The following is a 72,089-nucleotide window of genomic DNA, read 5'->3' as shown; positions in this document are numbered from 1 at the left end:
TTCAACAGCACAGGTTGGATGTCCATGAAGCTGGCCCTGCTCCCCTGAGTCCAGGGCATAACAAATATGAGAAGGCAAGAATCTTGGAGTTGGGGGTAAATCTGGAAATATAGTCCAGTGGTAGGAAAAATGGACCATGTGGTCCTCAAGAACCTTACGTCCCATCATGGGCCTGCTCATCTCTCCCTCTCTCTCTCACACACACATACACACAAGCACACACACACACACACGCACATGCACATGTGCACACACGGAAGTGCATGCACTGCCTAGGGGAACTCACAGATCAAGACTGATAAAAATTACATGGCAAGGCCCTGGGGGCAATTGTAATCCTTTTTCTAATCTCAGGAAGATTCGAAATAGCATCACGGTGACACAGCGAATGAGAGGACATCACCCCTATTGCAGCTGTCACTTGTATCTGCAATCGGGTGAATTATAGAGACTAGCCACGTCCAAGAATTACTGCACTTTTTGCATGGTTCTGTGCATGGCCCTTCTTAAGGTGGAATTGCTCAGGTTTGTGTTCAGACTCTGGAGAAAGCTTAGGAAGTTCCGTGCTGCCACCCAGTGTTCAGAGCGTGGGCCCAGGAGAAGCAGCTGAAGGCAGACAAACATCCCAGGCTCAGTAGGGGTTGGAAACATCCTGAAGCTACAGAAGATGCTGGAAAGCTTTCACAGGCCCCAGCCAAGCTTATTGTAGAGGTCACATCCTACATCACATCCAAGGTATTAAATGTACCCAGATCCCACACTAAATAAATTGACATGTAACTATCTAAGACTTGAGTTGAGTTGTTTTTGAGTTGGTTGACATGTTGTGTTTTGAAATTTAGTTGAATGTTTATTTTGATTTTGCAATTTTCTTTTTGAATTATGGATCCAATATGGAGGTTTTTGGAGGTGACGAGCGGCTCTTAAACATTACCCTAAGACAGAAATATTTGAAAAGGTCCTGGACCCTGGGCTCAGTACCTGTAGTACCTGCTGCTGTGGGGAAGGCAGGCAAACAGAGGAGTACCACGGAAGAAGGGAAAACACGGGGAGTATTGGATCTGATCACCTCTGACAACCTGTGCAGTACAAGTATTAGTCCTTTCTCATTTCCATGTAAAGTACCAGCCTCAGTCTGTTGAATTTGTCTAGAAGAGTCCTAGGCAAACCATGGCTAGGATCTCTGACACTTTAGTGTTAAGATTTCATTGTTAAATAACAAAACAGAAAACCTTTGGTCAGGTGTGCTGCCCAATGCAATTGCCAAATAAGGCCCCTGCACTCCCACAGTGATGGGTTGGGTTTAGCTGCTGGTAGACAAGCAGCCAACATGGAGTTTCACGCTCTTGAGTCCCTGAATCCCTCCTAAGGTATGGCAAGTAACTTTTTGTTTTGTTTTGTTTTGTTTTGCTTTTTGAGGAAGATTAGCCCTGAGCTGACATCTGCTGCCAGTCCTCCTCTTTTTGCTGGGGAAGACCGGCCCTGAGCTAACATCTGTGCCCATCTTCCCCTACTTTTATATGTGGGACACCTGCCACAGCATGGCTTGATGAGTGGTGCCATGTCCGCACCCGGGATCTGAACCGGCGAACCCTGGGCCGTCGAAGCGGAACATGCACACTTAACTACTGCGCCAACAGGCCGGCCCCTAGCAAGTGACTTTTAATTACATAAGATAATAAATGGTAAAGCCCCTCACATAGCTCCTGCCAGAGAGACACAACGTGCAAATATTAGTCTTCTACTCCTCCCACTTGGACTGTGCTTCTGGTTAACAGGGTCAGCCAGCTCCTTGGTGTGGGAGCACAGGGGTGAAACCAGAGGATGCAGAAATAACCAGCTTTGTGTAAATGAGGGCAAACTGGACCAGGAAAAGAAGAGACGAATTCAGGCTGGAAGAGGCCGCGGAGCTCATTAGATCCATCACCCTTCTCTCAGGCAGAACTGGAGTGAATCTACTTTGGCCACCTTGTGGACCGAACGTCTCAATTCTGCACATTTGTGGATTTAGGATTTCAATGGATTTAGGACACAGGGGTTTATATTCTGTGAAATAATCTCTCTTTTTTTTTTATCTCCTTCCATTACCTATTCTTTAAGCTTTTAAATTTTATCTTCAACCACACTGGTCAAGACCCTATTTCTTCCATTAACTGTATGTGATGCATTTTACTACGAGCCTCTGTGACCCAGCTTATATAGAAGGATTATGGGATCACCTGATTCAGAGTTGGCAGAACCTTTATGAACAGAGTCTAGCTCCATCTAGAGCTGGAGTCTTCTTTACAATACTCCCAGTAAGTGCTCTTTCAGACTCTACCTCAATACTTACTTATTAAGCAAGGAAATTGTAACTTTCCGAGGCAATCTGCTTCCTATAAGTAGCACAGAAATACAGCTGCCAGAAAGTTCTTCCTTCTACTATCCCTGTAAGATTTAAACTAAGGTGAGTCAGTCATGCTGAGCGTGGGACTAGGCATTTAAACTTCTCTGCTGTGGGATACAAGTGGGAGCCCTACGTGGCCCTCAGGGACTTCATGGTGGACTGGCAACATTCTGTGGAGAGATAGCAAAAGCGACGCCCCACTCTTTCCCCTCCAAATGGCTCCAAGGAGTCCAGACTTTTGCAGAAGAAGTTAGTCTATGGAATCAAGGGGACATCGAGCATAGAAAACCATGGGCAAATCTTGCGTTTGTGCCAGGGCTCAGGGCTGTTCTGAGACCTTAGAACTCTTCTTTCTAGAGGTCATCCAATAACATTCTTAAAACGCCTGAAACCAGGATCCTACAGAAGCCTACGTGTTCGCCTCCGCACTCCGAGTATTAAACTCTACTCCAGTGCCATGGTTGTTATTTGTGGTTTTAGATGTGAGTGGGGGTGTGTCCTAATGCTGGAAACACAGTCCTGGGCTTCTGAAATCTAGAAGAAAAAACTATCCAAGTGTGAAGGAAAGGCAACAGTTGGCTTTCAATTCTACACCATCTGCATTTAAAAACAGAGGAAAATTAGCCCTGAGTTCCTGCATCAGTCGGAGGATGTGCTTCGGAAAGTAGACAGTAGCTTTTGGCATTTCATGAACTCAAGAGCTAATAACTGGGCGGACTAGCAGCTGGGCATGGTACTGATGCTAGGGATACAGGGATGAACAAAGCAAAAATACAGATCCTTGACATATCAGTTTAAAGGAAAGGTAAATGATTAAACAACTAGAAATGTTCTTATAGCCAAATTTAAGGAGTAGGGATTATCCTTATGGAGGATATCTCAGTCTACTCGTAATTATGCACTTTTCCAAGCTTCAACTATGTCCTAAAAAGGTCCCTAAACCAAAAGCTCCTCCACATCCCTTCCTACTACCCCTTCACCCAGCTGGGCCCAATTGTGAGCAGTGGTTGTACAGGTTATATTAATTTTCTGTTGCTGCTGTAACAAATTGCCACACACTTAGTGGCTTCAAACAACTCAAATATATTCTCTTTCAGTTCTGGACGTCACCAGTCTCTGGGCTAAAATCAAAGTGTCGGCAGGGCAGTGTTCCTTCTATAAGCTCTAGGGTAGAATTTAGTTCCTTGCTCTTTCCAGCTTCTAGAAGCTTCCTGCATACCTTGGCTTGTGGCCTCTTCCTCCATCTTCAAAATCAGCCATGTAGCTCCTTCAAATCTCTATGACTCTGACCCTCCTGCCTTCCTCTTATGAGGACCAGTGATTACATTAGGCCTACCCAGATAATCCAGGATAATCTTTCCATCTCAAGATCCTTGACTTAACCACACCTGCAAGGTCCCTTTTGCCACATGGCCTCACGTATTCATAGATTTGGGGAATGAGGACGTGGAACCAATTTTGATGAGGGGGCCTCTATTCTGCCTACCACATGTATCATTTCTTGTTTGTTTTTTAACACAAATAATCCATGTTCTTTACAGAAAATACAGAAAAGTTTGAAATTAGAAAATAAAGAATATGACCACTTTTAAAATATCTCCATTTTGTTCTTTAAAAAAAAAACAAACCCGACTAAATATTATCTAATGCACTTCCTCACTTTACAATCTAATGTAATCAACCTCCCACATCAACAGATGTGACTATATATCAGCATTTTAATGACGGTACAATGTTCCATTATGATACTGTCCTATGATTTTCGAACATGTAGGTTGTTTCTAGTTTTCTGTACATACCAATAATGGTGTTATAATGTTATTCTTCATGCATATTTGTATATTTGCCCAATATTTTCTGAGGGCAAGTTCCCGGAAATGTAATTATTGGGCCAGTGTCTGTGGCTGCTTTTAAGGCTTGAAATACATATGGCCAAGGTGCCCTGCAGGAAGTCAGTGCCAATTCACAGAGCCGAGTGCAGAGCACTCCATTACCACGCATGCTCAGGAACCTGCCCGGGATCTGACTTTCAACCCCTTACCAAACCAGTAGACTGATTGAAATCCCATTATTGTTTTAATTCACATACCTTTGATAAGCAGTAAGGTTGAACATTTTTCACATATTTATTTTCTACTTACAGTTCTTTTGTTATGTGCCACCGTAAGTCTTTTTTCTGTATTAAAATGCTTGTATTTTTCTTAATAATTTAATAAATCTGTAAACTAACTCTATGTCGTATTTGCCACAAATAATTTTCTCCCTTCTGTGCTTATTTTATCTTATTCATTGAGTTTTTATTGCCCAGAGGTTTCAAATGTTTTTGTAGTTAAATCTATCAGTCTTTTTATTTATAGTGACTGCCTTGGGTTTCATGCTTAGTATCATGATATCATGGTATCACGGGCCTCAGCCACCCTAACGTTACATAAATATTCTCTGGGGGGATTTTTAATCCATCTTGATTGTTTTGCCTAAAATACATGTTAATGCCATTTGCTACAAGGATCCTGTTAAGGCAGCCACGTGAAACATGAGGATGCAGCTCCCTGCGAGGTTGACATCAAGCTCTAAATAACGGGCACATTGTGTGGCTGTGTGCAAAGGCTTGGCAGCAGCGCCTCTAATTGGGGTTATGCTTGAGGTCCTAATTCATTGTGGTTTTTAAACTAAGTGAAGAGCCTTCAGAGAGAGAGGATCTACCATCTCTTTCAATTCAGTTGAGATCAATATGACCCTGCTCCTATCTTTCATGGAGGAACAGTTTAATTTCATTTTCCGTGTCATTTATTTCCGCTGCTCTTTGGATCACTGAAGTGTGGGCAGAGATTTTACGAGATGGGGTCCAAGCCCGTGGAGTTCTTGGCTCTGGCTGTGCTGCTGTGGGCTCCAGCCAAGGAGAATCAGGGAGTGGAGGGCTTCAGAAAGTAGAACTCAAAGAAGTTACTGCAAAAGACCCAGGGCCTTCTGTCCACCACTCGGGGGAGACCTTCCGTTGTTCTTGCCTGATCTGGAGGGGCAGCTGTGGACTCCTTCAGCAAGTGCTCCCTGCTGAGTTTGGGCTGGTGCCAGGTGGAAGCAGGAAACCCAAGCTGGCATGGTGGGCACTCTGCTGACCAGACAGGTTTTGCTGTACTTTGCAAACCTAAAGATTTAGATGAAAGTACTTCTATTTTTCCAAAAATCTGAGTCCCAGGACTTTCCGTTGAATAGAGGAACAACATGCTGAACAGTCTGCTGTCTCCCTAGGTCTGCAAAAGTAGGTGGGAGTAGAGAGTCCCCTGAGGACAAAGCCTCATTGCTGAGCATCTCCCTCATTAAAGTAGGAAAGTGGACCACACCTGCTTTTTAGTGCATTTACTCAACAAGCCGTTACTGAGAGCCTACCTCCACACCTTTGTTTATGCTGTTCCCTCTGCCTTGCATGCATTCCTCTGCACCCACCTAGTGAAATCATAGTCATCAAGGCCCAACCCAAAACTGCCTCTAACTTAAAGCCTTCCTCAACATCTTTCCAACACTGCCATCTTTGCTGCCTCTTCCTCCTCTCAACCCCATCTACCCTGCAGGATTGCATAGTGGCTTTGGAACCAAAGGGACTTGGGTTTAACCTGATTCTTCCACCTCATCACTTCGGTACATTTGGGACCTTTGGAATATTGACTTAACGGTTCTGAGCTTCAGTGTCTTCATCTGGAAGGTGGAAATATGCTAATCTTCATAAGAGTGCTGTTTTGCAGATTAAATGAGATCACACATGAGATAAATAAGAGCAGGTCTCTGGCTTCCAGATGCTTATATTAATTGGTTAAAACCATAACACAGTATTGCCATCGTAAAAGGGATACAGAATGCTTCATCAGTACAGAGAAAAAAGAGCTCTTGTCAACCTGGAAAGATCAGGAAAAGTAAATGGAAGAGGGAGCATTAAGCCTCTTGAAGAAGAAGTAAAAGCCTACCAGGTAAATATTCTGATTGGGGCCGGCCCTGCAGAAGAGTGGTTAAGTTTGCAGGCTCCGCTTAGGTGGTCCAGGGTTTTGCCGGTTCGGATCCTGGGCACGGACCTAGCATCACTCATCAAGCTACAACTAGAAGGACCTGCAACTAGAATATACAACTATGTACAGGAGAGCTTTAGGGAGAAGAAGAAGAAAGAAAGAAGAAAAAGATTGGCAACAGATGTTAGTTCAAGTGCCAACCTTAAAAAAAAATTAATTAATTAAAAAAAAAAAAAGATTCTGATTGAGGGAAGTCTGTGAGCCAAAGATGAAGGGGAGAAAGGCAGGCTATGTCCAGAGAAGGAAAAATAGCAGGCTCCACCAGAGCTATTTTAAAAGTAGATTATTTTGTTTTTGTTTTAAAGCTTCAGAAACCAAAAGTTTCCGAGCACGGCCTGATATCATTAGAATTATCTTTAGAAAGGTCAACTTGGTGATTATGTCCAGTACAGTTTAGAAAGGGTTCATTGGCCAGTTAAGAAGGTAATGCAGTCATCCATATTGAAAAGAACAGCCTTAATTCTGGAGTCAATAAACCTGACCCAAATTGCAACTTGATTGGTTATGACAAAGGGAATGGCTGTATCAAAGAGGGCTTATTCTCAGTGACTTGGAGTATGGTAGGGCCATTAAAGAAAATAGAAACCCTTAGAGGACCACCTTTTGACATGCTGGGATGGCGATCCCAGGAAGAAGAATCATTCAGTAAGAATGGAGGTTAAGAAAAGGATTGGCACCCAAGATCAAACTTGAGGGTTTATCTACATAAATGGGAATGAAAATTGTGTGAATGGATGAGATGCCCAAAAATAGAGGAATAAAAGAGGACCAAGGATAGAACCTTAAGTAATGTCTACAATTTAGGGAGTAGAAAAAGGAAGCAAGACCAGGAAGAGCAATATCGCATCCACCTATAATATTTTCCCTTAATCTGCAATGTTCACTGAGATTCCCTTTGTTTAAATTACCATGATTCTTCAAGGTCTAACATAATTCTTACACGAAACAATTATTAATAGCTTGAATTTATTGAGCACATACTGGGTACCAGTAACTGTGCTAAGCACTTTGTATGTACAGTAGTCCCCTCTATGGCTACACAGAGGATATGTTCCAAGACCCCCAGTGGATGCTTGAAACCTCAGATAGTACCGAACCCTATATAGACTATGATTTTTCCTATACATGTGTACCTATGAAAGAGTTTAATTTATAAATTAGGCACAGTAAGAGAGTAACAACAACTAATAATAAAATATAACAATTACAACAATATATTGTAATAAAAGTTAGCATAGACCCTAGTGACCTCAGCATACGATCTTTTTCTTTCCTTATTCAGTCAAGAACTTTCCCCTTTTCACTTAAGGGAAACGCTTTATGGCTTCTTTTTGGCATATCCCAACTAACAGCATCACTACCCTTGAGCTTTGGGGCCATTGTTAAGTAAAATAAGAGTTACTTGAACACAAGCATTGTGATACTGCACCAGTCCATCCGATAACCGAGATGGCTACTAAGTGACTAACGGGAGAGTAGCATATACAACGTGGATACAATGGACAAAGGGATGATTCATAGCCTGGGTGGGATAGAGTGGGATGGCATGAGATTTCATCACACTACTCAAAACAGTGTGCAATTTAAAACTTATGAACTGTTGATTTCTGGAATTTTCCCTTTAATATTTTCAGACCACAATTGACTGCAGATAACTGAAACCCTGGAAAGTGAAACTGTGGCTAAGGGGGGACTACTGTATTAACTTTTTCCCATAATGATATGATGCAGGTACATTAATTATACTCATTTCACAGATGAGGAATTAAAATTCAGTGCGATTTAATGATTTGCCAAGGTTCAACAGTTAGTAAACAAAGCTAGGTTGTCTGGCTCCAAAAATCAAACTCTAACTTCTTTGTTGTATAGCCTTTAACTAGTCTCCAGTATACTTGAGGCAAGATCAAAACATCTTTATTTTTTGAAGCTCTATGGGTGATCCTAGGAGCACCCCATTTGAGAACCTTGCTACAGACTGCACAGGTTCACAGCAAATCTGACCTCCATGTTGACAACACGTGGACTAATTGCTTGACTTCTTCAGATGGAGATAACTTTACCTTGCAGGGTCAGCATAAAGAGCAAATAAGGAAAGCAGGGCAAAGTGCCTACGTGCTATTCCTGTTCTTGCTGTTGCTGTTGATAGGCACTCTTCCACCTCCCCTCGAGCTCCCTCCTCTCCTGAAATCTATTCCAGGTTACTTTCTGCAAGTCCAAGTTCTCAGGCATCACTCATCTGTCATGTTCTGTATTTAACGTCCTGCCCACCCCAGGGAAGCAGCAGTTTACAGGGACTTCCTGGTGATGCAATGTCAGAGGTCTGAATACTTGGGCAGAGACAACCTGGCTAGATAGGCCATGCAGCTGCCCCATGAGTTGGACCTGAGCCCTCATTCCCTTCTTATTTCTGATACGCCTTCCTAACAAGGCCAGTGCCTTTATTTCTGTTCCCAGTGAGGGGCAACATCCTTACATCTCAGCTTCAAGAGACTATGCCATCGAAGCAGACATTCCTCCCACACCAGCCAGGTCCTCCCCTTCCCCATCGGGAGCTGATGCGTCTGGTTTGGTCACATTTGGGGCCTAATTCCATGCAAGGAGCTAAATCCCGGCAAACACGGCCTCTACCAAGACTTTCTCTTGGATTTTACAATCATCTGCTCCTGCCAAACCTCCACTCCCATGCTCCCCTTCCAGGAGGGGAAGGCATATGGACCGTTATTTTTTGCCAAAACGGATCAGAAAACAGAACTCAGTTCTCATAAAAATTGCACAGTACCTGCTTCCCTTTCTTTGCTGACAATAAAAATGAAGCCGGAGCTCCGGGAGCTATCTTTCTTGAAGGAAATATTTTTCACCCAGATCTAACTCTTAACTCTGTCATTTCTCACCTGCTCAAACGCCTTGATCACTGAGGGAGAGGACTATAAATAACAGAAATTATAATTTTGTTAAGAATCGTGTTTTATACACAATCATATGGAGATCTTGCCATTGAAATCCACTGATAATTTTAGAACTTTCCTTACAGAAGTGGAAAAGAATCCACAGTATTTTTTTTTATTTTAATTACTCACTGAATGAAATCTGAAGGTATTTAATTATTAGATTTATGCCTCAAGATAAGTTCAATGATAATTACAGGATGTCTCTTTTTTTATTCTAATTCCAAATAATTAAATCCCAAACACATTGGATCATTATGATTATAATTAGAATAAAGGTGTCTTATATTTGAAACCAAAGTCTGGCTTTTTGTGTAACCTTTTTGCACCTCATCAAAGGAGAATGCCTTAGAAAGAAATCTGTTTTAATCTCTCTAATGCTTCTTTAAAACAAAATAAAAAACATAATTGTCTGCAGGAATGCTTTTCCACTGCAATACTCGCAGAAAGGTGAGGCCCGAGCTTTCGCCTTGTTTGCGGTTCCAAGGCATGCTGTCTTCTCTATCGTCATTTGTCATCCGTTGACACAAGGAGAACTCAGAAACCAGGCAAAAAGATGAAATAGATGCAGTCCGAATATCAAGGCAATTCAGGAAGAGGATCTGTGAAATGATCCATCTCCCCCATCCCCGATTTGTCAATCAATTTTGGGGTAGATTTTCTGAGCCCCCCCTCAGTTAAAGATGAATGGATGAAGATGGGTTGGGATTGGGTAGAGGCCTTAGGGGGAGCCACACGCAGACTAGAAAATCTAAAGTGAAATCCCATAAAATAAGATCTCTAACTAGGGTTCAGAAGGTATTTAATGCTTGGAGCCTGGCAACAATAATTAATTGAGAGAAAATGTGCCTTTCCTTTCCCTGTGTTGATGAGGTTGGAAACACCAGTAGGATGGCTCAGAACAGCATATTAGTTGGGCTTACCATCCTGTGGACACCCCTACACTCTGCTTTGGGATTTGGGAAGCGGGAAGGGTGGTGGTTTGTGGTTTCAAGGAGGAGGTGCAGGGCGGGAGTTCAGGAAGGAGAGGAGACAGGAGTCTTTAAAAGTAAATAAGCCAACCCCAGATGTCTTCCCCTGACTAGTAGGCAGAGAGGAGAGCACTTGCTTATTGGAAAGCATTTGAAGGCTGGGGGGCTGAGAGTACGGGAGGAGGGAAGCGAAAAAGCTATAAAGAGAAGGCTAGAGAGCAATCAAATACTTAGAAAAATGTCACATTGAAACCTTCAGCTGCCGGCGGCTGGAGGGAAAAGAGTTCCAGACAATAGCTGAGGGAACAAGTTGAATCTTGTGTTCATTCCTGTGGTTAAAACAAGTCTGTACGACCACAAGGAAAATTCCGTTCTCCTCAGACCTTAACTCCTGCTTACCTGAGTTGCAGACACTTTCTGTGGAAAGGCCCCTTAAAGTTAGAACTGACGATGCACAAAGGCCCGACGGCCCTCCTACCCCAGACTTTCTCTCATATTCACGTCCTCACATCTTGAAAATTACCCCCTCTCCTTTGAGGGGCCTGGTTGCCGCATTGACTAAAGCGTGAAAAATAAAGCAGGCTTCAGGGGAAGGACAAGTCCCATTGCCGCCACTCCCCACCCCCACGACCACAAGCCGCCTTCACTTTCCAAACCTTGAGAACCATGGATGTCAAATAAAATTATTCACTAATTCAATAAATGTTTACTGAATGCCTACTATGTTTCAGGCTCCAGACTAGAAATTTAGGGAGGACAACCAAGGTCAAGCTGTTGTTAAGAACTTCCAAGTTGGGAGGCACAAAAAATAGGAGAGTGTATGCTGCTAACTGTAGCACATCATACATGGTGAACACTGGACATGGTCTTTTCCTTTCCTTCTCTGGGGCGTTCGGGAGTCCAGCTGACAAGTGGCCTGCCTGCCGGAGTCAGTCAGGCAAACATCCCACTTCACCGATATTCCCACATCTGCTTCTTTGCATCCCCCCAGACAAGCCTTAGGCTACCTTGCTCTGTAACTCTCCTGTTGGAATAGGACGATTATTAATAACTCCCCTGGGTCCAAGGGAAGATGGAAAACAAGTTTCCTTTCTTAAATAACCCCTGTGATACCCAATTCAGGGAGGTCTGCTTAGCACAGCCAGCACAGGCAGAATCCACTGAGACAGGCGTGGGTGATGGGAGGAAGTGCGTCTCCCCAGTGAGAAAATAAAACATCAATAATCTAATACGATAGGAAGGAGGCAAGGTTGGTAGACTGTGGCACTTAATGGAGATTACAACTTATTTACAGTCTAACTGGGAAAGGTTGCGACCTGACTTGTCATCTGTGCTTGTCTTTTAAAAGTTTCAGTAAACTCTAAAATGTGTTTAGGAATACGTAAAGAGAGCTACAGGAATTGATCAAGGCCCTCCGAGAGCTCGTAGAAGGGGTGTACTCACAAATTTTAACAACCAGTTTTCCCTGGGGGAAAAGTCCTGCTTTTTAGCTCTCGCCAATTTCCACAATATAAATACTCTCACAGTGGTTGATTTTAAGGTACCAATGTGAGAAGTGGGGAAGTAATGCATACCACCAGCTCTTGCTAGCTAACGTGAACTGACTCCAGAACACCAAAGCCTTGCAGTCTAATATACTGACACAGGTAAACACAGGACACACAGACAGAATCTCCTGATCAGTTGGCTGATTGGCATCAGATGGAAAATGTTTAACCAGGACTCAAAAGGAGCATGTTTTGGGGGTAGCAGGAAAATTGACTGCACAGTCAAGTAGAGACTGAGAACAAACAGTGTCTGTATTTCCCGCTTCCGGTTGCTCCGAAGCACAGAGAACCATGGGAGGTCAGAGCCTGCAAAGACCTGGGAGATAATCAAGACCAATGCCCCAATCCCCTGCCCTTTTCAGAAGGGGAATTGGGGCATGCAGGAGAGGAGCGAGTTAGATAGCCTCTTCTTCAGACATACACTTTTGTTGATGGTTTCAGTTTCTCTGACATTAGGCTGGGATACTGAACAGGAACCTTGCAAATAAACTTGATTACTAAAAAACAAAATCAACCAGAATTCCCTGGGGCCCTCCAAGCACCCGTAGAGGACAAGTGACTGTCTATACAGCTGATGGAGAGTGGGTGAAGGTGCCACCTGGTGAAGGCACAGTCTCTGTCCCAATTTGTTATTCAATGACTTGCCCTGGACACAAGCTTTCTGGCAGAACAGAAACAAACCCACAAGTCTGCCAGCCTCTGGCTGCCTTAGCCTTTGAATCATCGGTGAGGAATAAGTTCTGCCTAGGAAGGGAAAAAAAATACAATCCCATGTGAAGAACCCCAGCAGTAATTTGCTGGGCGGGAGAGCTACAGCTGCATCTTTTGGGCAAATGTAATGGGATGGCAAAGTCTTCAGTGCTGAAGGAGCTCCAGCTCCTTCCTGCCTGTAATTCATGATCCCTGAGACAATTATGAGCAATGAAAAGGCATAAATCAAAGGAACATTGAGTAAAGCTAGATTTGGGAAAATAACACATTACATTTAAATATCCATATATATTTAATCTGTGTTTAATAATGCAAGGAATACATTAGTCAAGGCTTAGGCAGATTCCACACTGACGTTAGTTACAGAACAGCCTGGCTCTCTGAAGTTTCCCAGCCTTGGCGTCATAGGAATGAAAACTTCTGCAGGAATGGAGCATGTCATTGCCAACCTGGGGCACTGCAGAAATGCAAACAGAGGAACTGCAGAGGTCACCACAAAGTCAAGCTTGCTGCAGAGAATAGAACTTGGGGTGAGCAAGAGAAATTCACAGTTCCAGGCTCTGGACTGACTTTCTCCACGTGCCACCTTCTGCATGGCAGGGCAGGGAGCGGAATTAACACCATGCAGGGAGAGAGGGACCAGGATCTACTATTCCAGCTGTTGTTTGATCTCAAATCTCCTCTTCTGTCCTTGGGCTTTCATTCTGGACCACCAGATGGAGAATGGCTGCCTGGGCCCTAGGGAAAAGTCAGAACATGTCCCCAGGGGCAATGCCCAAGCTCAAAGGCTCTTGCTGCCATCTGGAGAGGTGAACCAAGTGAGTGTATTCAAGGATGAAGGAGGAATCACAAGCATGCCCAGCTTTAGTGCAATCGTGCTCCTCCAAAAGCGGGAAAGGGAACCGGTGGGGACACAGTGTAGTATATGCCAAGTGGCATCTAGGAGCTGGAGAGAAGGAATAAGAGGCTGGCCTGCCAAGATGTAGAAGAAATCTTCCCACTGTGATTGATCGTCACCCAATACAACAATCATAAAGCCCCAAGTACTTTGAGCTTATCATGAATCTCTTATTCCACTTTGGGCAACTCATTCCCCAGACTCCAGAGTCCCACTCTACGCTCTAAGTCACTCACAACCTCAACTAAGGCAGTCTCAGGAACAAAATTACAGCAGGAAAGTATCTCAAAGACTCTCTAACCCAATCTTCTGATTTTACAGATAAGAAGACTGAACCCAGAGAGGCAAAGCAGCTCATCCAAGGTCACCCAGTCAGTAAGTGGATAGTCAGATGAAAGCCCGTGTCTCATTCCAGTGTCCACATGGAACACCGGCCCTCCTGTGAAGCACTGTTACCAGTTTTGAAGGTCTGTAGCAAAGGAAGACAAGTATGCATTAATGTCAGGCACTGTGCTAAGAGCTTGAGTATATATTATCTCTAAAAGATTAAATACTAACCTACCTCAATATAAGTTTAGGATCAAAAAGAAAGCTTGACTCTAATTCCAGCTCTGCCATTTTTTCAACTGTATGTTATTGAATTGGTCACTGTACTTCTCCTGCCCGTTACCTGTAGAACCTCCAGATGTCATCAACCAAATCACAGAATGAGCGCTCAGCTAGTTCAAAGCACAAAGAAAGAGATGAAGGAAAGGAAGCCTAGATCGAGGAAGAGAATGAAGGTGCCTCTCACAAATGCCTCGGGGAAGCAGAATTGTGACGATGGTCCAGATATGAGCCAATCTATATTCTTGAGTAAGTCATGAGACACCTCTATTTCCCCACCTGTACTTGGGAACAACTCGTCCTAACTCCATTCCCTATGAGAGTCATTCCACGAGTCAAAACAGTCCAAGCTGTTCCCAGAAAAGAATTGTGATAGACACCTCCTTAGTGTGTTTCAATCTTCCTTCCAAGAGCTGAGTCCGTAAAGATTCAAATTTTCTGAAATTTCCTCATCCCACAGGGCTTCTTCCTTGGAGGGAAAGTCAAATTACTTCTTAGTGTCTCTTTCAGTTAAGCACAACTCTGAGAAGCATGCTCATTCTAGCAGTTGGCACTTAGAAAAAACACAAGCCATGATTCACCAGTCGTTTTGAGCCAAGTAGCTTGAATTTGCTCAGGGCAGGAAAATGGCCACGGGGGTGGGATGGGGAAGGGAGGGGAGGACCCACATAGATGATGGCTAAGAACTATCCAAAAAGGCAAGTACAGGGGAGACTCTCAGAACATATGCTCCTGTTCTTGTGGCTTCCCTGCCAGGAGCCTCCTAAATCATTGTGAAATGGCTGCTTTCTGCCTGTCTCGATCATGTATTATGGGGCATTAATAAATAATGGGAGATTGTAGAACCAAAAGGCGGGAAAACCCAAAGGGAAGGTGATGGAGAGGCATAATTTAACAAGTAAATGAAAGAAGCTATTAAATCATAGTTAAATTATGCTGGCACCAGAAAAAAGGGATTTCCCACTACAAAATACTTTCCATAAAATATTAGAATTTCTCTCCTGGCTAACGGAGGCATCTCCCAATCATAAGGATAGAAATCTGTGGCCTGTGGCTCCCAATAGATAGTGAGCTTCAGCAAGGGCCCTGAGGATAGAGTTTCTAGGACGGATGCACATTCACTATTTGATGCCCCATTTATGATCCAGCTATTGCTAGTGGCCTCAGTAGCCGGTTCACTAATTTTATGCCTATTGCTTCATTGAGTCCCTTAGAGGAGGGGAAGTTGAGGTTACCAAAGCTGTTGCTTAAAAGTAACTCTTTGATTGTATATACAGCTTTATACTTTCTCAAGCAGCATCATATCCATTAACATTTTGACATTTACTATAACACTGTCAGGTAAGAAATGAACTCTTTCAGTGGAGAAACCATATTTTGTTTATATTTTTGCGGCCAGAACCCGGGAAACTGCACATTTAATAAGTATTGAATTGGATGGCCGCATGCATGCATGCTTGGAGAAATGAGTGAAAGAATGAATTCCCATCTAGTAGCTAAGAAGCTCGGAGAGGTTGAGTGACTTGCCCAAGACTGAACTGTATAGTGTGGGAGTTGTAACCAGCAACCAGACTTTCGGAATCTCAACCCTGTGCTCTTTCAACACAACATGTTGTCTCTCTTCAAAGTCACACAGTAAGCTAGATCAGAGCCAGTATATGGAACCCCTGTAAAATCACAGAAGCAAAAAGTAGGCACATTTTTCTTTGTTGAGATTGCGTTTTTGACTGTGCCGTAGACTATTGTTGAGCATTTGAAGGACTTGGAGAGTCTCTGTATCTGAAGGAAGTTTCTGGAATCCTCTGGCAGAAGATCCACACAGAAGCCAGGACACTTCGCAGTAAGGCCCTCCCTTTCCTTGCTTGCAGGGATGTTTGCTATAGTCTTGGCAGGAAAACTTGCTGTTATTCAATTTCTCAGACATGCTTGGGCCCCAAGCCCCAGTGGGAGCAGCATGTGTGTCAACACGCCAAGGGAATAAAGTCACAGCAGAGTAGATTTGTTTGGACAGGCAGGCTTAGCGGTCTGACAGGGTGTGCAAGCCATCCATGCTACCCTGCATTTTAAGAAGGAGCTACTAGGTAAATGCATCAGGTGGCCGGGGGCTAAGTGTATCCAGGGTCCCTGAATGGTCAGGGGTACAGAGGGTGGTTGGACACCTTTCAAGACAGTGAAGCGTACTCTGAACCTCTCTCCAGACAGTGGCGGCTCAACTCAGCCATGCTTGCTTAGAAGAATCTTCAGACCAGGAGAGAAGACAAGACATGCCCTTTAGAGGCCTGCACTTACCAGCAGGAAGTATGGTACAGCAGAAAGAGACTCTGTGCCGTGGGCTGTGGAATCAGAGAGAACCAGCCTCCACCACTCGCTACTTAAGTAATTTTGAGCAAGTTATCTAACCTCTTTGATCCTCAATTTTTTCCTCCTTTAAATGGGAATATTTGAACCTACCCTTATCACTTAGTATTAAATTCAGCTGCAAGTGACAGAAACTCTAAAACCCTAAGTGAATTAAACAAGACGTTAAAGAGAATAAAAATAATCTAGATGCAAGTAATTTTAGACAAGTATGGTGGCTCCACAAATCCTCAGGGATCCAGGTTCCTTTTCTCAGGTTGTTCCACCGTCTGCAACACACACTTACACCAAATGATTCAAGATGGCTCTGCAAGCTGCAGATACTTTGTCCAAAGTGCAGTCATCAGGCAGAAGGGGAACATGCCACCCCCCGGGAGGATAGTTCTCAGAAATTCCACATCCTTCCTCTTATAGTCCACCGGCCAGAACTTAGTCTCATGGCCACATCTCCATGCAAGAGAGCTGAGAAATTTAGTTTTGATTCCTAGTGTCCATATACTCAGTTAAAACTCAGAGGTTCTATTTCTTATTAAAAAGGGAGGATGAAGGGGCCAGCCCCATGGGGTAGTTGTTGAGTTTGGTACACTCTGCTTCGGCAGCCCGGGTTCGTGGGTTTGGATCCCAGGTACAGACCTACACCACTCATCAGCCATGCTGTGGTGGCAACCCACATACAAAATAGAGGAAGACTGGCACAGATGTCAGCTCAGGACCAATCTTCCTCAAGCAAAAAAAAAAAAAAGAGAGAGAGAGAGGATGAGTACTGGGGGGACATCAATAGAGTCTCTTATGTCTGATTTATAGGACAAAATGAGATGCTTGTAAATCATTTACTTCCAGGCCTAGCATGTAGGTCATACTTAGTAAGTGCTATTGACTACTGTGTTTAAGGTTGATGCACCCTCTTTCTGGAGCAGACTTCTTTTTTTTTTTTTTCTTTTTGAGAAAGATTAGCCCTGAGCTAACATCTGCCACCAATCCTCCTCTTTTTTGCTGAGGAAGATTGGCCCTGAGCTAACATACGTGCCCATCTTCCTCTAGTTTATGTGTGGGATGCCTGCCACAGCATGGCCTGACAAGCAGTATGTAGATTGGCACCTGGGATCTGAACCAGTGAACCCTGGGCCGCCAAAGCGGAATGTGTGAACTTAACTGCCGGCCCCTGGAGTAGATTTCTGTGGGAAGTCTGGGCAAGGCCCAATACCTGACTTCATTCCAGCGACATTGTATAATCCCCTCAGATTATCATTGAGATCAAAGGGAAGGTCCCAATAAAGTCAAATAATAAATTTGGAGAGGGCTCAGGGGAGAGAAATGAAGACAAATAAAGCACTGCTAACTAGGACCCATGAGGGAGAGATTAAGGAGCCATGAAGACTTCACCTAAAAGGCAGAGGTCTTCAAAGTTGCAATATCTGTTTTATCAGTGAAGGCAGTCAAACTCTGCTTTCCTCCACTGATGGCAAAAATAAAGGAAAAATATGAAATAAGGTAAGAGTTGAGTGAGACCTGGGGTCGTCATGTATATAGGTTTCCATGCAGCAGAAAGAGATGGATCAGATGGAGAAGGGATCGTCAATTAAAAAAACTGTTTTTTGGCACCTTGTGGCTATCCAATAAGTATTTCTTTTTTTTTTAAAGATTGGCACCTGGGCTAACAACTGTTGCCAATCTTTTTTTTTTCTGCTTTTATCTCCCCAAACGCCCCCTGTACACAGTTGTATATCTTACTTGCACGTCCTTCTAGTTGTGGGATGTGGGACGCCGCCTCAACGTGGCCTGACGAGCAGTGCCATGTCTGTGCCCAGGATCCGAACCCTGGGCTTTTGCAGCGGAGCATGCAAACTTAACCACTCGGCCACGGAGCCGGCCCCCCAGTAAGTATTTCCTGAATAGAAGGAGAAATATTAATCTTGCTGGAGGAATATGGATATGAAGACAGTGTTAGTCGGGGTTCTCCAGAAAAACATAACCAACAAGATGTGTATGTATGTGTATACACACACACACATAGACACAAAGAGTGTGTGAGAGACAGAGATTCATTTTAAGGAACTGGCTCATGCAATTGTGGAGGCTAGCAAGTCCAAAATCTGTAGAGTAGGCCTGCAGGCTGGCAATCTAGGGAACCATGGATGTTGCAGTTTGAGTCCAAAGGCAGTCTGCCACTGCCTGGAGGATTCTCTCTTTCTTGGAAGAGGTCAGCCTTTTTCTTAAGGTATTCAAGTGATTGGATGAGGGTCACCCACATTATGAAGGGTAATCTACTTCACTCAAAGTCTACTGATATTTAAATGTTAAACTCACCTAAAAAAATGCCGTCATAGCAACATCCAGACATATTTGACCAAATATCTGGGTACCATAGCCTAGTCAGGTTGACACTTAAAATTAACCATCCCAAAGACCCTCAGAGTCTTGTCCAGCAAGAGAATCATATTCACTTGGGGACCTCTTTTTGTTGTTAGGTTTTCTCTGCTTGAATAGTCTTTCGTAGACAGGACAAACTGATTACTCAAACAAATACCTTGAAATATTTTGAAATATAAAAGAAGTACATCCACGAAGGGGTTCGGCTCAAGGAACAGATAATGGGTTTTCATTTCAGAGTCAAAAGAAATTAAAAGCAAGAGGAAGGAGAGTTGAGCCTTCAGACTGGACAACGTGGAACAGACTGAAATGACAGGAAATAATTAAAGCCACAGGAGGTGGCTGACGGAGAGCCCTGACAGATGAAAAGTCTGTTATTGACTAAAGTGGTAGTTGGATATTTCATAGAAATTAATTGAGTTGTTTCTCTCGTTGCTCCCAATGGAACCAAGGTGGTGGGGGGAGGTGTAGTGAGTGAGTATGTTGAGTGTGTGAGTGTGGATGTGTTTATATTTGAGACATACTTAAATGGAAGAGAGAGGAGTAGGAAGCAGAAGGGGAACAACATAAATATTTAAGAAAGCTTTATTTTCCTGAAGCAGAGAATAACATATGACACTGAGGAAATAACGTCCACCTTGACTTTCCACGACCAGCGAAAGAGAGAATAACCTATGTGTGTTTTGAGGGATGCTGTGAAGACACCTATCCTCTTCCTTCTCTTCTGGTCAGCTTTCTTGGAAGACCCACTGGGGGTCACTCCTTTGGGTTGTAGCAATGGATGGGCTGGCACTTGGAGCAGAGATCAGCCCTCCGCGTTTAGGAGCTCCAGGCCATTAGGGTCTTGAGGGATTCCTACAGCGCATTTCCAAGTCCCGAGCAGAGTCGAGGATGACTCGTCTAAAGCCCAGCCATGGTCGTGCTTTGTTCAGCTCAGAAGATGCCAGAGGCTTCCCTGGCCAAATGAATTCCGTGCTGGCATCTTTGACCCTCAAAACGTGGCCCTGACTTTCCCTTCTGGCCTTATCTGCTGCTATGCCCCTGCCCATGACTAGCACTGCAGTTAACCTTTCCTAGTCCCGGCTCCCTGGACTTTTGCAGTGTCTCACTGCGCCTGTGCTTCTCCTGATGCTGTGTCCTCAGCTTGGAATCCTTCTTCCTTCACTTTAGCCCATCTACGGAGCTTTCTAAACCCAAACCCATGCTGCCTTCATCATGAACTGCTTTCTATTTAATTTTAACTGCAAGAAGAATGAATTTGTTGTAAAAATATTCATTCATATCAGGAAAGTGTAAAGTAAAAGATTTCTCCACTCCGTCCCTCCCACCAGTGCTACGGAGAACAACAACCTGGCATCTCGCGGGTGCTGGGTGTAAGGGTTCTGGTGGGTTTGGTGGGGATCTAAAGACCTTTGAAATTCGGGTAAACGGAGATCTCTCCAACCTCTGCAGTCCCCTGGCCCTTGGTAGCCGTCTTATGGTACTTTATCTCATTCTGGATTGTATTATAGTTTCATATGTAGATTTATCTTAATTGACCTCCACACTCAAGTCTTTCCTCACTAAAATGTAACTTATTTGAGCATCATCTACGTTTCCCTTTTTCAGGGCTTAGAACAACTGGCTCCATATTTGGTTTAGCTCTTCAAACCTCCATGAGCACCTGTCCTGGGCCCTTTTCAGCTGGGACCAAGGAGGAAAAAAAGGAAAACACATCCAGCTTCAAAGAACCTGCATTTTAGGTGACCTTTCTCTCTGGCCAGAAAACAAAGACTGTTTGCGGAATTGTAAGGTACTAACTACATGGAAGCAGTAGGCTCTGGCTCCGTGGAGGTAGCGCTCGCCTGAGCTAAAAATTGCTTGCCAGAAATATTTGAGAGCAGTTACAAAGCAGTCATCAAATGTGAACAAGTGATACTGAGTTCAAAATGGGGGTAAGGAATGAGAAGAAACATCGGTAAAGAGGGGGTTAATAGTGAAGCTCTAGAGGAGAGTGACTGAGGGGGTAGTTGGAGCACCTGGGATGTTATTTATGATGCATTGATGGCTGCCACGGCATTCTTCCGGAGAATTCCGCCTGCATGAGGAAGTCATTAGAGAAGGAGGCGCTGCCACACCAGAAGGGATGAGACCCTCCAGCTCCTAGTTTAATCCTCTTACCCTGGAGATGCATTTCTTTTTCTGTTGACCTTTCCTGGTCCTCAGTCCTCCACTATTGTTTGTATTTTCAACCAGTGTAGCATATATATACCGAAGAGATTTGATGTCAGAAAGACTGGACCTCAAATGTCACCTCTGACACATCCTCACTGGGGGCCAGAGCAACAGAGATCCCAAATTTTCTCATCTGTAAAATGGGAATAACAGCACCTAACACCCAGGGCTGTTGTGAAGATGAAATTTAATTGCATTTGGGAAATGATTTGGCTCAGTGAGGGGCACAAAGCAAGTGTTCAATGAACAGAAACTATTTTTATTGTTAGGCTCATTATCTTTAACTTGAGCACAATCATGATCGAGAGAGAGAGCTCATCTCCCACTCCTCGGTGCTGCTAGACACCAGTCAGGTTCCCTCACGCTAAGAGCATTCATTAACTGCCAACGAGTTTCCTGCCTCTGCTTGAAGAATGCTTCTCCCAAAGGAGACAAAAATCCGCAAGTTCCTACACCAGCTCATCACGGATGGAGCCAACAAGTGGGAGGGATGGGCAAGAAGTATCCTGCAAAGGTCTGCAAGATGGTTTAAGGGCCAGGTAGGGGATAGAAAGAGTATCAGTGTGAATGACCAGAGGAACTTTTCCATTAGACTGAGCAGGGGCTTAAAACACATTGTCCCAAATTCAGCTTATTTAGTTTTCTCAAGACAAGTTTAAATATGGAAAGAGAGAGTTTACATTTTGTTCCACGGAAAGAAGATATTTTTATAAAATATGACATCTTGTCGCAAGAGGCCAAAGCCATTGCTTGTGAGAAAATACGGCTATGAGCCAATGACCTGAAATCTTGAAACAACCAAACTCAAATCTTTGTATTGATCCCCAAGAAAGGAATATCTCTGCCAAAGAAGAGATGAATATGGATGATTTGTTCCAGATTCCTTGGGCCTTCCAAATGCATATTTTTATACCAAATCTTGCTCTATGTTCTGTACACAAGATCAAACTTAGGGGAGATGAGATCAATATTGAAGCTGTGTCTGAGATCTCATCTCTTTAATACTTTCCTCATTTCCTTTAGTGGGAGAAATAGAGCTCATGTCTGTCTTTCAAACAGTTGTTTTGCATTTTTTGATCGGGGAGGATTAAATTGAATTAGATGGATCTGGAGTGGTTATTAGAACCATTAAATTTGGCATGATGGACATACCTAGAGAAAACATTTACATAAGGAAATCAAAGCTGGACTCATTTTTTATCCAGTACTCTGACCTCTATTGGAGTTCTGACAAGCAGAATTTAGCCGAATATTTCTTAAGATGGTACATGTAACAATAAAATGGCATCCCCTAAGATATCTATATTAATCAACATTTCCTTTTGCTAAAAGGAATAAACTGCCAGAAAAGAAGAGAGCTTTTCAAATATTTATAGGCATATTTTCCATTTGGGTCCTTATTTGAATTTTACTCTCATTTAGAATACAATTCTGACAACTCCATCATTAATGCCAGCTCTGGCAATATTCCATGAAGAAACACCAATATAACACAAAATCTAGATGTGAAAAGGATTATGATGTCATATTAAAAGAAGGGAAAGGAGAATTAAAATAAGAAACCTATCTGAAATGATCAGAAATGAAATTCTCTTTGGGATAAAATGGTCTCTTCTAGAAATGCAGTCATTTAAAATAAGATTAAAGTGATATTTTATAAGAACTAACATAGAATACAAATTATTTCTCCCTGAATGAACTCAAATTTGCATACAATGAAGGGTAAAAGTAAAAGAGGGCATTTTTAGGCTATTAGACTGAAGCTTCTCAAGTTTGCTCAACAATTTCTCAACACACGCTCCTCCATCAACAACGTTAAGGTGTTAATGAGGCAAATTCTAGGGCCCCATCACTTCAGAATCAGAATGTGTATGGGGGAGGGGGGAAACTCTGCCTTTTAGACAAGCCCCCAGATAATTCTAAAGCCTATAAGTGTTTGAGAACCTCTGGTTTGGTGGGTCTCTGGGAAGTATAGGTGGACCAGGTCAGAATTCAGAGCAGAGCACGCTCCCTATTCTGAAAACCACCAACTCTATTTAATTGTCCTGAGTTTGAGCCCTTCCTATCTCTTACTACCAGAAGGGGCTTAAACAAGTCACTTTGTCTCCCTAGGCCTCAGTTTCTTCATTTATAAAATGGGATAATTTGTTTCACAGGTTGCCTTGAGTATTGAGGAAGTGATATTCTTCCACAAAAGCACTGCCTGATAAAGGTTAGTTCTCGTTACCATTATTGTTACTATGTGGCCAAGAGTATGATCATAAGAGATAACTTTAACTAGCAACATGGCCACTGTTAAGAGAAGGAATATAGAGATCACAAACTAAGTATGCCAGAAAGGAACTAGCTGGTAAAATTCTGTGTGATCATCAAATACATGTCAAGAGTAAATATGAATCAACCGGTTGGCATACCTTGAGATGAAAAGAGTATTGTTGGGAATGACAAGGTAGAATTAAGTTGGGACAGAGCCATGGTGATGGGGTAATGATCAGACCGGGATGGCTGCCGGGCAGGATGTGGTTTTGTTTCTCAGAGGCATCTGGATGCTGAAGACTGGTGAGTGGGAATATAGACAGGTGGCTCTCTTGGTGGAACATCTGGGGACTGAAATCAGAGAGGAAGAAGGAAGTTCCCAAAGACTGGTGTCTGAGAGGAAGCACGTCTGGATGGAGAAAGGTGAGCCAGAAATGGCATTTAGAAATCACAGCAAAGGAACAATGAAGAATCCTGAGACTAAAGTTGATTTCCAACCTGGGAGCAAATCATCAGAGTGCCAAAAAGGATGGAATTTTAAAATATTTCCTTAATCAGCAATGAGGCAAGTTTAGTTACTGAAATCCACAGCCCTGCCTTCCTTGTGGGTTCCCTGTGTATGCGGTAGGGCAGAGGAGGCGGAGAGGGGAGGAGGGAAGGAGGGTGCTGTGCTTCTCCTAGAAAGGGAACTGAAAACACCAGGACCAAAAGGAGCCACACTACTAAAGGGCAGAGCTCTGGCTTCCTTTGTGTCAAGCTCTCAGAGTGTGAATTTCAACTTCTGAGGGTCCTTCCACTTGAAGCCCAGGTGAATTGATGTTCTTCCTGGAAGTTCTGTGCTGTGCCCAGCTTTTCCTCATTTTGTTCCCTTGGCCCTGTTTCTGACATTTGGAGTCCTAATTATCTGTAAGAACTGATTCCAAGTGTCGACTCATCCACCACCTCCGCTTCATTCCATCCATCACTCTCTTCTCTGTGACCTATGTTAGTGTTAGGTATCTGCATGTGGGTCTATGTTGAGGAGGTTCTTTGAGGTCAAGGACTACATCTGATTCACTACGTATCCCTCTAGATGCCTTCTTCCATACAATAAAGATGCTCAAAACACATATATGAATGATACTCCCTCATCCTCTATTTTCACTGGGCTTTGGGATGTTGTTCACCCTGAACTGATAGAATACTGTTCAATAGATCCAACAGAGGAAGAAATAGCTGTGGGTTTCTCTGCACATTACAGCAGGATTTAAAGAAGGCTGCTTCCACACCAGCAAGCCAGAAGATCTCAGTAGTAAAGGGCTTCCTTTAACCAGAGACCTTTGTTAGGAAAGATTGTTTATTATTGAAGGTTAAGACCCTGGGACCCCATCTGTCCTTTTTCTGCCATCAGACCTGCCCTTCCTCACACAGTTGCATATGGGCAGGAGGCCTCACCTCAGTGTGCACTGGGAAATCTAGTCTATCCATACAATCCTCTCTATTGGTTGCCTCTTGTAGAGGTTCCCTACTGATGGAAGTCACAACACAGACCAAATCAAGGAGATTAAAAGATGTCAAGTGTCTGAACATGGCTCCTTTGGACTCTAGGAGGAGTTGTTCAGGTGTAACTCTGATTCCTATGCTTGTTTCTACCCAGGCCTTGGCTTTTAACTTCCTATATGTGAGTTTATATTAATAGGGTATTCTCAAGTTGGAAAATGCAATTCCAGCTTCTGTTCTTAGAGGGCTCAGAGACTGTCTGCACTGGAAGGGAATTTAAAATCACTCAACTTCAAAATTATTTTAGGAAGAAACTGAAGTCAGAGTGGGGAAGAGACTTCCCGAAAGGTACATACTCTGCTACTGGCAAAAGTGGGACTAGAGTCCTGATGTTTTTCAACTTCAGCAAGTCCTCCATCTCTAAGGAAAGCAACACTTCATAAAGTATCCCAGATCCTCACATCCACCCCTGTCAGAGCACAGCTTCCCACTTGGTTAACAAATGGGCCAAGAAAACCCTCTCTGGAAGACTGGAGTGTGGGGACACTCCCTTGAACAAGCTAAACTTGTCCTGCTGAGGCGCTACACCTTCCCTGATTCTTCGGCATGCCACACTCTTTCCTACGTGCCACCTCGGCTCCCACCACCTGGTTGTCTTTACCCATCACCTTCTCAGGGAGCCCTTTTCTGATACCCCTAATCCAAATAGTACCCCACATGCACACATCCATCAACCATCACCTCTCTCTGATTTTTCAGTCTCTATGGTAATTACCGTGACCTGAGATTATGGTATTTATTTATTTATTTTGTTTGCTGGCTGTCTTCTCACACCAGAATATCAGCCCCCTGAGGTTAGGGGGCCTTCTCTCTTTTGTTCTCTGTAGTGTCTCCGGCACTTAGAAGACTGCCTGGTATAGAGCTTGTACTTGGTTATCTCCAATTGTACAAGTGAGTGAATGAATGAAGTGAAAAGCAAGTGAACTCTGGAAGTCCCTTACAGACAAGCCGAAATAGTCTGCACACAGAGGGAGCAAGAAGATGATCTTTGATATGGAGCGTCCTGTCCAGTGAAGTCTAGAATGTTAGCATTTAATGGTCAAGTTCTCTCAGGAAACTACAAATAAAGAGGGGGAACGAGATAATGTTGGATCAACCATTTTGACCAAATTGTCTGATTTAGTCAAAGAGCTGTTGTGGAATTTTAGTCAAGTACTGATACACTATTGTTGGCTCTACACACATGCACATAAGGGAGTGTGCACGCACACGTACACTTACTCACACCCTCCTGTTGCCTCCTACCCAGTAGATACTCCAACAAAAGCTCTCAAACTAAAAATGACATGATGCTGTTCAGCTTCTCAGGGGGATCCACCTGTCCATGGAACCCAGGAGAGCAGAGAGGCTGGTCTCTTGGGAAAAATAAAAGTCTGTAAACAATTATATTTGTCATTTTTCACTGGAAATATTTGTTTAGTCCAAGAACTAGCAAAGAAATATTGAAAAAACAGAGACATTTTGACATCATTTATTTTTTCATACAGATATATCCCCTCTGCTTTAGAGGGACATCCGACACTAAGATGTGAACATCTTCCAACTTTAAAAAAAAAGAAATTGGCTTTTTTAAATAAAGAAATGCCCACAGTGCAATTTGTTTTTCATTAAGCACTGTCCATCTCCAACTATGGTGGGGAATTTAGAATGAAACAAATTCAAACTCCAGTTTAATTTCCTTTTTCCTGTTTAGCTCCAAGCTCAGTAGGTGATCTTATAAGTTGACTGGGATAACATTGCACCTATTAGCACTCGTCAACCAAAAGTAGATTGTTCGGGTTTCAATAAATGTTTTTTGAATTGGATTTAGGTTGGTGAGAAAATAAATTGTCAGAAATTCTTTGAGGCAAATTACATATTGAAATGAACAGTTTGATGCATAACCCTTCCATCTCCCCTCAAAAAAAAAAAAAGACAGAAAGAAAGGAAAAAAGCAGACGTCTTGCTTTTTCTAGGCTGTAAGAATTTCTTCTGCTGTTGCATCTGTGAACACTTTACAAGGCAATGTCTACAGTTGGATTTTTACAGCCCATGTTTGATTGGAGTTTGCACGGCAACTGGGGCTGTATTTTTTGGAGAAACTTCAAAGCTAGTGATTTCCAGTTTTTAACGGCCAGAGTATTTATTTTCTACCACAGCATAATTTCTACAGTTATTTTTTATGGGAGCAGTGTAAAATGAAAATCAGGAAGAATTAGTAACTTGCTCTTGTATCTGTCCAGGCTCAATGGCTCTTACCTGCTCTAAGAGGCTAAAAGCCAACGTGCTGACCTCACAATGTTGGAAAAATTGAACCCATGCCGGTTGTCAAGGACAACACACTCTCCGTCACAAGTACAAAGGGAGCAGGAAAGGCTAATGAGGAAGACGCCTTGCACCCCAGACAAGTACACAGCACCCTGCCCCCTCTGCTCAGAACCCGGGTCATGTTTGTGGCCACAGATGCCACATGCATGTAAGCTTTGCATGGGTAAGAAGAGTAAGCTTTGCAAAAATGATTTCCACCCCTTTCTACCGAGAAAGCAAAACACCACAATTGAGCAGGCTGCTCCTCAGTAAGGGAATGGATAAGCACCAGCTTTCCATCGTGGTTTAATCAGCCTGGTGTGCATGCAAGTAAGAACTAGAAGAGAGGCTGCTCACCAGCAAACTCCCCAGGACTTCTGCCGCCCAGCATTAGGGGATTTTTTGTTGGGTTGGGTGGTTGTTATTGTTGACTTCCCTTCCTGTGCTTTGGATTAAGCGATTTAAACTCAAGAGATAGCAGCCACTAGACCTGTATCTAAGAAGGTAAGTGATTTGCCCGGGTTCACACAGTTAGTGGCAGAGCTAGTCTTTGCAAGACTCCTTTACATAAAACAAGGCAGGTGAGGCAGGGGTGAATGAAAAAGAGGGTACTTAAATTATTAAGAGCTGGAAGGGAAGGGGCTAGATGAAATGGAGGGGCTTTGAGAGAAAATTGATAGATGGTGCTTTTAGTGGCCCAGTCTCCCCCGCCCACCTCTGGCTCACTTTGCTCCAAGCCCTCCTTCACTCTGAGTTCCGCCTGGGCAAGTCCTGAGCCCCTGGAATGCATCTTTGCCTTCCTTATCTGAGAGTTAATCACTAAATAGCAGGTGGCGAAGATTCTGTTTTTCATCTCTCTTGTTCTCTCCCCTCCTCTCTTTTACTCATTTCCTCAGGGCTACGAATTTCTGAATCTTAAGCAGGAAACCTCCCTGATTTGTTCACACCTGGAATCTCACTCTCTCTTTGCTTGGAGACTATCCAGAGGAGCAGGGAGAATCAAGAGAAAAAGCTGTTGTCTAGAGAGAAGAGATGTCAGCATTTAAATATTAATACACGCATTCTATGAGGCATGTTGCATACACATATTTTAAACCAAGCATTCTTTCTTTCAACTCCTATATTTCCCAACTCATCTCTACTCCCAGCCAATGCCTTACAAGACACAGAGTATTTGCTGTGTGTCACTTTAGTTATCAACACTCCACACAAATAGGTTGACAGAGGAAAGAGGCAAAGTACCTTTGCAAGGCTGTTTGGGGTTGAAATAACAACTAGATTGCCTAGAGGCTCTTAGAGATTACCTTACTTTTTGCTCCTACAAATGTTAGAAACTGGCTGTGGAAGGAAGCTGTCATCAACCTCCCTGTCTCCGTGGTTGTTGGGAAGTTCCAGCCTTTAAGCTGGGCATTCTGTCCTCTTCATGGACTTTCCATTTTGGAAAGGATTTAGGCAGGTCAAGCGGTACAGGCTCCCGCCTTTAGTTATCATTTGTCTCTAAACCCAGAGACTGGTGTTTGTGGTCTACTGAACATTAAGCTCCCTATGGGGAAAATGGAACAAAATATTGGACACAAGGATGTAAATCTAAAGCCACGGTTTCCAATCTGTGGACCCTGGGACCCCATGGGAGCACCATATTTGCATGAATCAGGACCTATAGGTTGACTTCATGGCATGACTCAAGTACATATATTCTGACACTTCCAATGTATTTATTCATTCATTCTACAAGTATACATAAGGTGCCTACTTTGTGCAGGAACTGTGCTAGGTGCTGAGTATACAGTGGGTAGTGAACAAATCAAACCAGTCACAGCCTTATGGAGTTTCCAGTCCAGGGGTGAAGACAGGCACAGAAAGTTACAGAAACACAGAGTGAAAGCAATAACTCAGATTTGGGATAATATATAGAGAAGGTTGTGATTAATAGCATTCAAATTCCTTTTAGGGTGATAGCCTCTGCTCTTAAGCACTGCTCTACGAATGCATTCCTAAAGCGTTAAGTATCTTTATCTGCAGGTCTATAAATTTTTTCAGATGAAAATGTGCTCTCCATACTGAAAAAGGTTGGACACCACTGATCTAAGTCATCCCCAAGAGATGTCTTTTTATCCCAGATGAGTGAATTAAATAGCAAGAAGTGATGTTTCCCCAATATTCTAGCAGCTTTCAGGTGGACAATTCTTCCCTAGATCTGAGCTTGCGTTGCTCTATTGAAAGTTAATCTCAAAGCTCTCTGTACCCCATCATCCAGGAATGCTACCTCTCTGGAGAACACTGGAGGAGAAATCAACAAAGAACATACCCATTTGGTCCTAGAGTCTACCTCCCCAGGGGGCAGAGAGCAGCCCCACCTCCACCCTTGACTTGGGTGAGGTTGGAGGCAGTCTTGTGGTTGACTTTGGTATGCTGTGGAATTGCAGGCCTGGAGCCACGGGACGTGACTTGTTGCTCTATTAGACACGCTAGGTAAAGTCCTGAAACAAAGAAATAAAGCAAAGATTAGATGGGAGGATTTTCCTGTCAAGAATTATGAATGTAAAAATAACCCAGAAAATACAACTGTATTTGAAGAGGAGCCAAGCAAGATAATGGACAGGAAGCCCTGTTAAACATGAGGTCCCACTTAAATCAAAATGATCCACCAAATCTCAGCTCCCAGTGAGGTCTCTGCTTGCATATTCAAGGGGAGAAATATTACAGGGACATTTTTAGTGTCAATTCTGTCTTAGACCATGTGATGGGCACTGAATCTACAAATAACACAAAGTATGGTCCCTCAAGTGGCTTCTTTTAGAAAAGGTAAATTGTAATGCTCATTTAAAAGATAATTAAACAGTATTTTAGGCTTTGTGACAGTGGGCACAACAACCGCATGAGGGGCAGGTCAATGTGTGCAAGGAGAACTATGTTTAGAGTCAAGAGACAGGATTTTTTCCTGGTTCTATGTCTAATTTGAGTCTGACCTGTGGCAAGTCACTTCCCTCTTAACATCAACTCAGTTTCCTGACCTATAAATTGATAAGGTTACTTCCAGCTCCTGGTACTGTGGTTCCAGTTCCCATACCAGAAAGGCCTTCTTATAAAGGTACCCTTAACTTCTCTGGTCACAATTATTCTTCCTATAGAACTTCTCACAGCAGGACAGAAACTCCACCTATTTGTATCAGGCATGGGTTGTGGGATAAGATATTTCTTGATTGACAGCAAGAGCCTCTATCTTCAGGTCCTCTCCACGTGACCCCATGAGAAGACCTTAAAGGAAGGAGATCAAAAAGCCAAATGGTGAGGACAATTTGGGGGGTAGTCTGTAGGAAAATGATCTGTTTATTTAGTGGCTAGAAACTTAAATGCACGTATCATATGTCTCCCTATTCCCCTCCCCACTACCCCACTCCCGCCATGGCCACGGGAAAAGGAAAGAACACAGCAGCTCTTTAGCATAGTTAGACCTCACCCATTTTCAGCCCTGGTCTTTCACTGAGGTAATATCTTTATCTGCTGCCAACTAGACCTGTTGGTGTATGTAACTATTGCTTCATTCTGACTCATCACGGCTTGCTTTGTGGCAGCGAACCCAGGAGGCATTGTTTCCTGGTGATGCCTGGCCTACTTCTTCCAAAATGCTGCAGGGCAGTCCTGGAGCACTGGAGGGTGGATTGACTTTCCGTAGGTCAGTCAACAGCCTTTGTCACAGCTACCTCCTGATCCCCTTTAAGCCCTCTTTATGAGTCACAACATAGAAGTTCCAGTGAAAGCCTCCCACGTTCTGCTAATTCCATAAAGGACTTTTCAAGAGTGAAAACTGGGCATCCAAAGCCCCCATAAAGTGCCACACATACCGTGCCCTCCAAAATCAGCTCATTGAGGAGACTGACCACAGTGGGAAGAGCACTTGCATTTGGAAGTCAGATAACTGATCCAGTTGGACCAATCCCAGTGCAGCACAGACTGCATATAGGTCCACATAACTTGCTGTTTTCTAATTCCATGTCTTGCTCATGCTGCTACTCTTTCTGGCATGCCCTGCCCCACCCCACAGCTTCTCTTCAGTAAGCTAACTCCTGCATATCATTAACCCTCAGCTCCAACATCACCTTCTCCAGGAAGCATTCCCTGACCCTCACCAGCTGCATTAGATGCCCCTCTTAGTGCTTACCCAAATGCCCCATGTATAGTTTTATCGTTGCACATACTATATTGTTATATAATTACTGTCTTCCTCTTCTATACTGTGAACTTCTTGTCAACCAGAACTAACTCCTTTTCTTTCCTTTCCATAGCTTAACGCATAGCCTAGTAAGTGTATTGAATGAAGGAATGATCTAGATCGTCCACTTACTAGCAGTGTGTTCTGGGCAATTTAACTCACATCTTGAGCCTCCCTCTTCTCATCTGTAGCTTGGAGATAACAATCCATCTTTCATTGGGATGTTGTTCAGATTAGGAGGTAACATATAGAAAGTCCTACTACAATGCTGACACATAGGATGGAGAATTAATGCACATAGGGTCGTGGATCTGCACAGGGGATGATGAAAAAGAAAAACAAAGAAGCAGGCTCATTTTAGGGCAATGAAGACTTCTATGTTCAGTTTCTAGTCCCTTTCTCCATGGATTGAATGTCCAACCAGTAGCTCCCTCACTTCAAGGAAGCCTGGAAGTCTTTTTTTGTTTCTTGTTTTTTCTTAAATGGGAAACACACAGCAGATAATTCCCAAGTTTCCTAGGACTTCAGCATCTCCAAATGGATTGACTGATTAGCATAGTTACTCTTGTCATTTCTCCCATTGACATGGGGCCCCACAAGTCTAGACTCTCCCCCACCCCCACCCCAATGCTATTGTAAATAGGTCCTTTCAAGTGAGGTCAGGTTTACCCAGAGTATCTGGTGAGTTATCCACACACTGGGGAGAAAAGAGGAAGAAGCAGTGGTCTGAGCCTCCAGGAACCTTGACAAGTGAACTGACACTTGGAGGGTTTGCTCCATGTGTCCAGAAGAGTTTCTAAATAATGGAGATAAGGAAGCAGGAAAAGATAGCAGAAACCGGGTAGATACCATGACAGCAACTGCTGCTGGCCCCAGACCACAGTATCATGACACAGGACCAGCCCCACCCACCCCAGTCTCCCCAAAACACACATGCACATCAGCACCCCCTACACACACACACAAACACTGCCTCCCTTCTGGGAACAAGCAGGGTTCTCCCCTGGTCAAATGCCCCCACATCCTCCGGTGAATCAGGCTGAATCAGACGCTATGAGTCATCTAAAACACACGAGCCAGGGTTAATTTATTCAACAATCATTTATTAAGCAAGTTCCCAGTGCTAGGCTCTGTGCTAGCCACTGCAGGCCAATGCCTTCTAGAACATGCTTGAAAGTCTTTCTCCCTAAGCCACCCCATGGAGGGGAAATCATTTCCGTCAGAAAGTGTGATGAGACAAGGGCTTGGCATGGAGGTATTACCAAGGAAGAGATCTGCGTTGAGGCAGGCACAGGTCATTAGCATTCAATTCATTCTGCAAGGACACACACGAGGGCCCAAAGCCACTCCCAGGGACCCACAAAACAGCCATCAAGGCAGAGCCCGGGAGCAGTAGCAAGTTATGGAAGAGGTTCAGCAATGGGGGAAGAGCAAAAGTAAGGAGGTTTCCCACCGAATTTCTGCCACTTTTAAATTCAACCATGGCCAAAGAGCCAAGAAGCACTTTAGCAAGTTCCCCACTGTCACCTCCAAAGTATCCTAGGATTCGAGAAGTGGAGATGAAGGAGCTCCTTACAGGGAAAGGGACGGAGAGTGATGGTGGGGCCTGGTTTGGATCTGGCAACATAGGCTACCGTGAAGATTTTAAAACATGTCTGCAAATACTTACATGATCCTCCCAAGCAAAGCCAGGTCTATGTCCCCTCCCCTTGAATCCAGGTGGGCTTCTGACTTGCTTGTAGACAACTGATTGTGGCAGAAGTGATGCTCCGTGACTTCTGAAGCTAGGTAGGAAAAGGTTTTGTAGCTTCCATCTTATTTGCTGGAACACTCACACTGGGAGCCCTGAACTATGAGCCACTGTGTAAGACTGCCCTGAGGTGGCCATGCTGTGACGAAGCTCAAGTGTGTGAAGCAGCCAAGTGTGAATGTTCTGGCTGACAGCTGTACTGAGGTCCCAGCTCACAGCCAGTGCCGCCTGCCAGCCTTGTGAGCGATGAGCCTGTAGATTATCCCAGCCTCATGGCCTTGAATGGCCCCCAGCCTTTGAGTCTTCCCAGCTGAGGCTCCAGACACTACGGAGCAGAGGTAGGCAGTCCCTGCCACACCTTGTTTGAACCCCTGGTCCACAGAATCTGTGAGCAGAATGAGATGGTTGTTTTACGCCACGGATTTTGGGTGACTTACAGGGAGGGGCAGGGCTTCAGTGATCCAATGATTCCAGAGGCGCGAGTGAACAGTGTTAGAAGAAGAAGACAGAGGAACACACAAACAAGAGAATAATGCTATAGGAGAAGGACATTGACCTGAATGATGCTGTTTGTGCTGTTTTCTTTTCTGAGGTGAAAAAGGAACTGAATATAATCACATTTCACACGCCATCCCTAGGCCCTCCTTTTGGGGGTGCAGCCTTACAGTGGTCGTGAGCACTCACAGTGGTTGTCCACAACCTCCTGTCCTGACCCCTCCCTTATGCCACTCTCCTGGAAGAGGACAGGAGCCTCCTGCGCCTTGGAGGACCCCTGTGGTGGGAAGTCAAATGACTTCCCCGTGGGACTTCGGTGCTGCAGTGGCTCCGATTGAAAGCTTGCAGTCAGGAATTCCTTGGTTCTTCACAGCAGGAGAGGGAGGTTACTTCCTGCTGATTCAGATCTGGGCAGGTGCTTCTGAAGCTGGGGCTTCTATAGCTTCTTCCCTTACCGCCCCCCAGGGGTGAAGCAAGAGGTGACAAGGATTACGTCTTCCCAAAGGCGTCCCAGAAATTGTCCAGTTGTTCCTGATATGGTGGACAGTCGTCATCCTGAAAGAGACCCTAACCAGCATGGAGAGTGCTCATTTCATGCCAGCTTCGGGGAGTTACTTGGGGCCAACAGCTCTCTCTGCTCTTTGAGTTTCCTTTATTTCCACTGCTTGGAAAATAGACCACCTGCTCACCCCCACCCCTCCCACCAGCCTGCTAGGAATACTTATCCTTGTTTACACAGCCCCATATTAGAGCTCAAGTGCATTTTAAGAAACCCCTTTGAAACAGAGGAGACCCTCAACAGGCCCAAGCCAGGAGTCTGACGGCTGCCCCCACAGTCAGCTCACAAGTTGGCGAGCATCCAGGGCCTCTGGAGTCCTTGAGGAGAGCATGGTCAGAACTTGATACATTCAGTGTAGAAGTGGGGAGGGTTCTCAGATCTGCAGGGCTCCCCCAGGGACCTCTGTTTGGGTCTCCTGTAGTGTTCCATTTTCCAAGGGTCCATGCATGTTGTCAGAACGCCTTTCCATCTGCCTCGGTTTACTCTGATTTCAATCTCCTCCTTCAACTGAGTGGGTGAATTGGACCTGAAGTTATAGACTCTTTGACTAGACGGGACCTTAGAAATCCCCTAGGTCAAGCCCCAGGAAGAGAAAGTGACTTGTTCAAGGTCACACAGCAACTAGGACTAGAACTAGGTTCTTTGGTTCCCACGCCAGGCCTCTTTGCAGTGTGCTGTCAGACTATCCAGATGTCTGTACCCTGGAGAGCATGAACTCAGGGAATCAGCTTGAGCTCAACCAACCTCAAGACTCCTGGGTACCAAAGGTCCTGTCTGCAGAGCCCCTCTCCTCCCTACCACAATCCCAGCCTCCCAAACCTTGAGAATATTTTGGAGGTTAGCAAAAACAGCCTGCCAAGGCAGTGCTCTTTTCTTTAGGCAACCTTAGCATTAAAGCTCCTGGTCATTCTAGAAATGAAGACTTTCCCACCCACCTGTCCCTAGCCTTTTCATTCTCCTCCCCACCCTGGCTCTGATTTCACATCTGCTTTTCTGTTTCCTTGGCTACATGAGGCATTTCACCCGGCCAAGCTTCCATATAGACTATTTCCTGTCAGTACAACTCCGTGCTTGGACATAACAATAAAACTTAACTTTGGTCAATGTGCTGTTTGGGGTTTTTCAATAAACCATATCCCTTGAACACATTTTCGAACAAAGTGAAATAGCGAAAAATGAAGAACATGGTTATTTGCAGACAATGGAGGACCCACTTAGATATAAACATTATCAGAGAGGGACAGACTGTCCTATATTGTAACTGTTTGGATATCTGTTTTCCCCACTGGAACTAACTCCTGAAGGGTTTACATCCTGTCTTTACAATTCTGCATCCCTCACAACCTCAGACATACTGCTTTTCACATACTAGAGCCTCTATAATTGTTTAAATTGCAAACCACCCTAACAACCCTGACTCCAGTTCCAATGTGTTGGGAGTCTTCTCATACCAATCAAGCCATTCTGTGACACCAGCTGGGTGTCCCACACTTCAACTCAATTCTGACACTATCCGCCTGGAGGTAGCGTCAGATTCCACAGATTGAGCTCTCAGTCCCACAAGACTGGCCTCCACTTCAGAAGTCAATTGCAAGTCCAGGTAGTCACCTGTACTTCTGACCGACTGGCTATAAATCACAAGTTTCCACAACCCCCTCTTTGGGTTTGGTTAATTTGCTAGAGCAGCTCACAGAACTCAGAGAAACATTTTGCTTACTAGATCACTGGTTCACAAGGATATAACTCAGGCACAGCCAGATGGAAGAGATGCACAGGGTAAGGTATGTGAGAATGGGCGCAGAGCTTCTATTCCTCTGGAAGCATGCCACTCTTCCGGCACCTCACATATCCACCAACCCAGAAGCTCTCCAAACCCCATCCTTTTGGGTTTTTATAAAGGCTTCATTACACAGGCATGATTACTTAAATCTTTGGCCAGTGGGGATTGATTCGATTTCCAATCCCTCTCCACACCCTGGAGGAGGTCAGGGGGGTGGGACTAAAAGTTCCAACCCTTTAATCACAGGGTTCGCTCTACTGTCAATCAGCCTCATCTTTAGGTGGGGTCCAAAAGTCACTTCATCAGCATAACAAAAGACACCTTTATAGCTCTCTTCACTTAGGAAATTCCCAGGGTTTTAGGAGCTCTGTGCCAGGAACCGTGTCAAGGACCAAATATATTCTTACTATAAATCACAATATCACATACCCTCAAGCTTAGTAGCTTAAAACAATCACCTTCTGTTATTTCTTATGGGTCTCCAGATTGGTTAGCCAACGCTGTTGATCTAGGCTCGGCTTGGTCAATGTCAGTGGAGCCCCTGTAGTCACCTAGAGGGCAGCTGGAGGAAGTTGATCTAAGACGGCCTAAGCTGGGGTAGCAGGAGTGACTGGGACCTCTCCCCATGTGATTTTTCATTTGCCAGTAAGCTAACCCAACCGTATACTCAAGGTAGAGATAGCAGGGTTCCAAAAGAGCAAGGGGAAGAATGCAAGGCCTTTTGAGGTTTAGGGTCAGAACTGGCACCCCTTCACTTCCGCCACACGTTATTGGTCAAAACAAGTCACAAGGCCAGCCCAGATTCAAGGGCTGGGGAAATCAATTTCACCTCTTGATGGAAGGAGAAACAAAGTCACATTGCAATGTATTGAAGGACTGTGGTCATTTTTGCAATCAGTCTACCACATAAGTCCAATTTTAAGATGAAGAAAGAAAATAGAGAGACATTAAAAGATTTATTGAGAGTATTATAAGATTGCATTGTGGTAATGGTTGCATAATCCTATAAATTTACTAAAAATCATTGAACTGTACACTTACAATGACTGACTTTTCTGGTATGTAAATTATTCTTCAGTAAAGCTGTTAAAAAAACTGAAAAAAAATTTAAAAAATTTATTGAAGATCATTCAACTCATAATTGTCCAAATCTACACTTAAACTCAGATATTCTAGCACAAAACGTAGCAATCTTTCCAATGCACTATATTTATCATACCTAAAGTTTTAGATTCTCAGAACTAGGCAGTCGAAGAGCTAGAAGAATCTTCTACAGACTATTTTGTGTGTCCCTTCTTCAAGCAGTTGAATGAGTAAGTCTTCTGGCACAGGTGTGTGAATCCTCTTCTTGGGTTGAAAAATAGGAACAGTGCTGCAGAAAACCTGGGCCAGGTAAAAGTATGCCTCATCTTCTCATATGCTTTTGGGATCCAGGGTGATTAGCACTGGAAAGTTGACCCACTGTTCTTTCTGGAACCAGAGCTGCAAACAATTCTTTTGATTTTAGGTCTTCTTATTTTACGCTGACCATATCTTAAGTAGCCAGGGTACCTAATGTGCTTAGAATCTGGTCTTAACAGCAATAGCATTTTTCTTCTGTTTTATTTTGGGTTGAAAGTGGTTGTATTCAAATTAAAGTTCTCCCAAGAAACTTGCTTTGTGGGTAAAAATCTCTGACCTGAGGACTCTAGGAATAAAAACAGTTAAAAAAAAAAAAAAAAAGGTGGATTTGTACAATATGGTTCTTCTCCTGTGAGCATTAAGGGATCTGTGAGGATGATGAAAAAATGGGAGGTGGCATGGTTTCATCCTATAATTTGGACTTGTTTCTGGAGAGAAAAAGAGTGAAATCCCAGGGAGACGCATCCAAGCTCTCCATAAACAGAGCTTTGAAGAGCAAATGGAGCAGCTTTCATCAATCACACACGGACCACATCAAAAGCTGCCTGAGGAGAATCACTCACCTGATGTCAGGCAGGGTCAGACAAACGTTATCAAACGCTCTTTCAAGATATTATGAACCCGAATGAAAGAGAAGAGGAGGTAAAGAGGAGTGCCAAAAATAAGACCATGAGAGGAAGGGAGGCAAATGAGGCAGAGAGTGAGATGCAGTGGCAAAGACGGCGAGGAGGAAAGAGAGAGGAAGACAAAGGGGGAGGAAGAGAAAGACGAGAGATATAAATAGATAGCAAGAGACAGAGAGCAGAAAGGAAGATGCTGCAAAATAGAACAAAAATAATCAACAGCTAAAGAGAGGCAGACAAAGGAAAGCTCAGAAGCAAAGTGGAGAGAAACAGCCTTTATACAGGGTGGAGGCCATGTTGGCAGCCGTCTGTCCTGAGGATGCATAGTCTACACTGACTTGTGTTGCAAACTGGCCAGAATGGTTCTATCTTCAGCACCTAGAGGAGCATCACCAAGTCTCAGCAAAAGGAGGTGCGATGGAAACCAAAAAAAAAGGAACACTCCACCCTCTCCGGCTCCCCAAACTATCTTGCATCTACTATGAAGCGCTACTTGGTCATCCTGGCTGGCTTTACTCAGGCCCTCAAAATCGGAGGGAATGGTCATTAGAAACCCAGGCACATGTCCACACAAGTCCCCACTGGAGTGATTTCATCTTTTATTACAACAAAGTGAGGGCAGTAATACATCAGCTCAGGCTATAAGTTTGCCTTCTTCATTGATCAAGGTCGATTTTCCAACTAATTGCAGGGAAACAAATCCACTCCTGGGTCAAGCCAAGTAAATTTCCCCTTCTCTGTAAAGGGGCTGGCTCTGTCTTAATCAAGAGCTGAGGCCCCAGGTGCCTGGGTGTTCTAGTGTGGAGCACTGAGGAGCCCAGGGTCAGTGAGAGGATACCAGGTGCAAGAGGGGGAGCCTGTGCAACAGGGAGAAGATATGAAGAATGGGCGATGGAGTGGCTTTCTCCAAAGAAAACTTTGCTAATTGTACATTCTCACCCCATAAAGAGGTATTGGAAATAACACTGCATTAAGAAACGGGGTCCTCGAGACAGCCTCGCTCCTGGTGCTCTGTGCACCTTTGTTGAAATAAGGAAAGATACTAAGAATGGTTCCATAGTGGTTCCCAATACTCAACTGCAGGGTTTAGATGGGAGCCGAGAGAATAACAATGCTAACGTCTATTGAGCCAATCATTTTCCACGCATCATTTCATTTAATCCTCACAACAACCCATGAGGTAGACATTTTCCTTATTATTCCCTTCTTTTTCCAATTTTTTTTTTTTAGTGAGGAAGCTTCTCCATGAGTTAACATCTGTGCTAATCTTCCTCTGTTTTGTGTGGAGGACGTCACTGCAGCATGGCTTGACAAGCGTTGTATAGGTCCACACCTAGGATCCAAATCTGCGAACCCTGGGCTGCAAAAACTGAGGTCACAAACTTAACCACTATGCCACCGGGCTGGCCCCTTATTGTTCCCATTTTACTGATGAGGAGGCAGATGCTCAGAGAGGTTAAATGACTGATCCAAAGTCACAGAGCAAGAAAGTGGTGGAGCAGAAATCTGAGGGGCGGCTGACCCCAGAGCTGGTAGTACGTGGGCGACATTGTTCAGGTAGCCAGCAGATGTGATGGAAGAGCACTTTGGTCCTGTCCACTTGCAAGCAGCATGCAGGATCCAGAAGAAGGGAACTCGCAGCAGCCTCAGTCCAGTTGGACAGGATCAGGGCCTTGAATAGGATGGTAACAGTCCGTGTCGCAAAGAGGCCAGTTTACGAAATGACGATTTTTTGAGCTTTGAGATAAATGGTTCCGCCATATGCCAAGACAGAAGGTAGCATTATTATGTGCAGCAACAAGTTTAGAGAGCTCTCTAAACTCTTTTATTTCTCTTTATGAAAGCAAAAGGCCAGAAAATTATCCATAATTATGGAGCCATCAGCACTGAATTCCAACGTCTCTTGCATGCGCCAACGCGGCAAGAGACATCACAGCATGAATAAGGGTCCTGAGGTCCCCCTCCCACCCCCAGCTCCACCTTGGGGTACGCTGGCATGAGCAGCCCTCCAGGTCCACTCCATACAGCAGTCAGAGCACAAGAAGTGTGGTCAGCCAGACCTGTGTTCAGCTCTTGTCTCTACAACTTACTACCTGAGTAACTTTAGACACTTTATTCAATGTCTGAGCCACAGTTTCCTCATCTGAAAAATGGGGCCATAAAAATACCTGAGACCCAAGTAATGTTAGGATAAAACACAAAGATGAATACATAACATCTAGAACGATGCTAGCACCTAATAAGCATTCTTTAAAAAAGCTATTATTATTATATTTTTCTACCCCTTCATCTTCCTTATTTGAAGCTAAAAGAGGAAGAGGCAAATCAAGGGAAACTGCTTACATAAAAGCTAGAGAGGGCCTGGCTGTTTCACCAGAGGCAATAATTACAAAGCTGCTTCAGAGTACAGAGAGTTCCAAGAACGGAATACACATTTGGAACAAGTTCATTAAAAAATTGCTTACTCATAAAAGCCACTATCATTATAGCCTGACAAATGGAAGACGTGGCCCCGATAAATAAGAAGCCGGCGGTACACAAGGCGACTACTCCGAGGTCGCTCGATCCCTCTCTTCCCATCCATCAACGGTTTCTTAACGTTCTATGGGGTTGTAATGACAGGTCGTTTTGATGTGGCTGTTTGCTCCGAGTTTTCCCCAAACTCCAAATAGAGAGAAGCAGCCTCCAGACTTCTCTGCCAGGTCTCCCAGCCGTGGCACCCAGCAGGCCTGCTCTCGCCTCCTTGCCCAACAGTCAGCTGCAGGTTTTTCCCATCTCTTCAGCCTCTTCAGAGACCTCCAAACCCTCACACCTCTGCTCCAGTGCCTCCCCTCAGGCCTCCCCTGTCCACTCCAAGAATTGTCTCCTGGCCAGTCTGGGCCTGGCTGCCTTGCCCCAGCCTGCGCAGGTCACCCTCAGGATAGTGCGACGAGTCCTAACTGGAAAGTCAGGAGATGGGGATAACACAGCATGGCCACTTAGTAGCTGGACATTGTCACTGAACTTCTCTGAGCCTCAGTTTTGTTGTCTATAAAATCGGGATAACAACATCTCCCTCATAATGTTCCTGTGAAGGTTAGATAAGTCTATGGTCATGAACTTTCCCTACATGTGACACAGTGTCGCAGACAGTCAATGACAATGATTAAGTCCCTTGATATCTGAGCTCTGTCCTCTGAACTCAGGGTCAGGGGTGACAATAGCAAGTAGGGGGAAGGCCCCCAGGTATCTGCCCTCAGAGTTTTGAGTCACAGTGCAATAGAGATCACTGAGACTTCAAATCGTTTTCAAAGAGTTTGTTTGTTTATTTGTTTGGTGAGGAAGATTGGCCCTGAGCTAACATCTGTTGCCCATCTTCCTCTTTTTGTTTGAGGAAGATTGGCCCTGAGCTAACATCTGTGCCCATCCTCCTCTATTTTGTATGTGGGATGCCACCACAGCATGGCTTGAGAACAGTGTATAGGTCCATACCCAGGATCCAAACCCACGGACCCAGGGCCGCCAGAGGAGAGCAAAGCAGAAGGAGAGCAGGCAAATTTAACCACTATGCCACCAGGCTGGCCCCTCAAAGAGTTGTTAAGTGCAGATATGACCCGAGGAAAAGGGGCCAAAAGAGCTGGGTGCTGTCACCTGTCCCCTGTACCCATGCTGTCCCTGCCCCACTCCAGCCCTGACAGACTTGGCTATGGCTTGTTCCCTTGCCAAAGAAAGCCCAGTAACATCAGAAAGGAAGCAACTCAGTGTTTTTCTAAGGCCTGGGGCCAAACAAACTTTTGCCAGGATTTACCAGAAACCATGGCAAATCTCACAAATTCTTATGTAACGAAAGCCGGTAATCTCCACATATTCCTTTCTCACCCAAACCCCGCCTACTTGACTACTGTCTTTCTGGAAGTTAAAACAAAAACTATGTGTCAGTTACACAAATCAACAGCCAGTTTGGGCTTTGAAAACTTTCTTTTGTACAAAGGGGACTAAACAAAAAGTAATACATTTTGGGAGTCACATCCTTCCGAAGCAAAATTGTCTGGAGAATTGCTTTCTGTGTGTGGGTGCTCAGAGGCAGGAATGGCTGGCTTGAATTTGAATCGCAAAAGCTAGGCTTTTAGGCATCCACTCTGCTATCCTAGAAACCTTTATTGAATTTCCACCACGTGCAGAGCATTATGCTAGGTGCTAAAGACACGTGCATGTCCTACACGTGATTATTCCTGTTCATCAGAAACACCTGGGCAGTTTTGAAATAATGCAGACACCTGGGTCCCACCACTAGATAATCTAATTCAATTGAAATAGGGTAGGGTCAAGGTGTGCCATTTCTTCTTTTCGCACGTAAATCTAATGGCAGTCAAGGTGGACAACCACGGGCTACAGAGAACAGTACAGGTGGAGGAGGGACAGGAGTCCAGGCTGGAAAGGGGCAGGGCCAGTGGTGGCCAGGTTGACTCATTCACTCCACAAAGAGTTGTATCTCAAGGACTGTGTTAGGTGCTGGGCATGTGAAGGAGCCTAAGCCCTAGCTCCCGCTGTCAAGGAGTGGACAGAATAATGAGACAAGTACAGTTATTCTGTGTGTAGGTTCTGTGATGAACTTGAGCACAGAGGCAGGCTCCTGGCCCACTCCAGTGAGTCAGAAAAAGACTTTTCAGAGGAGATGATGCCCGAGTCACATCCTGATAGGGGAGAAAGAGCTAAGCAAACACAGGGACAGATGCAAAGGACATTCCTAGCTGAGGGAATCACCCCTGCAAAAGCCCAGGGGCAAGAGAGAGCTCACTGGGTTCTGGGAGCTGCAGCAGCAGTGCAGAGCAGAAGAGGGGGCAACAAAGGGGCTGCAAGGTCAGTGGGGAGGGACCAGAGCATGATGGGCTTCTCATATTTCAGACCACTTGGTTGTCTCTGATCCCTAGTACCTAGCACAGGGCCCAGCGCATGATAAACATGGAATAACAGTTGGTTGGCTAAACCAATACAAGCAGAAGGCTGAGGACAGAGTTTGGGGGGAACACAGACACTTCAGTGCTAAGGAAGAGAAACTACAAAGAGACTCAGTTCTTATCTGTAAAACAAGGACAATCCCCCCCCCAACTTGAATGATCGTTGTAATAAGTAAATAAAAAATGTCTAGTGGAGTGATTGGCTCCTGTAACATTTCAAGTTCTTTTTTTTCCCCATCTTTAATTGAAAGAGGTCCACTTAAAAGTTGGCAGAGTAGAAAGACTTGTATCTCCTTGTATCTCTCCTCTTAGGAGTTTAGTGGCCTCTCGCATGTCAGTAAACATGGTACATACACTTCAGCTTCCTCAGTCAAATGGAGACACTGGTCCCTGTCTCATAAAGCTGGGCTTTTAGATTTACTGAGAATATAACAGTAGAAGGCATTTGCAAAAGTTAAAAGTGCCATTGACATGATGTGATTACTATCCAGGCAACACAAAAAAGAACCTTGAGATGGGTGACCAATATTTCCTGAGAGTCTGGTTGAATCATTGATTCACTCTTAAAAGCTCTAAGACCTTAGGGAAGCTGAACACAAAGCTTCTACATCTTGACCTCTAAAAGGATTAAAATTTTTTAAAGTGTATGAAGCTCTCTGAATATAGTAAATGTCAACAAATGTTACTTTATGGTCTTGTAGGGGAGGAAGACATTTCCTCTACCCTCTCTGGGTTCTTCTGGCTGGAGAATGAATTAAATTCACATGAGACAGAATAACAGGAGAAAATTAAACAAAGGTTTATAACATGTATACATGGGAGGCTCAGGCAAGCTGAGCAACTCACCAAAATGGCTGAAGCCCCCACCTTAAATATCATCTTCAGCTAAAGACAAAGGAGGATGTTGGGGGTGGAGGGGGAGCTGATCATGGGAGATAACCAAACAAGTACAGTAAACAAATGCAGATTTAAGTCCTTGCCTTTGGCATTGATTAAGAGTTTCTAGAGATAAGGTCATCCCCCCTTCTTCCTGGTACAGAGAGGGAGACAACTTTACAGACGGAGATTTCCTTCACAATGTAAATGTCTCTTAACAAAGGGTAAGTAAATTCTACTTTTCAGTTGCTTTCCTGTCTGCAGTTTATTAAAAGTAACCAGCCCCAAATAATCCTCATGCCAAAGAGACATATCTTGGGGTGGCCAATTCCCATCCCCCACAGTCTCCTCATCTGGACCTTTTAAAAACAGTATTGTCTTCTATCTACATAGAATAGTATGAGTGGGATTTGGCTTGGTTACAAAGGAAAGACAAGAAGGTTCAAATTCAAGTATAGGCAATGGACATTAGAAGACTCAAGAAGTAGAGACATGCTGTTTCTAAACTAAGTTGCTGGTGGAGACCCTCCCTCGTGATCTTTTTAGCTTTAACAAGCATCCCATATTTAACTAAAGTCTTCATGCCACCAACTCTTGCCCCAAACCAGCACCTTGACCAGAAGATAACAGTCAGTCTCTCTGATTTGACTGCAAGCTCCCAAGAGGGATAAGAACAGGTTTTTTTGTTTTTTTTTTTTTTAACAAACATACTAGTCAATGAATAATTACAGAGACAAAGACTTTTCTTTTTACTACTTTTTTTTTTGGTGAGGAAGATTGGCCCTGAGCTAACATCTGTTGCCGATCTTTTTTTTTTCCTTCTTATTTTCCCCAAAGGCCCCTAGCACATACTTGTATATTCTAGTTGTAGGTCCTTCTACTTCTGCTATGTGGGATGCCACCACAGCATGGCTTGATGAGTGATGCATAGGTCCATGCCCAGGATCCAAATCAGCAAACCCCAGGGCCACAGAAGCAGAGCGCATGAACTGAACCATTCAGCCACAGGGCTGGCCCCAGAACTGTCTTCATCATTCTTTTTCCCCAGCTCCATGTTTAGTGCCTGCTTCAGCCTTCAGAGGCACTCTATCGTGGAGTTGGTAGACCTGGACTCCAATCACTGTGGCATCCTAAGCAGGTGCCATTGACAAAGTGATTCAGCCTGTTTAAAGCTGCAGTTTCTTCATCTGTAAAATCGAGACACTTCTGATACACAAGGATTGGAGAGAGGAACAGAGCGAGAGTCTGTAAGGAGCTAGCCTAGTGAACCGCCACATAGTAGGGAATCAGCACATCATGGAAGCTCATGTTATTGTTAGGAATAGAATCACCCAGTGTCCCATGCGAGGGAGCCCAGTGAGATCAGGGTGCAGGCAGGGGTAATAGAACATGGACAGTCAGATCTTACAGCTAAAAAAAAGTAAAAAAGGCTCAAGTGAAATTTGTCCCCGTTTCACTAAAATAATACGCTCTGAGCCTGAGACCTTTTTCCTCCTGTCTACTGCCCAAAACTCATTTCTCCAACAGAGATCTAAGCCACCATAAATCCCACCAGGGGTCAAAATGGCTGACACAATTTTAACTACAAGAGAGCACAGCATAAATGGCGTCATTATTATCCCCAAGGGCTGCTCTCTGCCTTTTCTAGGGGACAAAAGAAAAAGTCATATTTTTTAACCTGGAAATATATAGTATTCTAGCACTTTTGAGAGACAGATCCAAGAACTCAGAAGCACAAAGGCTGTTAAAGTATGACAAGACTTAAAGTGAACAATCTTTCTGCTGTTTTTTAAATCTCTTTGTTGCTCTCCTACCCAAAAGCCCAGAGACACTGTTTCTAAATAAAGTCAGTTCTGCCTCCAATGTCCTGTGACTATGCAGTCCTCCATATTCCTCTAGATTCTATAACCAGATCTCATCTGGTGACAGAGCACTCGCTCCCTCACTGAGGCCGCACACTTTTTCCCGGGGAGGTACAATACTGCAATCTAATTCTGACACTGACTACTCGGAGTTAGTTCAGACTTCACGAGTTAGAGGCACAGTCTCCAACCAGACTGTCCTCACTTCAGACAACAGCCACAAGTTCAGGGGTCCCCCAGGCCACCTGCACTTCTCACCAACTGGTTACAAATTCAGAGGTTCCCATAGCTCCCTCGGGTTCAATAATTTAGAACGACTCACGGAACTCAGGAAAGTGCTATACGTATGATCAAAGTTTTATCATAAAGGATACAAATCCCCGGGCCAGCCCAGTGAAAAGATACACAGGGCAAGGCGTGGGAGGGTCCTGAATGTAAAGCTTTGTGTCTTTGCCCAACGGATTCAGGAGGCACCATCCTTCTGGTACATGGATGTGTTCACCAACAAGAAGCTCAAACAAGCTTCAGCATCCAGAGTTTTCATTGGGGGTTTCATTATATTGGCATCGTTGATTCAATCATTGGCCATGTAGATAAACTGAGTCTCCACTCCCCTCCACTCCTGAAGGTTGGGCCAATATCATGTGGCTCAAAGCCCCAGTACTCTAATCCTACGATTAGTCTTTCCAGCATAGCCATCCCTCATCCTGAAACTATCTAGGGGTTCACTATGAGTCACTTCATTAGCATAAATTCAAGTGTAGTCCCAAGGGCTCACCATGAATAACAAAGACATTCCCATCATTTTGGAAATTCCAAGAGTTTAGAAGTTCCATCTCAGGAACTGAGGGCAAAGACCAGACAAATACATCATTATACAACAAGAGGGGGTTCTAACCTCTAAAGACTTCATATTCTCACTCTAGACCCAATGCTTGTTCACCAGTTGCCAACTTCAGCAAGTCAAACACTTTCTTGCTGGCATCTCAGTCTCTTCACCTTCTGGCACCATTATAACCAACCACTCTCATTCCACTATTCTGTGTCACAAAATCTGCACCCTACTGCTCCTGCTCTATCTTAGTCTCCCCAGATAAGTCATGGAATGCTGAGATAACCTCAGGAACATGGATGAATAAGACCAGCAAAGGATCTAGGACATGAACCCACTCTAATATTTAAGAGTGAGCAGAGGAAGAGCAACCTAGAAAGGAACTGATGAAGTAGGGGAATGTAGCTGCTGCAGGTGGCCATGGAGGCCCTGGAAATGAACTTTCAACATGCAGGGAAGACCCAATAGTGTCAGCTACTACTGGGAGCTTAAGGAAGAAAATGGCTTAAAAGTTTCCATTGGATTCGGCAATAAAATTTTCATTGTTGACCTCATTAGAAGCAGTTCCAGTAGCATGATAAGGGCAGGAGCCAGATTGCAGAGGGTAGAATAGAGAATGTGAAGTAAAGAGGAGAGAAGCAGCTATATCTGTCTTTTTAAAGAGAAAACAGAGGCTGAAAGGTGCCAGGGGGCCTGAAAGGAATAGCATATTCAGGATAGAAGACTTGAACGTGTTCAAGTGCTGACAGCAAGAGGTCAAAAGGGAAGAGAGAGGGAACATTGATCAAGCCAGGTTGCTAAGGACTGGGAGAGAAGAGCTCCAGAGGACAAGTAGAGGGATCAGCCCAGGTGGAGATGCTCCCCTTCCATTATAACAGAAGTGAAGGAGGGAAACATGGAGAGAGTTCTAGCTAATTTTTAAGTTCGGTGGCAGTAAGTTAAGTGGAGGGGATTGTTCCCATCTTTGGCTTCTACATTCTCTGTGAAATAGGAAGAATTGTCATATGCTTAACTTATGAAAGTCAAACATTTAAGGAGAGGAGAGCGAAGAAGGCAAGAAAAAGTCAGTCAAGAACTAGAGAGAGAACTAAGAAACCACAGAATGATTCCAGGGCACCAGTGGAGAGCCAGTAGCATCTGAGAACCCTGAAGTTGCAGTGAAACTAATCTGCAGATCTGTGTGGGTTTCTCTATAACACTTAGCAACACTGGTAGAGAAGGTGGATTGTTAATTAGATACAGAGTTGAGGTTTTACCACACAGTATAAACGAAAGCCAATGGAGCAATGATATGGTCTAGACAGTGGCTGAAGTAACAGGAAGCTGCAGAGAGAATGAGGAGTGGGCTTATAGACACGAAGAATATAAAGAGAGTGATCAATGGTCTGGAGTTCCTAGTTTAAAAGACAGAAATAGTGTGACTTATTTAGTAAAAGAAAGAGAAAGATAGGAAGTTATTATGGTCAGAAATTAGGTTGTGACCTAGGAGATGACACTGTACATGAGAAGATCCAAGAACAGGGAGTCAGAGTGTTGCTGGGGCTCCCTCATGAACACTGAGCTAACCCAGGATGAGGCGAGGGGTTCAGATGCAAGGAAAGACTGTGAGCCACATCCTGATATCTTTAGTGAAAGGAGGAAGGTGAGTAAGAGATTGTTACATGATGACTAAGAAATATAGAGTGAAAATCACAGATCAGAGGCTTACGGGCCAAATCGGACCAATAGCGAGACTCTATTTGGATGGCACAGGGTTTTTTGCTTATTTGTTTTATGATGAATACCTCCTATCATTTAAAAATCAGGAGAGTTCATATAAAAATCTGGATTCTTTGGAAGGCTGCTCTTAAAGACTATGAAGATCTAGCAACATGAGGCTCATGGCAACATGGCCCTCCACTGTGACCTGTGGAGCTGAGGATCAATTGCGGCCTTTAGAGTATTGTGGGGGATCACAATTGACCACCACAAGAGATATGTCTTGGGCATGAGGATTATTTTGGGCTGGTTACTTTTAAAAACTGCAAGACATGAGAGAAACTCTGAAAAGTAGAAGTTATGCTTTGTAAGAGACATTTACATTGGTAAGGGAAATCTCCATCTGTAAAGGTGTCTCCTTCTCTGTACCAGGAAAAAGGGGGGATGACCTTATGTCTAAAAACTCTTATCAATGCGGAAGGCAAGGACTTAAATCTGCATAATAACCTTACTCTTGTTTACTGTGCTTGTCTGGTAATCTCCCATAGCTGATTCCCCCCACCCCCAACATCCTCCTTTGTAGCTGAAGATGGTATTTAAGATAAGAATCTCTGCCATTTTGGTGAGTTGCTCAGTTTCCCTGAGTCTCTCCCAAGTATACATGTTATAAAGTTCTGTTTAATTTTCTCCTGTTATCCTGTCTCATGTGAACTTAATTCTTAGGCTGGCCAGAAGCACCTAGAGTAGGTAGAGGAAATGTCTTCCTCCCCAACAGTATCAAGCTGTCTCTAGCTCACCACCGCCTCCACAGGTTTACTTCACTCATTGAAGTTACTTGCCTGCCTTCTTAGGCATCTCATTGGTGGCGTCTAGGAGAGGGCAGGCAATGCCAAAGCACACAAGTCTTAAAGGGGCTGAAGTTTTTACGTGAGTTATTTTGGGGAGTTGTGGTGAGAAGCAGAGATGGTGCCAATATCACCTGTTGACCCTGAGGTATAGGAGAATGAACAGCTCCCCTTGAGAAGGGAGAAGCAGGTTCAGATAAAAAGGTGGAGGGAGGGGCTGTCCCAGCGGCGCAGCGGTTAAGTTCGCACGTTCCACTTCTCAGAGGCCTGGGGATCACTGGTTCAGATCCCGGGTGCGGACATGGCACTGCTTGGCAAAAGCCATGCTGTGGTAGGCATCCCACGTATAAAGTAGAGGAAGATGGGCATGGATGTTAGCTCAGGGCCAGTCTTCCTCAGCAAAAAGAGGAGGATTGGCAGTAGTTAGCTCAGGGCTAATCTTCCTCAAAAAAAAAAAAAAAAAGGTGGAGGGAGTGGTTAATGAGAAGTCTGAGGTTATGAATGAATTTCTTGATTGTGGAAATTCTGGAGTGCAGACATAAAAGTTTTGGTAGAAGCTGTGTCAAGTGAGAGGAAACAGAGATCAATACTAAAGGACAGGCCAAAGCAGAAGCCACCTGGGAAAACAGATATCTGAGACATGAAGCATCTAACGTGAAACTTCAAAAATGTCTAACTAATTACTCTTGGGAGCAACCCGGTAGCTGAGGTGGGGTCACTGACCTGGACCCTGGGTGCCCAAGTCACCTTGGTAAAGATCTCACCAGGACAGCTCAGGAATACCTAAAGAAAACTCTGACACCAAATCACAAGGAAGCAAATCAGACTGAATTTCTAATCCTCTTTTTCCTCCACTTTGTCCACAGATCACAGAATCTCATAGGAGGAACCTCACCTGGCTTACCCACCTGTTATCCAAAGCAAGAATCCTCTTTACACCGTCCCTGGCAACGATGCATTTAGTTCCCTTGGGGGCAATGCAAGGCCCTGATAACCAGGGAGAGAGAAGCAGAAAAGGAAGATGCCAAAAACATGCTAGGTATCTTCAAAATTTCACCAGCGCTTGGCTCAAGAATCAGGAGAAAGGAATGGAAGTTCTTCTATCTCCTCTTTTCTAACCACACGGATTCTTGTCCCTAGCCCACTAAAACTCTTAGCAATACATTTCAGCCAAAATAGTATATATTAAATGGACTTTTGTGAGCAAGTCAAGAAACCTGACCACTGATTTAAAAGGACTGTTCTCAAGTAAATTGAGTTCTGGGTTCTGAAGACCCAACTTGGAAACTTTAGGCACACAGCTTATAAGAATGGTCAAGACTGCCTAGATTTTAAACCAGATTTGAGAAAATGTGTACGTTTCAACTTGTTTTTTTCAAGGATCCTATCAATCAAAGCATGGTGGCTTGCCTTCCTACAATAACTACAGATTCATCAAAGGCTCCCTTCTCCTTTTAAGGTGTAAATCCACTTCCCCTGATGTTTGTTCACCTTACAAAGAGCTCCGTGCCCAGTCCTTTCTGGATTCAGTCCAGCCTCCTCCTGAAGTGGCTGGGGAGGTGTCAGAACCCCGTGGACACAATGACCCTGTGGGCTTCAATGCAGACTTCACCCTCCAACCATGGGATTCCTAGGGTAAAGGGTGTGAACTCAAGAATCAGCATGGAGACAATGCCAGTCGGTTGGTCCTTTTGTTCTACGACATTGAAAAGCATTCCATACTCTTTCCATGGCCTTCCTCTCTCAACACCTGGCTATCACATCTTAAACAAACTGAAACTCATCTTGGTGCAGCCTTCCATTCAGATTTCCGATGGTAGATTTTCTTCTTCTTTTACCTTTTGCCGTTCTCTCCTTGTCAAAAAAAGAGCAATAAAAGGAAGCAGAGAAGCACTCACAGTTTCTCACCTTGTCTTGCTTCAGTCTAAACAAGAAAATGTCTTATTAAAAAAAGAGGGTGTGCTGGGGGGAGAAAGGTGATATTTCATTTTATTGGGGAGAACGAATCATTGCTAGAGAATGCCTGTGGCTAAATGAGACCATCAAACCAAGAGCAGAGCGGCAAACAGCGTGCACAAATATGAAGTAATATCTTTCTACTCTGAGGGAAGCTGACACTCAATTTCAGAAGCTTCAGGCAGGCAGCTCCGAGTTTGAAGAAATCACAGCCACCTTCTTGGAACCATTTACAACTGCTTCGACTCTCTGCAGTGAAAGCTGAAAAATGCAAATGAAATGGGGCCATTTAAAGAAAAATATCCCTGCTAACTGTGCTCTGGGAAAGAAAAAAAAAAAGCCTATAGCTCAGAGGGCAATCTTAAAGTCAATGAAACTCAGCAGCGCCGGATGGAGCTTCATTCTGATGGATAATGTGCGCTGTGCTTCTCCCTCATAAGTTTAAAAGTATTTAAAGAAAGGGTAACATCACCCTGTTTAGGAGATTAATTTCTTTTCTGAAAAAAATGTCTGTTTTTGCTGTCACTTCTAGTTTGACGAAGAGTAAAACCAGAGCTTATTCTAAATGTTTGCTGCTGAAAATTGCCAACAGGGGGACTGGAAGTAAAAACGCTGGAGAGGTCAAGTTCTTCCCCATTCCCCAGGCAAACTCATGCTTATATTATCCAGGAAGCCATTGGAAATGTATTTCTTCAGGGACACAGATTCTAATAAGACGTGCGACATTTATTAAATACTGAATGCCAGGGACTAAGCCTAGCAACTAACATGAATTATCTCGTCTTCACAACTCCCTCTTCCAACATACACACACAGTGTGTCCCCTCACTCTAGGCATTCTACAGGTGAGGCAACCTAGCTTGGGGAGATCGACTAACTTGCTCAAGGTTACAGAGCTGGAAAGCGGCTGGGCTAGACAGAGTTCAAGGTTAGGTTGTCAGCTCCCGAGCTCAAAGCTACACAATGCTGTGAGGCCCACAACAGCCTCTCAAGGCAGTTCATTTCAATTCAATCCAGTAAGCCTTACCAAACTTCAACATTGATATAATTCAGTAAATTAAGTCTTGCTTTGAAATTTCTTTCTTTGAAGACTGTATTTCAAATACTGTCAAACACAGAATTTGATGAGCAGGCACCATAAACCTAGGGCGGAGGAGCAAAGTGGGGACAGCTGGCTCACAAAAGGAAAAGGATGCATGAAACTTCCTGCCCTTCATGTACTTAGGATATAATTGGCACCCCATCTTTATTAAGCCATTTAATTCAAAAGAAGAACCTACATTAATTCAGAACCTAAATTCTTCTTGATGCAACTCAAGTACATTTTCCTACTTTATGATGAGATAGCAAAGCCAGGCTGCCGACCTCACCACCTTCTCTAATTCTTAGGTAAAGAGTGTAGTCTGAATCCGACAGTATGCAGAGCAATAAGAACCCTTGTACACTGCTGGTGGCAGTGTAAATTAATACAATCAGTAGGAACACAGTTTGCCATTCTCTTGAACATTTGGAGATATGCGTACCTGACAACCCAGAATTTCCACTCTCAGGTACTTTCCCTGGGGAAATTCTTGCACGTGAGTACCAGAAGTCATGCACATGAATGTTCCTAGCAGCAGCGTCTGCAAAAACTAAAAGCCAGAAACAGCCCAAATGTCCATCAACAGGACAAACGAAAAACAAATCGTGGCACATACACACAAGGGAACACTCTGATCTATTGAAAATGAATCAATTACAGCTGCATGCATCAACATGGATGAATCTTGTAAGCATAATGAGCTAAAGAAGGAAGTAACAAATGAAAACATTTCATACGATGCACATACCATTCAAAACAGGCAAAACCAAACTGTGTTGTTTGGGGATGCATAATAGATAGTAATAGCCTATTTTTTTAAAAGGCAAGGAATAGGTCATCACAAAAATGTGGAGTGGGGTCATCTCAGAGGTGACTGGGAAGGGACACATGGCATAGGTAGGGGCTGGGCTTCTAAGACATTGGCACTGTTCCAATATTGAACCTGGATGGGGGCTAAATGGGTCTTCATTTTTTAAAATATTCATTAAACAGAATATATTGAAATGCATATTTGTTATAAAACATGGTCTTATGTATGTATGATAGATTGTATAAGAATATACTCTGTGTATGTAATATAATATCAAGAAAGTATGTAGCCTGGCTTAATCTGTGGCAGAGAATGAGCCTGTTTTCATGCAGAGTTACAGAAGTTCTGAAATCCTTGGCATCGATCCTTCTAATCCTGAAATTCTCTTAGAGAATGCCACCCTGAGACTTTCCAGTCGCTGCTTGCACACTACAGTTATGGGAAACTCAATACCTCTCATAGTAGCCACTTCTTTTTTTCTTTTTTGGGGGGGTTGATTCTTTAGGCAATGGAGCCCCATATTTGTTGTTTAACTGGGTAAGATATACATAACACAAAATTTACCAAGTTTACCATTTTTTAGTGCACAGTTCAGTGGCACTAAGTACATTTACATTGTTGTGCAACCATCACCACCATCCATCTCCAGAACTTTTTCATCTTTCCAAACTGAAATTGCATACCTATTAAACATCAACTCTCCATTTCCCCCTTCTCTCAGCCCCTGGCGATCATCTTTCTACCTACTGTCTCTATGAATGTAATGACTCCAGGCACCTCACAGAAGTGGAATCATGCAACATTTGTCCTTTCGTGGCAGGCCTATTTCACTTAGCATAAAGTGGTCGAGGTTCATCTATGTTGTAGCATGTGCAAGAATTTCTTTCCTCTTTAAGGCTGAATAATATTCCATTGCATATATATATACCTCATTTTGTTTATCCATTCATCCACTGATAGGCATTTGGGTTGTGTCTATCTTTTGGTTATTGCGAATAATGCTGCTGTGAGCATGAGTGTAAGCCCATTTCTTCTTGACTACAAGTCCTTATATTCAACTAAAATTTGTCTCCTTATAGCTTCTGCCTCTTGGTCTTCATTCTCCTACCTTAAGTCCTTGCAAAGCAAACCCTCCCCCTTTTCCTCACAAGGAAACCTCAAATATTGCAAGACAACCTTGACATTGTAGTTACCTCTTCTTTAGCCCAGATATGACAAGGTCTTTTGTTATTTCAACCATTCCTCATCTGATGCATTCTCCAAGCCGCTCGTCAACCTAACATGCTTCTCTGGATACATCTCAGATTACATTAACTTTTATGGAAACCACAACCCACTATTGTTTCATCTTCTGTTTATGTTCCAATAAAAAGCCCTTCACCTAGAAAGCCCTCTCCCTTTCAATATTAATATCTGCAAAACCAGGTCTCCTGATTCTGTGGCTGTGTAATTGATTTTTGAGCTTCAATGCAGCAGATTAACATTTATATGTGTTAAATCTCATCTTCTTGAATTTAGTCCAGACTTTCAGTCTATCAAGATCGCTTTTAATGTTATCTCATGTGACTCTATGTCATACAAGAAAACTGGAAATTATATTTGTTACCATGTTCCTTCACACCGTTGACGTATATATTGAACAAGACATGGTTAAGGCAAAGGTAAATTTCACTGACCTCTCTTTCCAGATTATCACTTATTAACACTCTTTAAATACATAAATTCAACCAACTGGAAATCCATTTAACTGCAGTGTTGCTTAATACACCTACCGTAGTCTTATCCACTATGATATCATAGACAATCTTGTCAAACATGTGGAAATCAAGATATGCTAGATTTATGGACCTTCCAAGAGTCTTTGTTCTTTTTTTGATGAGGAAGATTGGCCCTGAGCTAACATCTGTTGCCAATCTTCCTTTTTTTTGCTTGAAGAAGATTGTTGCTGAGCTAACATCTGTGCCAATCTTCCTCTACTTTATGTGGGATGCCGCCACGGCATGACTTGACAAGTGGTGCCAGGTCTGCGCCCAGGATCCAAACCTGTGAACCCTGGGCCGCCAAAGCAGATCACACAAACTTAACCACTACACCACTAGGCCTGCCCCTGGACCTTCACAGGTTTACCAATGTAGCTGGTCCATCATGGTTCAGTTTATGGCAGCAGTATCCATAGTGGCTGCTAGAGATCCCCTCATTCTTTTCTAAGCATGAATAAAGCATGAGTTTAATGCACTGTTGAAGACTTTTATCAGATCCAATATCCAGTTCCCTTGGAGGTGGCTTCCAAAACTATTTTTTCTCTCTTTTTGAAAATTAGAGGAATATTTTTCTATGTACGTATTCTGGGGAATTTTCCATTCTTCACCATTGCTGAAAACAAGAGTTTTGAGATTTCATCAGCAAATGTCTTCAATACATGAGGATGCAACCACCTGGACTTGGAGACTGTGATCTGATTCAAAATGACTACATGTTAATATCTTTCCACCACCCTTAAGTCGTATATTGTAACCTCTCTTATTTGACTTCCTCATTCTTGATGAAGACTGAACCTAAACTTCCATTGGGCTTCCACCTTCTCCACTCATCTGTTAACATTACAATTGCCTTAAGCAATTGGCCCATCCATTTTAGGTAATTTCAATGTTCATTGTTCTTCTTGCACTTTTAAGCCCTTTTATTGGTTGGGAAAATAAGATTTGTGGTCTTCAGTGGATAAGAAGGAAAAAATAGATATATCCAGGTACCAAGACTTATAGGCTTTGATTGGTTCTTCCATTTATAATGGAGAAGGTCTCTTCACTCCAGCTGTGCAACCACTGTGAAAATTGGCCAAAGGGAACAAAAGAAATGCGATCACATCAAAGATAGACAGATGAATCAGCCCCATTCATTGCCATTTTATTGACCTGGGGAATATCCGGCCTCAGTATCTTCAAAACTCAAATGATGAGCTGGACTCAGTCCTCTAAAAAGGGGCACTACTGTCACTTTGGACCAAAAAATTCTCTGCCATATGGAACTATATCACACCATATAGCACAGAAGCACGTAGAATGCTTAACATCTGTAATTTCAGGACATTAAATTCAGTTGTGTTACTCAGTCACTGTCATCACGACAATCCAAAACAACCATATACATTTCCAAGTGCCCTTGGTGGAGACCCACTGACAGATGATGTTTAAAGTCCCTTTCAGCTCTGAATTTCTGGATCTATAATTCTTTGCAGACAGAAACTTTAAAGTTTTAAATCATTAATAACTTTATGTTAAGTTTTGGTCAATAACATATTACATTATTGAAAGTCATTTTCTGGATGAAATAGAGGTAGTCTGTTCAATTTCAGCAGACATGCAACATTTTTATCCAATTTTTTTTAAATTGGCGGGAGTAACTACAAATCTAGACATTTAGAAAAACTAGCATGCAATTAATCACTTGAGTCAATCGGATGAAGAGCCTAGATGAATAAAAAATGTTGACAAGTTCTTACCACAGTATCACAACAAAGAAAACAAGCTGCTAAATCTATATGTATTTTGCTTTGTTTTAAAGGAGCAAAAGCCTAACACGTTTCTTATCTCCCACTGTATCTTGAAATTCTCCGGCAGATCAAAAGAATTTCCCCAAATCCAGGAGAACTATCTTCCTGCTCAGAACTGTATATTTGCCTTATCTCAGAGCAAATAATTTAGTCCATCAACACTGTGCCTTCCAAGAAGCTTATTTTTTATCCCTTCCCTTTACAATACCTTCCTGCTCCACACCCCTCCAACACACATATGCCAGCCCCTTTCCTCACCCCCATCACTACCATCACTGGCACTGCCACCACCACCCTCACCCAGGGAGAGCCAGAGCCATGGCCGGTTGGCCTTCCCTCAGCACAAACTGGCACAACTAGTCTAGTGCGATGCATGGGTCTCTCTGCAATCAACATCTGCAGAAAGTATTTTCCTCTCAAAGCAGAAGGGCACCCTCCTACAAAAATATCTGGCTCCTTCCAAGGCTTCTGAGCTAGTCCAGACAGAGAGAGCGGGTTGTAAAACTGAAGACACCTCTTTTATTTTTTTCTTGGTAGGGGAGTAAAAATGGGGAAGGAGTACCTTTAAGACAATGCATTGTGTCAGGCTGCCTTCCCTTCCCAGCAGTTCCAGGATGCAGCATCAGCAAAACATGTTATGTCATGTTCTGATGTGGAGACAAAGAAAGAGGGGAATTCAAACACTTTGCAAGGGGTGGGGCTTTGAGACTCTCGGCTCCTCTTCCTGCTGTCTCCTTTCTCCCTGGTTTTGGGGAAGGGGGAAACACTGCAAAGGATTTGGGGGCTGCACCAAAAAGAGCGAAGGGACAGAGTATGTGAGAAGCTGAGATGTACGTAGCTACCTTGAAGACACTGGAAGTTGAGCCTCAACTTCAATTCATTTTTGTTTTCCTGCTAATTATCTGGCATAGAAAGCCAGTAACGGGCAGCTATTCTCCTAGCAAAGGGATTCATGTGTCCAGCCTGGATTGGAACCAGGCTTTGGATAAAGGCTGTACAATCCCCATAGCTTCTTCTGTCACACACAGAAGAGATAGGACTAGCTATTCTTTCTTAAGGACAGAGCCAGTGAAAATGAGTTGATACCATAGCCACTGGGATCTAGGTTAGATATGACAATGAGTCCTGCAACACAGGAATCTTATGCGATGTTTCATCCAGAGGTCTTAATATCTGAAGAGTTTTTCATCTCTCCTCTGTGTCTAGTCTGGTCTTTTCCAGAGGCAGTGGTTGGTGACAGCTTCATTTGTCTTTCCTTCTTTTCTCCATTTCTTAATTTAGCAAACTTTTCTCCAGCATCTATTGTGTCTGTCTCTGTGCTTGGAACTGGGAGGAGAAGAAGGGAAAACTTTTCCTTTGATTCTAATCCAGGTGGTTTATATCTGTAGTTCGCACCAGTGTAGCAGCAACAGGAATGGACAAAAATGGTTGCATTCAACGCCTGTTAAGGTAGTGGAAGTGACAGGTTTTGATGACAAATAGAATGTGGAGAGTAAGAGGACGAAAAGAATCAGGGGTGACTCCTAAATTTCTGGCATGAGAAACAGGGTGAAAGTAAATGCCAATTACAGAGCAAAGGAACACAGGAGTGTTTAAGGGAGCAAGTTTCAGGAAAAAGATAATTCAATTTTAGACAGGTTGAGTTTGAGTTGCATGCAGGATATCCAAGTGGAGATGTTCAAGAGAAAGGTGGACAAATGCATCTTATGCTTAGGACAAGGATCTGGGCTAAAGACATGAATTTGGGAGGCACTGCATTCAGGCAATTTGTTACACATGGTAGGAAAAGCAGGGTTGAAGGAGGTCTGTGTATCTTTCCAGCCCCCAGAGAGATAAGAAAATCCAAATGAAAATCCCACAGTGTTTTGGGAATTGATCACCAGCCTAGATTTCAAAGAAAGGTGCTGACTGAGTGAGGAAAATCCCATGAAGTCACAAAATGCAGCCTTGGTGGGCCCAAAGGACCAGCATCTTTCAGTAACAGGCAAACTGAGCCTTTGTGCAGATCCAGCTGCATAGAGAAAGATTCCCATTCTGCCAGGCCTGGCCAATGATGGTATGACCTTTCAAATGTCGGAAGAGCATAGTAAAGAAGGCTTTACAAGCAAAGCCCGTGGGCTCAGCTGAAGAGCACCAGCAAAATCAGCTTCCCCAGAATGATTTCACAGGGTGGGGATTTAGCAGCATATTCAATACTTTTAAAAGAATTTTTTTAAGGAGCCGGCCCTGTGGTATAGTGGTTAAGTTCAGCACACTCCACTTAGGCAGCCCAGGTTTACCAGTTCGAATCCCAGGCACCAAGCCACACCACTTGTCAGCCATGCTGTGGTGGCAACCTATATATAAAGTGGAGGAAGATTAGCACAGATGTTAACTCAGGGCTAATCCTCCTCAGCAAAAAAAAAAAAATTTAAGGGAAGTTGACCTGCCTCCATCCTAAGAGCTTTAACATCTTCCCAACCTCTCTTGGACTTGCCTCTGTCCATGCGGCAGCACCACAATAAGCAGAGTTTCTTCCCAAGTCTAGCACAGAGTTCTCAAAGGAGCATTTTTTCCTAAAGACATAGAACCTCTATTGGTGCCGCTGGAAAGAAGGCTGTTAGCAGGTGAGGTGGAATGAAATGGCAGCGGCTGAGCTGAGCTGAGCAAAGAGGAGGGGGAAGGGTGGGGTGCCCCAGTGCACGCCCAGAGCCAGGGTGGGGCTGAGGCGGCCCGCCAAGGCATGAACCCACTTCAATTCCAGGTACTTGGACGTCAAACCAAGCCCACCCCTCTGGGGCTAAAATTTGTTTATTCTTGGCTGAGGAAGATTCCAGGTTTTCAAAAGGGAGAGAGGAAATGAGAAATCAGAAGAAAATCCTAAAGGTCTTATTATCAAATGACACAAGTTCTTCTGTCAATAGAAAAGCATCAGAAACATACAACTTTTCCCAAAACTTCCCCACCCACAGCACAAACATGCTTTTAGGTTACCAGGAAGAGTTTTTCGCAGACGTGGCCATTAAAACATTAGCTAATGAAAGAGACAAACAGCAAGTTCATTGTCAGGATTGACTTAAGACCCATGTCATCCCAACTTGCGGTCAAATAAAAAAAATCACACTGGGAAGGGGCATAAAAGAGTAACACCATTTTTCTTCTCTTTCTTTTTCCTTTTATTTTTGGATTTTTAATAAATGTTTTATTTTAGAATAGTTTTAGATTTACTTTTCCTTTCTTTTCAATGTCCCACAATACCATCTTTTTAAAAAACAAGCATTTGACTAATCAAGTCCTGATGAAGCCTTTTTAAGAACTGCCAACAGGGCCACCCAACTTTGAAGAAACCTCGACTCCAGGGAAAACCTCAGGCCGTCACCCTAGACCAGCTGTCAGCCTCAGGGGTGTTTGCAGCTCCGGGTCAGCACTGTTCGTAAGCCCAGCCAAAGCCAAACTCTGGGTGTTCTTACAGATCAGAATTGATATAAAAACAGCCCTTAGTTTTTAAGCACTTTAAAATTGACAAAAAGGGCTTCCACATACCTCGGTTTATCCTCACAACTCTGTGAGGTTTACCATGCTGTGTTATAGACAATCCTGGAGAGTAGAGAAACCCAAGGGAAGGACGCTAGAAAAGGCCAGAGCTGGGACTATACTGTAGATCTTGTAAGTCCACACCGAGCTGCCATACCCCGGGTGCTGACGAGAGATGACAGTCTGGCAGGATGGGGGAAGAGACACAGTCAGGAAGCACAAATGCCTGGTAGTCATGCTAATAAGGCCTCGGTGGGAGCACTTCCCTACTGGAATCATGGACCCCCACCCCACCCCCCTCTGAAATGCTGGGTCTCCCGCATTTCCCACCACGCATTCTGCAGGGCCAGGTGGCGCCCCCTCACCTCCCTCCTCAGCTAAGCCCAGGAACAAGGCTCATGGTCTCCCATGGCTGGTTCCCCATCCAGGGGACGACTAACGTTCTGAAGCATTAGAAGTCTCAAGAAGGAGATGTGGCCCAAACTTCCAACCCCACACACTACAAGGAAAGATGAGATGCTCCCTTGGTCCTCGTGTCACCTAGCTCTCTGGGTCACAGAATTGTACAGACCAGTGCTTCTCAAACTTGAATGAGTCGCCTGGGGATCTTGTTAATCTAGGGGTACAGATTCTGATTCAGTAAGTCTCAAGGGGGGCCTGAAATGCTGCGTTCCTCACAAGCTTCCAGGTGCATGCTGCTGGCCTGAGGACCATGCTTTGAGGAGCAAGGCTGTGGAGACTGTCAGAGCTAGAACGGGCCATAGAGATCATCCTTCTCAGTACTTTTCAAACTGTGTTGCCGGGAAGTTCTGATAAGGTATTTCAGGGGATAATTTGAAAGACCAGGAGGAAACCAAGACCCCTCTGCTTCCACCAGAGTGGCTCTGCTTTTCCGTTCTAGGAATTGAAATTCTTCATAAAGTTTCATTTTATAAAAGGGTTCCTTTGTTTTATAAGTTTGAAAGCTACTGCTTTAATCCAATGACTTCACTTTACAGAAGAGGAGTTTGAGAGTAAGAGAGGACAAGTGAGTCATATGCGATGACACAGCTAATTGGAGGCCAAGCCAAATCAGAACCCTGGGCTCTTCTTCCCCACGCTACTCTTGCTGTCTTTAGGGGAAGACTTCAAAAATGCCACAATTCAGTGGTTTCTCCTCTTTCTCTTGGGTTTACTTTGGTAAGTACCCCACAGTACCCCAGCTCTTGGAGGGCAGACGCCCGGCCTCTCCCCACCAAGGGCTGGCTCTTCAGAGTTGCCCCGCCATCTACACTGGACAAGTCAGGGCAGCCAGCAGAGGAGGAAGAAGCTTACTCAAGCAAGGTAAAAGTAAAGAGCGTTCCCAGAGGCAAGATGGGGGTTAGCTGTGGAATCGTTCCACAGAAGGCAGGCGTGTGCTTGCAAGACCTCAGAATTCCTTGTCTTCAAGGAGGGGCCCAACTGACTCACCAGGGCACTTACAAATGGCTTACTTCAAGCTGATTTGCAGCAGGCATGCTAGGGCAGCTGCAGGGCCGCAGCTGAAAAGGAAGGTGTCACTGGCAAGAGCAAAGCCGGAGGTGCAGGAGGTGCACGCAGGCAGGGGAAAGTCTCCGGTGAACAGCATGTCTAGCACAAGCCTGTGACCACGAAAGATCAGACACTCTGAGGCCAACAAGCTTAGGCCAGGGGGTGATTTAAGAAAGGCAGAAGACACGGTCCTTGGCCCCAAGAATCTGGAGAGATTGTGACGAGGTAAACAATGTGAAAAAATTAGAGGACAATACCAAACAGCATGGAATTAAAAGCTAGACTGGAGGGTTCAGAATGTAACAGCCACAGCAGGTCAGTGCAAAAGAGGTTACCATGGCCTGTAGCATTTGGGGAAAAAACCCTGAGAAAGATCACACAGCAGCACAGAGGACGGGTAGAGGACGCAAGGAGAGAAATATGTCATGGATGGTGATCCATGTGGTCAGAGGAATGAAGGGATGCTATAAACAGCATCTGGAAGGGCGAAACACGAATTAAATCTGCAGGAGAGCAAGGGAGGGTGTGGCTGGCTTGGAATCAGACTCCTCCTAGCGGAACCACGACTGATCGAATCTGGCCAACCCAATTCCAATCGCCTCTGCATTTCCACAGGGCTTTTCTAATTTCCCAGGCTATTGGGCAACTCCAAGAGCTCTGCTAAGATATAGGCAACAGGAGAAATGCTGAGCTCTACTTTGTGGTGGTCCTGAGCCAAGGTCAAGCTCACGTGTCAAGAAATCAATATCCATGCATTATTTCTGGCTCCAGCTAAAGCTTCTCTTTCTAAAGACTTGGATATACCCAGAGAATAGAGTCAGGTCAGCCCCAGGAAGGAAAAGAACCCCAGAGATTCAGAGAGACTAAATGCTTTGTTGGAAACCACTCAGTCAATTATGAAAGGGAAATCTATCACCACTTCTTTTCCACACACTCCTGTCCCTGGTCTGACTCCAACTAAAGACCAAGAGTGAGCCTTCTCAAAATCTCATCCCTCACTCACACACAGTCTTCCCGCATCTACATTTCTGAGATAGGTAAGTTTGAGTGAAACCCGCTTCCCCAGGGATGCACTGCTCAGTTTATAAACCTAAGAATGGAATTGCAAAGCCTTCTATTTCCTGCCTCACCACCTCATCACCCACCTCCATGGTACCATCTTCTGACCCCTGCACTGTGTTCAGCCAAAACAACTCAGCAGCCTGGCATTCTTCAAGCTCATTGGGATTACCAAGGGCTGTAAATAACAACTCCTGGCATCTAGTTCCTTGACCCCAGACTCTCTTTGACCCATCCTAGCATCATAACTTTCCTACCGTACTTCAGCAATCTGATTTGAGTTCTTCCCAAAGTCTATCTACAACCGTCTGAAGAGTTCAGTTCTACATTAATAGTCATCTAAGCTGTTAGAGCCAGAAGGAGGCTTCAAGTCCATCTTCTCCAACCCTACCACTTGACAAATGAGAAAACTAAGATCCACAGATGTAAAATGACTTGTCCAGGGTCACACAGATCCTTGGTAGTGGATGTGGGTTGGAATCTTGGTCTTCTAACTCCCAACCACAGAGTGTTTGGATTACCTTATGAGAAGATGGCTTGTTGCCCAAGACCCTACCTAACCTCCACTTAACCATATCTCCTGAGCCATTTGCAAGTGAAGACACATATCCGATGACCACATGGTACATCAGCAATCCTGGCGGTGGGAAGCAGATGCGCCTGGGTCAGCTATTTGACATTATTTTACTTCACTTTAAAGCATCAGCCAGAAAGGATTAAGGTGCTGACTAGATGGCACACCTTTATTGCACAGTCGCCTCAAAAAGGAAAGTAAAGCATATTGAAGGGAAGTCTGTGCAAACTGCCTCATTAAACAGTGAAGTGACAAAGCAGAGTTACCACTTTGTTACCACACTCTGGTTACATCGTGAAACAATTGTGCGATTAACTCAGGTCACTCCCTGATGCTTCTTTTGAGACATTCAAACCCCTCATTGTCTGCAACCGTTTTGTCAAGCCCCAAGCAACAGAAATCCCACGCTCCTTCCATCTTCAATTCTGCTGAAAAGAATCCGCGTGGGTCTGGCAGGCTGTCCTGAGTGAAATGAGCACTGGGCTGAGAGCCCAGGACACCTGGGTTTCTTTGTTATTCACTGAGCAACCTTGAGCAAGTGGGTTCACCTCTCTGTAGTTCACCTGTGTGGGAGAGTGAAGTTGGAGGCAGAGAGGGAAACAAAACAAACTGTCCAGGTGCCTTTCCATGTAAGGAGTCTGTGACATTGACCGATACCAATATCCTTTCTCCGCTTCCATTTAGGGCAGAATGAGAGCAAGGGAACCTAATGGTTATTGAACATCCACTATGTGGCTGGACTGTGCTGGGGCCCACACCAGCCTATGATGTGGTATTGTGTAAGCCCCACATGTGGAAATAGTGATCAGAAATGTGAAGCTGCTCATCCAAAGTAACACTGTTAGTGAACAAGGGAGCCAGGATTTAAATAAATGTCTCTGCTCAAAAGACCTTTCTCTTTACACTATATCACACTGTCTTTAATAAAAGATGAGTTCATATGACTCATATGACACCTCCCCTCCCCCACCGTTTGCAAACTCTGGACATTTAGAATAATTTCCTAACCACAGGAGTGAGAGAGACTGAAATATTGCACTTCAGGACCCTGGGAAGGCCCCATCTCTGGATTTCCTTTTTAGAGAAAGTGAACTTTCTGAAACGTTTGGAGCCAGGATACGACGGCACTATGAGTCAACCAACCCCACCAATTTGCTGGGACGCACACCAGCAATTCTTCTCTCTCTCGGGGAGTCAGGGGGAGCCATACCTGCATGCCACCAAAGCCAGTAGGAGTACCCTTTTTTTCTAATAAGCAACAAATTATTTGAGGGGACTTGGTTGAAAACTAGTTCTACCCCTATAGTTAAATCCAATTATACCATAATTACAGGGAGTCTGCACACATCAGAGCCTAGCTGGAAAAGAATAGGAACACCACAGGTCTTCAAAACGTTGGCCAGAGGTAAACCTATAATTTCACCTACTGTCGTCCTGGCAGAACCTTCATGGGAAAGAAGGTACACTTGGCTCTTGGTTTTCCACGAGAGGACAACCCAGAGAAGGCCTCTTTGGCACTGTGTAGTGTTGTGTCTTCTTATAGTTCAGAAAAGATACAAGTAGAGAGGTGTCTCATTTCCTTTCAAACTGGCCAGAAAAGAAGGGTGGGCTCATTTTCTCAGCCCAAATAGGATCAGGCACCAGGCCTAAGGAGAAACAGGAAATTCCCAGTCATTGTTACATCCTTACCATTCCCTACTTTTGTTTATTTTTTTCTTGAGGTGGGGAAGAAGGGGACACTTAGATTAAAAAAAAAAAAATTGAATCAGAAACGACAAGGAAAACCCTTAGAAGTCTCTCTCATTCATTGCAAAAAAGCCTCTTGTCCATTTTCCACTCTCTCATCAAAACCCCTGGTCCTCAAATTCGAGGGAAATGTGAAATTGTTGTTGCTGGCTACAACGCGAACAAGAGGCAGAAGCATTTTACGAACCCTTGGAAGGTTTGATGTGTGCAATATTATAACTGCAAATTTTGTTAAATAACAACGTTCTTCTCCTGAAAGTTCATGGGCACGTCCGTTCCTCTGTTGAAACCCTTCTGGCCTGCCTTTACACAGACTCGAGGCTCCGTGCCTCCCGCCAGAGAATATTCTCAGGGCTTTCCAGAGGACTGGGTCCATTTTGCAGAAGTAATATCATGCTACATAATTCCTCTCTAATCCCCGTCTTATTTTTGTTAGAAAATACGTGACTGAAAGGAGGGGAAGTTTTCCTCGATTCATCAAGCAGGCATTAAACCCTGACACTGTGCAGGGCGTTGTGCCGGGTTCTGTGGGAAGAGGAAGAAGACTGAGAATGTGAAAACGAATGAAGAGCGATGGCAAAAGCCCTGGCCCGGGGAGTCAAAACAACCTTTTCTCAAAACTAAACTCTAACACTTACTAGCGATGTTCCCTCATACGAGTGACTTAATCTCAGTTTCCGTATCTGTAAAATGTCTGTGCCGGGAGGATTACAGGAGGAAAATCCTGGGCTAATCATTGGCAGAGAGGCATTCAGGGCACGGTAGGGGAATCCGGCCCTGCCTCCAGAGGAAGGCACAGCCAGGACCAGGAGAGAGCCAGCACCCACCCGCCCGCCACACGGGAAGAGGCGCCACAGAGAAGCCCACGTGTGGGGAGGAGTATGGGGCCAAGAACAGGGAAGGGAGAATGGGGTGCAGAACGCTTCAGGAAGGAGGTGGTGCTTCAAGATTGGGCCTATTCAGAATATTCAGGAGAACATTCTGGATGGAGGGAACAGTGTAATCAAAAGCAGAGAGTAAAAAAACATGAACAGCATCTCCTGGAAACAGAAAGCAGCCCTGTGAGACTGGAGTCTGAGTTGCAGGACCAGAACCGGGGGCTCTCCAGGGCCCCCAGCACCCCTGCTCCAACATGCTGCGTGTGACTGAGGAGCAAAGCCAGGCCGGGCAGCCAGCCCCAGGGCCTCAACACGCAGAACCAGTGAAGGGGCGGGGCCAGAGTTGTGCTGGCAAAGGCTTTACAACAGATTCTCAAGAGGACCCTGATTTGTGGCATGGTCTAAGGACTCCCATGATGGCCGATTTCAAGCTACCAACATGTTTAGCAACCAAATGGCAAACTATTTCTTGAAATTTTAGCAATGGGCTCTCACCAGCAGATGTTAGCCAGCTGCAGCTCATCTTTGACCTGGGTTGAGGAAAACTGGGGAATGCCAGTCAGGTCCTCGGCACCAAACACCAAACCCAGAACCCCAGAACTCAGAACACAGAGCCACCCCTGAGTCCATAAAACTCTGCATTTTAACATTTTGGAATCTCAGTTGAGACAAACATCCATAATGATTGTGAAGCTCTTCATAGTTCGGCGGGGAGAGTCTCATGCATTATCCAGGCATTAGTATTATGTCCATTTTATAGATGAGGAAACAGAGCATCAGAGTCCATGTGACTTGACTCAGTTGACCAATTAGTAATTGATGGAGTCTGGACCCAAACCTAAGTCTGTTCTCTCTTCCCCCTGCCCACCCCCACCACAAACAGGTCTCCCTGCCTGCCCCACACCTGGTTCGTTCCAGCTCAGGAAGAATGAGTCCCTTCCCTGGCTCCTCCCCATCCGGAGTTTCAAATGATGCTGAATACTTACGCTACCGGTCCTCCCAGCCTTCAAAAAGTGAATCCCAGAGTTGAGGCTGAAGGTGGGGCCCCCTTCGTCCGCAGCTCCCGCTCATCCCATCCCCCACCCCAGTTACGCAAGCCCCAAATTCCTTCCCACGTGCTTCTCCAGGCAGTCTCATCACCTACTAACAATTTACTTCGGTCCTGCGGCATGTTGCTGCTTATTAAACTGTAGGATTATCTCATTCCGCTGCAGCGACAGGGCTCCTCGACTGTGTTATTGCTCTATGGCTCAGAACTGCTGAACTCAGCACAGAGCTTGCTTCTCCAGGACTCCGCAAGATGGATGAGCTGGCACTCGCTAGCGTGTTCTGAGAGCAGAGACTCTTTTGGAGCTCTTGAGCCCCAAAACGATTCCCCAACTGAAGGTGTGGTTTCTTTTATGTCTAAGGGTGGCAGAGACGAGAAGAGAGACCCAAACGTGGCTTATTTCTCCCTCTAACGACTCAGCAAGCGTTTGTTATGAAGCTTTCACAGAAAAGTTTTGCAACCATCCAACCCTCCTCCTCTTTTTCTAACTCATCCATTTTGCCCACCTAATCTCCTTTCTGTGACTATTAGGCAAGCCAGGCTAAAATACCCTGATATTGTAATTTGCTATAGGTACACGTGCGCACCCGCACATACACACGCATGCGCACCGCAGCCCTCCCGGGTGCTGAGCCTGGCAGCCTGGTGGCCTTAAGCTGCCTGTCTGCCTCTGCCCGCTCCCTGGTCAGTTTCTCCCCATTAAAACTCGCCCGTCTCCTGCCGACCCTTCCTCTTTATTTAGCAATTCTAACTGGCATCTCATGAAACAAACAAAAAAACCACGGGGAAGCAGCCAACAGAGATTGCCAAACTTGATAACCTGAATAGATCCATCTTGCAGAAATGCTGATGAGGAAGAGTTTGGCTTAGTTTTTTTCCTCTTAGGCAGGGTGGGCTCCTTCAATCCCCTCCTATCTTTCACCCCAGACCCCCCCAGGTAGAAAATCAGTGTCTGCCTAGTGACCCAGGGTGGAGTTTGAATTTTTTTTTTTCTTTTGCTTAGGAAGACAACCTAGACATCCCTGCTCAGCCCTACTGCCCAACGACATCCTTACGCAGAATTCTCTCTTTTCTAAGTTTGGCACATTTTCTCTCGCACTTCCAAGCTCAGCTGAGTGGCACCTCCTCTTTGAAGCCTTCCTTATCTACAAGGCAGGGATAGGAGATCCTGTCCCTTGGCTCCCACGGTGCTAGTACAGGGGCTGCCATACTTGCCCCTCCCTCCTGCAGCACGTGTCACCATGCTGGTTCCCTCACTGCACTGCACTGTGTTTAGGGGCAGGGTCTTAGTCATCCATTCATCTCCTGCACCTGGAAGAGTATCTGGCACATAGTAGGTGCACAATGAGGACTGAGTGAAGATGTGAATTAACAAGGGACACCTGTCTCTCCTCTGTGTTCTCCATGCCCTCTAAGTCTCCAAACAATGAGAGCCACGAGTCGAGGACTGAAGGTCCCAGCTATCTGTAGCTTAGTGTTTTGGGATCTCCCTCTTGGCATTTAATAAGAACTGCTTCGACTTATCAAAGCCTCTTCTATTAAGAATGCTCCTCCACCCCTCTGCTTTCCTAAGGTCGTATTCAGATGTTAATTTAGAAAAGTAAAATCTCAAACAACCATTCTCCATGGACATGGAAGTCCCCCAAACCCAGAAGGCCTACAGGCAAGTCGGCGAGATTGTTTGTGATGCTTTATTGGAACAGACAACTGTAGGGAATGTCCAGAGTGGCCAGGCTAAGGACAAATGACTTCACCTTCCATGTGCTATAATGTCGCCTGGACTCCCTCTTCTGTCTTCAACAGGAGGAGGACAGGGGAGGGCAGTGGAGTCACTCCCTGGCTTGAAGGACTAGCTACGGCCTTGGAGGGAGGGGCCAGTGAGAGGACACCCCAACAGTCAGGCTTCAGCCCACCTCACTCCCTCTCCAGTCTCCAAAGAATACGCCTGCCTCAAGAATGAGGGGCCTCCAGCCCCAGCCCAGAAACAGAAAAGTGGACAACGAGCTTTCAGATCTCCAGAGCACGGCAGCATCTGGCCACAGCCCCTGAAACTTTGGGACAGATTCTGATCAACGTTGGAGTGGAGAGAGGCCAAGAGAGTGAAGGGAAGGGGATGTTAGACCCAGCCCGCAAATCTCCTCAGGAACAGAGGGTCCGACTTCCCCCAGGCAGCCCTCTCTTCACCTGAACCCACCAACAAATGGCCGTGGAGCACATGCCACGTGGCAGGAACTTCTAGATGCTGGAAACATTGGGCTTTCTTTCCTGTTAAGAGGTTCGTGGTCTAGTGAGAGAGAAAGACAAGAAATCAATGATATAAGATGATGTATTACAGAGGTGTGCACAGATCACAGGTGTTATGTGCAGGGTGGGGACGTGCCTTCAGGAAACAGTTAATGTACAGAGGCCTGGCTAGCGCAGACCAACCCAAAACGAAACTTCCGGCTCCACCACACTTGTACCAGGTGAGGGAGGGTTTATTCAAGGAGGGAGGGAGGAAAGCAACAATTTTTTTGATGCTGTTCTTCAATTTGATTTACTGACTTGGGTTTAGGGCTTTGGCCCCACCTGTTCAGACAGGTGTTCTGTACCACCTGGTGGGAGTACACCTGGTCCTTCCACTTACCCCTTAGGGAGAGACTTTACCTTCTCTCGGGGAACTGTATTGACTCCAGAATCATCTGGTTTCTTTTACTGCCTGCCTGTGTCCTCTGTGGTCTCTTTCTAAGAAGGTACTTCTATGGGGAACTGGTGATAGGAAAAGAAATTGCTCCTAATTCTACCTCATGGGGCCACTAAGAAGAAATATAAACCTCTTCTACGTGGTACGTCTTCATGTACTTGAAAACAGCTATTGTATCCAGCTCCCTAGTCATCATTTCTCCAGACTGAGCATCCCCTATTTCTTAATCCTTCCACAGATTGACCTGTTTTCGAGTCCATCCAAACACTTTCTCTCACTTTCAGATTTGTATTTACCCCTCTTAAAATGTGAAGCCAATAACTAAACACAATAAACCAGGTATAATCTATCAGTACAGAGTAGAGTAGGAATATCACCTTCCTTGTTTTCTGTCTCATATTTCTAATAAGACAACCACAGATAGAATTTGCTCTTTTGGCAGCCACATCACATGTTGAGTCCCACAAAGCTTACCATAAACACAAACCTTAAGCTTTTTTTCCCCCTATTTCTGCTAAACCACATCTTCCTACTGGATATTTGTGCAGTTGCTTCCTGGGCTAAAGTGCAAAACCTAGGCAATGGCAGAAGAATTATCATGCATGCCTCCTGATTTGGGGCTCTAACTGAGAACCCTCAGTATTTGGAGCAGAGCTCAAGGCCTAGGACCAGTGTGAAGTTGGTGATGAGGGCTCAGTCTGCAGGTAAACCAAGGGCACTCTCCCCTCCACCTCTGGGTCATGGGCTCTGATGTCCCCAGCAGGTTCCTGGGGTCTTCTCACAGCAGTGCTAGGCACGGAGGCAGAGCTGCAAAGTTAGATGAGTTTATCGCCAGGATTTAGCGAGGAGCGATGGGTAGATAGCTCCAAGGCTAACCAAGTGTTAGAACACGTGAGAGTTTGCAGTCTTTTACCTGTTTCCTCAAAAACCAAAGATGTGACAGTAAGATGTGGGGTGAAAGTCAGAGCCAAGGGAATGGCAGTGTTTCCAGGGCCAGAGATGCATGTGGAGGTCAAAGACCTTCTCAGAGCTGAGGGACTGTGGCTCAGGCATGTTGAGGGGAGAAGGAATGAGGATCGGGGGCTATACAGTGCATCAGACCAGCCCTAGATCAAGAGGGAGTGAGGGAGCACCGCTCTAATGGCTAGTTCCTGAGTGGGGACGGGGCCCCTGTGCTCCCCAGCCCAACCACCCTGCCCTCAGGCTCCATTCTTCTCTGCCCACAAACACTCTGGGGCAGGTGCAACAACCCTTGGAAGCATCTAGGGAATCCCTCCTTCAGACTCGGAACTGGAAATGTGGGGGAAGGGAGGACATTTAGGGCTTTTGCCTCTCAAGGGACTTTGGACCTAAGAACCAGACTGAAGGGTGGCAGGAGAGGAGGCTTCCAGCAAAGCCACCCTGATGTGCTTCCCACTCCCCTCTAGACCCGCTATACAAACCAGCGTCCAACCAGTTGACAGAGCATCCTGCTGGGCCATGGTGAATCAAGTTGAGGGGAAGACTAATAATAATGATAATAATAATTTAGAGCAGGTGAGTCTTTCCTGGCTATGTCAGCTGGGTTATAGTTTGTTTCCATTTTTCTGAACAAATTTAGAGATCAAAGACGACCCCTGGAGGGGAAAGAGTATGACCAACAGGACTTATGCTTATTTTCTGCTCTAAGGACCCCTCCTTCCCCTCCCTTTACCCCGCATTTGGGGGCAGTCATACTCCTCAGCCGTCAGCCACCGTGCCTCTGGTCCTACCCTGGACCAGAGGCAGCACCACCCCACGGTGTGAGGGCTCCTTCCTCAGGGCTTTCATTCACACTGGTCCTAACCAACCTCCTGTCCTTCATCTTTTCAGACTCAGCTCAAATGTCACTTTCTCTGTGGGGCTTTCCCTGAATCTCATAGACAAAAATTGACAGTTCCATTTTTGGGGGTATTTATAGTCTTTTGCTCATTGGCCTGTTTTTTATGTCTATTCTTGTAGATGTATATTTAAGTTGGGAGCTCCTAAAGGGAAAACACAGCCTCTCACTCACCACAGAGTTGATGCTCTTGTGGACTGGACTGGGGCAGTGAGGGAGAGACTGAATGAATCAATGAAGGAGGGAATGAATGAGTGAATGTGTGAAATACAGGAAGGGAGGGAAGGATGGACAAGGACACAGGGTCTCTAACCCACAAGTATATGTGTATCATCTTGGCCAAGGACTCTGCTCCTTTGTCTACATTACTAATTGGAAAATAGAAGAGCTGATGCTAAGCTGAGACAACCTGGGTCCAGCTGGCAGGGACATCATGTGCCCTGACAGTTTGAGGGAGGAATCCCTGTACCTAAGAAGGCTGTCACCTGGAAAACCAACCTCCCCTCATCCTCAGTGGAGCCTTTTCTTCTGGAAGGAGTATGGAATGCTCCAGACAAATGTGAGCCCCTCCAGAACCAGAGAAGGCAACATGGAGAATTTGTTATCAAGAGTCCTTAAATGGAGGTCAGGACATCCAGGGAGACTAGAATCTTGACCCCACACTGGCTGTGTGAACTTGAGATGGAAATTCTCCTCCCAGAGCCTCAGTTTCCCCATCTGTTTGGTAAGAGGTTTAGAGTAGCTGATTTCTAAACAGATTTTGAGCAGATAGGATTCGGTTCCATGAAGGGCTGTGGGACAGGATGG

At 44.5% G+C, this 72,089-nt stretch overlaps 1 long non-coding RNA gene across 5 annotated transcripts; it reads right to left on the bottom strand.

Annotated features, from left to right (window-relative positions):
- Positions 1–26,314: 26,314 nt before the first annotated feature.
- Positions 26,315–66,851, bottom strand: LOC103548649 (uncharacterized). 5 transcript variants are annotated; one of them, XR_011531974.1, is made up of 4 exons: positions 66,680–66,851; positions 31,491–31,669; positions 30,160–30,403; positions 26,315–29,625 (listed from the first exon to the last, which is right to left on the bottom strand). It is a non-coding gene; the product is annotated as an uncharacterized lncRNA (long non-coding RNA). The 5 variants fall into 5 exon arrangements; XR_011531973.1 differs by having other exon boundaries at positions 30,306–30,403; XR_011531976.1 differs by lacking the exon at positions 66,680–66,851 and adding an exon at positions 56,977–57,066 and having other exon boundaries at positions 30,306–30,403.
- Between the last annotated feature and the right edge of the window lie 5,238 nt (positions 66,852–72,089).

The sequence above is a fragment of the Equus przewalskii genome, chromosome 23, assembly GCF_037783145.1.
Source record: "Equus przewalskii isolate Varuska chromosome 23, EquPr2, whole genome shotgun sequence".
Taxonomy (NCBI): Eukaryota; Metazoa; Chordata; class Mammalia; order Perissodactyla; family Equidae; genus Equus; species Equus przewalskii.
This window is presented reverse-complemented; position numbering and strand designations above follow the sequence as displayed.